At 41.4% G+C, this 72,089-nt stretch overlaps 1 protein-coding gene across 1 annotated transcript; it reads right to left on the reverse strand.

Moving 5' to 3' along the window:
• Window positions 1-1,658: 1,658 nt before the first annotated feature.
• Window positions 1,659-59,324, reverse strand: IGFBPL1 (insulin like growth factor binding protein like 1). Its single transcript, XM_081941341.1, has 5 exons — window positions 58,712-59,324; window positions 7,317-7,426; window positions 6,192-6,308; window positions 4,548-4,701; window positions 1,659-1,849 (listed from the first exon to the last, which is right to left on the reverse strand). The coding sequence occupies exons 1-4, from the start codon at window positions 59,214-59,216 to the stop codon at window positions 4,552-4,554; spliced, it is 882 nt and encodes a 293-aa protein (XP_081797467.1). The 5' UTR covers window positions 59,217-59,324; the 3' UTR covers window positions 1,659-1,849; window positions 4,548-4,551.
• Between the last annotated feature and the right edge of the window lie 12,765 nt (window positions 59,325-72,089).

Here is a 72,089-nt window from a genome sequence, read left to right on the forward strand (position 1 = left end):
ACTCTGATTTCTCTTAGTGATTTGATTTGATTTCTGTAATTTGTTAGTGATCATTCAAAATTAAATCCTGTGAATATATCATGTGAGCATTTCCATAAATCAAAGCAGCCACCAGATGTCAATGGCTAAGTAGCAATAAGAAAAGTGGTGTGGTCATTTTTAAATAGGGATTTCATTTGTAATTTCATGATTTTTTTTTATTTTAAAAATTAGGTACACATTTTTGGGGAACAATTCCCCCCCCCCCCCATACCTCTAAGTTCCATCAAAATCTGAGGACTATTTTTGGAAAATAAAAACTAGGTAGCTAAAGTTAAAGGGTTGCTTTGTGTTGAAATATAATCAAATTATAAAAGTAACCTCGGGAATGAGAAGATAGAATAACAGGAGTTTGCCTTCTACTAAACGAGTATAAGCATGCAGGAAACTGCAGATTTCCATCTTTTTTTATTGCCTTTCAAAACCTGTTGTAATATCTTTTTTACCTTGGGCAGAGAATACTGCTAAAGGCATTATTCTATAATAAGACAGGCAACAAAGATGTTAAGGATGAAGCAGTATGTTCTCAAATTTAGTGCACTTTTAAAGATGTAAAACTATTAAGACAGTTGAAAGACCTTGGAGTCTTCTACTTCAGCGCCCATGCTCAAGCAGGACACCCTACAGCAGTGACGGCTAGCCTTTTTGCAAAGGCGTGCCAAAATTGTGCCCGCCTGCTATCGCGTGCCTGTGCCCAGACCCACAATGGAACGCACCCCACCCACCTGCACATACGTCCCCCCCGCCTCCCCCCTCCCGGGGCAGCTTTCCTGAAGCCTGGGGAGGGCGAAAACGGCCTCCCCTGGGTTCCTGGAAGGTGGAAATGAATTGTTTCCAAACTTCTGGTTGGCCTGTTGGGCTTGTTTTTCGCCCTCCCCAGGCTCCGGTGGCTTTTCTGAAGCCTGGGGAGGGCGGAAACGGCCCTCTAGAAGGCCATAAATCAGGCGTGTGCTAGAGCTGAAGGCTGGTGTGCCAGCAAATGTGGCTCCATGTGCCACCTGTGGCACGCATGCCATAGGTTTGCCATCACGGCCCTACAGTTCTGGAGGGATGTGCATGTGTTTGTGTGTATGTATGCTGTTGACACATGTTCTAGGTCCTATAGGACAGGAGTCCTATTCAGAATCCAGTCCAGAATTTGTAATGCTCAAGCTGACTGCCAGTGTATTGATTGAACTGTTGGGCTAACACTGGGGAGACAAGATTCAATTCCACCCAAGCCATAAAAACTCAATGGATGACTTTCAACCAGCTCTTCGCTCAATCTACCTTAGAGGGTTGTTGTGGTGGTTGTGTAAAGTTCCAGCATATGGGTCTTGAAAGAAAGATGAATATAAATCTTATTAAATTTCATTCAAGTGGTTAAACTAATGCATTAAAATACAATATTATTTTTGACATTTCTCATTTAGTAGGCCATTTAGTTTTATAGACAAAAACGATGGAGAATCGATTGCTTAGTGAAGGGAGAGCTCCAGTGAATTTTTCTCCATGTCTCAATGTTAAATGGCCCTTAATACAGTAATGTTTTGCCAGTTAATTTGTTGTTATAGTAAGTTGCAATGTTTCCTAGATGTACTAAAGCGTGCCAATAAAAACAATTTTTTAAAAAAACATGCTTTATTATGTCTTTGTTCCATACTAACTACATGTTCAATAGTCATCAAACACTAAAAAGGGGGCACAAATATCACCATTACTCAAGAAAAGATTGAGACAGTGTCTTCTAGTCTTCAGAAAGTAAGAAAGCAATCACTAATCCATTGGTGTCTAGATTGTGTTCAATTCTGATCCCACTGGAGGATGTCTCCTAGACAGATGTGGGAGAAGGAGAGAGGAAAAAAAAACCATGTGTGGCATTCACAAACAATCTTCTATATAAATAAAAATGTAATGTTTGTTCAAAATCTCAAATCTCCAAAAGTTCTTCACCAATTACTTTGAAATTTTGACACAATGTTGCATTCGACTACGCGCATGTTTTTATATATGTATATTATATAGATGTCACACCTGTGACAGGTTAAAACATGTTTTTTTGAAAACCAGCGCCATCTGCTGGACGTAAAAACACAAGGTATACCATAGCGCCTGCCCCATCCCTCGGCCGCCTCCTCCCACCCTTAATCCAGCCTTCCCCCGCCCAGCCCAGTGGAGCTCCAGAGGAGGTGGAGGCGGAGCGTCTCCTCAGCCCGGCCAGCTGCGCGCGCTCTCCACCCCCCTCACAGGGAGCCAGCTACGGCCTCGCCAAGGCGGCTCCGAAGGGGAGCGGCGGTGTCAGCCTGAGGTGCAGCGGGGCTAGGGCGGCCACTGGGTGCCCTGTGAGGCGGTGACTGCAGCGCCGATGGCGTCTCTGGAATGGGTCGCGGCCAGTGGGGACTGCCTCGTGTCCGCGTTGCCAGGGGCAGCTCCTTCCTCCTCCTCCTGCTCAGGGGATGCCGGCCGCCACTGCTGAGGGAAGCAGGGTCGGGGGCGGCGGCCGCCTCCTCGACCAGGCCGGGGCCTGTGGGAGCGTCCTCCGTGGCAGCTCTTGCAGGGGCCACTGTGGCTCACTTCCATGCGGGGGCCGCCTCTGCTGGGGGACTTGCACTTTCTCTTTTCTTTCTTTTCCATTTAACCAGACATACGCAGTTTTACAGAAAACTAATGTGGAGGCTTCTGTTTATATTCAGAGGGCTTAATTACCCTTTAATTGCAGGTTATAATTCAGTTTATTGTCTCATTCTTAATTGTGCTTTTTCTACACAGTCTCCTTATCCACCCATTTTCTTTCTGTTTCCAAAGTGCCATAATCTTTTTCTTTTCTTTTAAGGTGAAGAGGAAAAAAAGTGTTCGATTTCAACTTTGACTGGCATTCACTGATCTTGCTTTGTGTAGCAGGTTTTACAGCCAAAACTATTTGCACAATGTGTATGTAAATGAATGCGGACTGTTTGCAGAATGATGCTCTGGCAGTTATATGCCAGAAAATGTGCATCTGTACTGTTGTACTTCTCAAGCACATGGACTAGTTCTTGGAAAAATGTAGAATAGTATCATTAACACTGTAGAGCATGGGTGTCCAACCTTAGCAACTGTGGATTTCAGCTCCCAGAATTACATAGCCAGCCATGCTGACTAGGTAATTCTGGGAGTTGAAGTCCATAAGTCTTAAAGTTGCCAAGGCTGAACAACCCTGGTATAGAGTCTCTATAAAAGGAATTACAAATACAGTGAGATGAAGTTGCAATTGGCCTATAATAGCATGTTTCTGTGCAGTTAATAGATTAAGGGCACAAACAGTTATACTGCAATAATAAAAAAGGGGATAGGAGAAAAATGTAAGCTGCCAAGTCCCCTGTCCTGTTCTCACTACTATCTGGTGTGGGCATCAAGCATTTCATTGCTCCAATGGGTCTGTCATAGTTTTCTCTCCATCCTTTTTTGAGAAAGTTAGTAAACCTATATGCCTTTACAGGTATTTCTCCATTGAAATCCATCCTGCATATTATGAAGTTGAGGATAACAACCCCTAATTACCACAAGATAAATTACTGCTGCAAAAGATCTCATTTCTGAGATGCTTCCATACTTTCAGAGATTCAGATTGAAGGGATGGCCATGTAGTGGCAATTTCCAGCAACATTTTCATAGTTCTTACAATGCCTTGACATTGCCTACAGTGAAATGTACATTGATTCTGCTTGACAGCACTAGGCTATGATACCAACTTGCTATAACTTACTTTTTAAAAAAAATATAAATTCAATACTCTATCATCTACCTATCTATCTATCATCTATCTATCTATCTATCTATCTATCTATCTATCTATCTATCTATCTATCTATCTATCTATCTATCTATCTATCATTTATCATCATCATCATCATCTATCTGGCTGTGTGTGCATGTGTGTGTGTGTGTTGGAATGGTGTACCCAACTTGGTACACAGATGGCTTACTCTGGAGAAAAATACTGGGGTGGTGGTGGTGGTGGTGGTGGTGGTAAGACACCCCTAACACCCCTCAGGGTGTGTGTTCTGTTAGGATACAGCCTGTTGTGCCTTAAAATGGCTTCTACTGTACTGCCGTAAAATGGCTTCTACTATAGTGCAATGGAGTTGCCATGGTAATGGCTTCACAGTACTCCCCAAGGAAGCCCTATGATAAGGGGGAAAATCCAACATTAAAAATTATGTTTGGTCCGGACATTTCCCCCCTATAAATAAATACAAATATAATTATAAATATAAATAAATATAAATATAAACCCAGCAACGCCGGGTTATCAACTAGTGTAGGATAAAAGCCTTTCAGAGAATATCTCTGGTAAGGTGAGTTTTGGGGAACAACTGTGTGGCTTATAAATGTTCCATGGAAATTAAGATCTATTTGCCTTTAGGTTGAAATAGACTTTTCTCCTTTTTTGTTAATTTTATTATGCCATCCTTGTCTATGAAAAAAAGGCAGGCATTTATATTCATTTAAAAAGACATTTCTACCAACACGAAAAGGATCAAGATTACCTTGCTACTTCACATCTTCTGATGCTGGGAAGTGATCCTTCTTATTTTTACTTTGGTGTAGGACTTTAATAGTCCCCTCTGCCTGTGTTTCTCCCACCATATTTGTGGCATGACACTGGTAAACACCCTCGTCCTCTTTTGTCAGTGGATTAATCTAGGGGGGAAAACAAGCACACAAAACATATACTCTTTGGGGGTGTTTTTTCCCCTCCTATAATTGCAGTGTGATTGTCTTTGCATACCTGTAATCCCTTTTTATATTGTTTTCAATAGAACCAGGGACTGAAAAACCCTGATAGCACCATTTAGTGAAAATTTGGGTACAGCGGCTCCTTTGCTATTTAAGAACAATAATTCTTGTTAAATGGTAAGCCTTCTCCTTGTATGCCAGGTATAAATATTGTTTTGATCAGTCCAGAAGAAACTAGATAATCAATTGGGAAAAAACACCCTTGTCTACTGTCCCAAGGTGCTTTTTTCAAGTGGCAACTGTATTTTCTGGTTTTTCTTTGAAGATGTTTTGCTTCTCCTCCAAGAAACTTCTTCAGAGCTGAAACACTTTGAAAGGCTTTAAAACGAGATGAACACCACCCCCTGGAGTCAGGAACAACTAGGACATATGTGCGAGGGGAACCTTTATCTAACAAATAGAATGAATAACGGTGCAGATTCTATTACACCAAAAATGCAGACGCTATAGTTTCCAAACTTACCTCTAGTATCCTTTTAGCAGGCCCAGGACATTTCTAGATCCAACAAAGCACCCCAGTTGGTGGAGCTAATACTTTTAGCTCATTTTTTAATAATTTGATGAGAGTTAAGAAGGAACTTCAAAAGGCAAAATGGGTCTTTTAGGTTATGCCCAGGTCTAAGCATCCATTTTATGTCTTAATATCCCTGAAGCTTTGCAACTGAGTCAATTATTCCCAGTTTTATTGTTTTACACTTCTATGAAGGCATCCTTCACTATAAAATCCCAATCCTACAAAGGCTGGAAAATTTAGCACTGTTCATTTGCAAGTTACACCTTTCTGTCCCTCCCTCTCTCTGTACTTTTCTGTCTTTCCTCCAGGATTATAGACATCCTTTGGCTAAATTTCAAAGCCTGTCTAGTTGCAATCAAATCAGTCTCTGGCAAGAACAACCTATCTCCTGAACGTCTGTTGAAAAGGGTAGGATCATGATGATAGGAATAAATGGGATGATGCTTCCATCAAAGAAAAGAAAGGAAACGAAGAAAATGAAATAAAGAGAAGAAACCATATCGGAGGGGCTACTAGACTGATAGCAAATCCTATTTTTCTCACTCACTCCATGCTTCCCTACCCACCCATCTTTTATTCTCATATTCACTCTATCCTTGCTTTTTTTAATGGTTCATCCTTTACTTTCCTACTGTTACGTTTACACTTTTCATTTCTTCATTTTTGTTGTTGTAAGCTGCCTAGAGTAGCCCCACGGTGAGATGGGTGGTGAATAAATTTGACAAATAAATAAATTAGGCTTTTATACCACAAATCACACTCACTAAATGACATACAATACTGATGGACCATTCACCGAAGAAATGAAATCCTACACATAAAAATCGTTCCATGTCCCAGTAGCTGCCCCATTACAAATTGCCCCTTCTGACATACTTACCAAAACCCAACCTGTGCTCTCATGCTTAGAAGGACCACCTCGAACCTGAACAGCCATGTTAACTCTGTCTCCGGGCAATTCTTCTAAGAGCCTAACTCCCTTTGGGGACTCAGTGACCTGAGGGATTTAACCAAGACAGCACATTCGAAAGAGATTCAGTGGCTTAAAATTACGTATATGGTTTTACTTAAACATTTGTGTATAACAATGTTTATTTTAAAAAATCTTGAGGCTTTGTTTAATGGAGAATATTTTGAAGCTCAGAGTTGAAATGAAAGGTCCTTGGTGCTCTCTGAGCGTAGTTATTTTCTTCCTTTGTTTAAAATTACGCCTCATCATAACCTTGCATTCCAATACCCTAAGACACTTTATTTGCTATAGCTGTCATACTTCTTTTCCTAGCCTACCATTACTCAAGACTCCCCTTTCCTGGAATATTCATAGGTTTAACCATCTAATTTATGATGAATAGATGGAGGCCCCTGGACTGTTTTTGGCATCCTCAGAGCTTCTGATATTGGCTGCCAAAAATCAAAAGAGCATCATGAGAAAGGAAACACAAGGCATTTGTTGTGCAAGTCCTAAAACAGCCACAATGCAAAGATTTATTTAAAAATAATAGAGAAGCCTTGCCATACACATCTTGTATCATTATCTAATCCACTGCAATCCTTCAGCCACCCACAAAATGGTATTGACTGCTGATCCAACAAAAAAGGGTGAGAATCTACCTTTGTCATGACAGTCTCTTCCAACACTATATATTCAAGAATAAACAGAGCTCATTTTAAATTTAAAATATATTTTATCTTGAGGATCTCAATGCTTTTGTCAGCTCCAGCTAATTAAGGGTAAAGAAAAACTGTTAATTATAATACATCCAATTAAGGAGCTACCCTGCACTCCTGCAGGATTTTAACAGAACCTTTAAGATCAATTCTATGAATACCTCTATATCCTGTAAATTGATCTTTTTGGGGGGTTCTAGAAGATCCAGGATCATCTGAATATAAATCACAACCTACTCCCCTAAGTAATATATTGCTTTTGAGTGCAGAAGTATGCCTGGCATTGATGTAGCTGCCCAATTCAGCCAACTGGCATTTAGAAGGACCCTTAACTTACTTTCTTCCAAGTGATGATTGGTGTTGGAACTGCTTTCACCTCGCAGGACAGATAGACCTGGGCTCCAGTTACATTGTGAATCCTTTTCGGTGACACAATTATAGCAGGAGCTGTAAGAAACAGAGACATATAGCATTTTAGAATTACAGGTAGCCCTTGGCTTACAACAGTTCATTTAGTGACCGCACTGAAAAAAGTGACTTATGACCATTTTTCACAATTACAACCTTTGCAGCATCCCCGTGATCATGTGATCAAAATTCAGACGCTTGACAACTGGTTCGTATTTATGACCGTTGCTGTGTCCCAAGGTCAGGTGATTCTCACAAGCAAAGCCAAGATAGGCTCTCTTAACAACCGGATTCTAACTTATCAACTGCAGCGATTCACTTAAGTGAGGCAAGAAAGGTCGTAAAACTCACTTCACAAGCATCTCACTTTACAACAGAAATTTGGGGCTCAATTGTGGTTGTAAGTTGAGGACTGTGCCTCTGTTTGGAAATAAATACATTTGAAAGTTGCACTTTTTAGCCTTGTGAGTTTTTTATGGAATAAATAATAAAAATAGTTCTCTTAGTGGATAGTTGTCAGTTTAATTCTTTGCACTAATATCACTACTTTAAAATAAATTAAAGTACCTTAAAGTTATATTTCATTTGCTAGCATGGAAATATAATGCTTAACGATTTGTGAAGAACAATCTGGAGCCCTGCAAAGAATTTGGATTCTTGAGTGGCATATAAATTACTACTATATATCTTTTTCATTATCCTTTCTTCTGAGGTAATTGTAGAGATGCCTCAGGAAACACAAAGACAATTTTTAAGAAAAAAAGCTGCAGTTGTCCAGGATGTGGTGCTGTTGCTCTTTCATAGAATTCAATGGTGCTTCTTCATGAAGACTTTCTTAACTATTCAGAGTCCTCCTTGTGCAAGAAAATTTCAGGGTCTGAAAAAAAACCAGACTCTTAAAAAAATGTGAATGAAGGATGAAATTGATTACAGATGTACAAAGTAAGAATCCGAAAAAGCACCCGATCTGCACCATTATGCACCATTTGAGTTTTAGGGAATTGAATTATGCTCTGATCTGATCCTGGTAAGAAAAAAAAAATCTTTGAAATGGAACATTCAGTCTGCTAGTAAAACAGTCCACAGTCCATTAAATGCAGAAACAGACAATCTGGGATTTTCAGATGTTGTTGAATTCAACTCCCAAGAGCTCTAACCGGTATAGCTAATGCTGGGACTTCTGGGAATTGTAGTTAAATAACTTCCAAATCCCTAATACTTAATCATAATTCAAAGAAGGTAAGCTGAAACTTACTTATCAAGGTTTCTAACATCTTAAATGATTTGGTAAAAAATTATCTTTAAAATATTAGTTAATATTAATATTTTAAAATACATAGTTTAAAATAATCTGTTAGTTTTGATAAAGATTTAAGAAAACAATGCTTCTGTTGCATCTATTATCTATCTATCTATCTATCTATCTATCTATCTATCTATCTATCATCTATCTATCTATCTATCTATCTATCTATCTATCTATCTATCATCTATCTATCTATCTATCTATCTATCTATCTATCTATCTATCTATCTATCTATCTATCTATCATCTATCCATCTATCTATTCTGTCCCGTGATTCCAATGAATATGCAGACCCAGGCTTGGCTGTCTGCCACAACTAATTACATAGATAAAGCCACCCCTTGGCTGGGAGCCTAGAAAGTTATCTTCACGAACCCAAGATAAAACTTACAGAAGACTTTCGCAACGGCTCGAATATGGACCGTTGTTTCCTGCAAAGATTCCCCTCCCGTCACTCCACTTATAAACTCTTTGGGAAGGGCCATACCCTTAACCAGCTGTCCTTACTTTCTTCTATGATGTCTTCTCCACAGCTGTTCCTTTCTCTTATCAATTTGATGCCTACACACATCAGGGACAACCTCCCTCTGTTCCTCCTCACTGCTCCCTGACTCAGATGCCACCTGGTGGCCAACAGGCTTCTCTAGTTCCTGCTCTGACTCCAAACACCCTCCAGAGTCTTCCTCATCCTCCAGAGCAGTCCCATAATGGTCTGAGCTGTCAGAGTCCACCAACAGCTCAGCCGGCCGCTGCTGGACCACAACACTATCTATCTATCTATCTATCTATCTATCTATCTATCTATCTATCTATCTATCATCTATCTATCATCTATCTATCTATCTATCTATCTATCTATCATCTATCTATCTATCTATCTATCTATCTATCAATCATCATCTATCTATCATCTATCTATCATCTATCTATCTATCTATCTATCTATCTATCTATCTATCTATCTATCATCTATCTATCTATCATCTATCTATCTATCTATCTATCTATCTATCTATCTATCTATCTATCTATCATCTATCTATCTATCTATCTATCTATCTATCTATCTATCTATCTATCTATCTATCATCTATCTATCTATCTTAATCCAATCCAATCAGAGGTGGGTTACTGCGGGTACGGCCCGGTACGGCCATACTGGCAATGGCAGGGAGCAGCTGAGAGCGTACTGTTACGGTGGCTTGTTTGGTTCACCTGCCTACCCGCTCTCTATAGCTGTTTTTATGGCAAACAGCAACGTGCGCATGCGCGCACAACGTGCAGTGCCTGTGCGAGCCCCAACAAGCAGCTGGTTGTTGCAGGGGCGGTGGATTGTGCATGTGCGCCAAGCACAAGTCAGGTGCATGCGTGAACAGAACGCACGAGCGCGTGATCAGCGTACTGGTAGTGACAGTAAGCTCAACCCACCACTGATTCCAATCCAATCCATCAATGTTTGCATATTACTAAGTATTATCTTAGTAAAAATGTAATTCTAAATCTCTAAGAGTAACAGATTTAGTGATTTTAAAATTATGAAAACACCCATTCCTCATTCAACCATGTTCTATTTGACTGAGTGACCTTTGGGCCAATGAGTGTTTTTGAATCTACTATTGAAATAACTAAATGCAAGAAAAGAAGATTCCCAGATATTCTGCTATGTACCCCCAAAGAAAAAATGGAATGGAATGAACAGCTGTTTTAGAGTAACTCTTAATTCTATGCACCCAAAGGATTTTTTAATAATTTTAATATCAGGATTTTTCAACATTATCTTCTGAAGGCGGAGTGAGATGGGGGAGTTCCAAAGCCAACATGTGCATAGTTTTCTATATTGGAAAGAATCATAACTTCATGCTTTTGTTTATTCTCAAGTATCTTGGTTCTGGGACACCCAGGACCAGTTGTCAACAACTGTTCTTTATATCTTATTTGGTAGAAGTGAAAATGGAATAAATATACATCCCGGGAGTAGTGACTGCTCTTTCAAACTAGCAAGGCAGCTGAAAGGTTCACGTGTCTTAATCTTTTTATAGTTCCCCCCTTTTGATTTCACGCAGAGTTCTCTCTTAGCTGTATCTATGGCAACACTTCAGAAGGATGGCAAGCCTTCTGGGATGGAGGGAGGAGGCTTGTAAAATTAAGTCAATTTCCTTTCAGCTTCCCCAATTCACAAGGAATATGCAGACAGCCTGGATTCCCATGCCATTGGCACTACTTCCCTTGCAGATGGCAATTATCACCATGGAGGTTTTTTTGGGGGGGAGAGGGACTTCTGGATCAGCCTCTGAGAACACAATACAAAATCCCCCTCTCTATTAGGCTGTTTGGAACTGACATAGCAAGATGCGTCCCACACCTGGCATGCTGGGAGAATCTCAAATAGAAGAAGCCTGCAGCTAAAGCAACAGGGAAGACAGGAATGAGTGGCTGGCACCTGTCTCTTGTCACAATGTTCTTTGAAAGTGATGAGAAAGCGAGGGAGCGAAAGGCCATCTGTTAGAAGAACTCCCATCTGTAACATTTCAAATGAGAAATTAATGTTTGTAGTAATTTTATTTAACTGGCTCTGTAAAAAAGGTGAAATGTCCAATCTACTAATTTCCTTTGGATGCCAGCATTACAGGTAGCCGTTTAGTTATTGCTTCGTTTAGCAGTTGCAATGATGATGGAAAAGTAACTTGGCAACCAAACTTCACATTTACAACTTTCACAAGTCTGTAGAGCAAAGGAAAACGGAAATAGATCGTGAAATTGTTTTGTTTCACTTAGCAACTTATTTGCTTAACAACCAAGTAGCTGGTCCCAGTTATGGTCATTATTAAATTAAACAAGGAGTACCTATGTATATATCTGCTGAGACTTTTCTGAATGAGGATGAATAGGGAGCATAACTGTTTACATGTACTTTAATACAGGGTTGTCTGTTAGAAGCTTTGTACCTTTCAAGGATTTTGGTGATGAGTAGTAGTAGCAGATTAATAGTAGACTTTATTCTTTATAGCAGTTGGCTGTAACTTTTATTTTACAGTTATCCCATATGTATTAAAATTTCCAAGGTTAATGGACAGCACTGTTATAAACACATTAAGTCCCCTGCCAATGCTTTTGATGGGCAAAAAAGAAAGATGTAAACTAGATTGCCAGATGGTCTGCAATCGTATGACATTCGACAATAAATTTATAACCAAATCCCATTATCTAGAATCAGGTAAGAAATGGGACATGGATACTGGAGTAGAAAGATTCAGAAACATTTTTCTCTTAATAGAATAATGGAGTTACAGAGTTGCAAGGGACCTTGGAGGTCTTCTAGTCCAATCCCCTGTTCAAGTAGGAAACCCTATACTATTTCAGACAAAAGGCTGTCTGATTGCTTCTTAAAAACTACCAGTGTTGGGGCATTCACAATTTCTGGAGGCAAGTCATTCCACTGATTACGGTACTTGTTCTAACTGTCAGGAAATTTCTCCTTATTTCTAGGTCGGTTCTCTCCTTGATTAGTTTCCATCCATTGCTTCTTGTTCTGCCTTCAGGTGCTTTGGAGAATAGCGTGATTCCCTCTTCTCTTGTTTTATAGCTTTGAGAAATCATGTATTCTCCAGTTATATATCAGGAGTTCTTTGTGACAGATAAAATTGATTTCCATCTGCATGGTCAAAGAGCACGATAAAAATCAACACTATTAGGATTAGCAATGTTGTTTTTGAATCTTTTAGCTTGTAGGAAATTTCAAATATACACCATGATACAATCAGTAGTTTTTAAGATAAAACTTGCTACATTTGCTTTGGCAGACTTAATACCACTTGCTTCTAAACCAGTGTTTCTCAACCTTGGCAACTTCGTTTAAGATGTGTGAATTTCAGCTCCTACAATTCCCCACCCAACTATGCTAAGTTTGAGAAACACTGTTCTAGACAGATGAACAATGACATCTTAGACAGGAGATGAAAAAAGATGAGATAAAAAAGCAGAATCTGTTCTTGTCATTAATATTACTATGTATTTCTTTTGTAGGGAATTTAGAGAGAGGCATAATTTTTTTAAACAAAGAGCAGTAGATATTTATCAAGAATGTAAAATAAAGACTATGACTTCCGGGTTGCTTCTTGGCGCCGACGGCAGGCTTTTTTTTGAGCTTGTCAGATCAATAGGCAGTAGAGGTGTTTTTTTACGATCTTTAACACCTTGGACACTCTTAAATTCTTGGAATTTATGAGGGAGAGATTCAGCTGTCGGGTTGAGCCTCTTGTGTAGCCTCCAGAAGGATTTCCCCTTGCAGTTGTTGCATTCTCCTGTCTTTTTGATAACCTCTGCTAACGAGCAGAGCCAGTCGCCGGGAACAGCCTTAACTTCTAACAACATCTCAACATTTCAACATCTCAAGAAGGAAGGAAGGAAGGAAGACTTTTGCAAGTATTTTAAGTCTTAACTGGGGGAAAAAAATCTTTTTAAAAAAAGAACGCTACTGCTGAGTTCGAGAGGCGTGGGCTTAGAACAAAGGATTCAAAATGGCGTTGATTTATAGCAGAAAACCTACAGAAAACGAAAGCTAATTACTTGCTGATAGCCGGGGCAGTAAAGGCGGAACGGCTGAAACAATCCTAACTATTAACAATCTTTAAGCCAGTTTACATAACCTGAACTACTTAAATGTCAACGTTTTAACTTCGAGCAACTTAGAAAGAAACATTTGCAAGTATTAATTTATAGCCGAATACCTAAGGAAAACGAAATTTAACTGAATAGTGACAGCTAGAGGCGGCTGAAAGAATTATTAACAACTTTAAAGTTAGTTTATACAATTTGATCTATTTGGAGGAGTATTTTGTGAGAAAGTGGTGTTTGTTTTTTTGTTTTTTTGTTAAACATGGCAACGGAACATAAGCTGACTTCCCTAGGTGCTACAATAAATTACCAGGATTTGAAGGACTTTATAAGAGAAGAAAATGCTTTTTTAGGCAAAGAAATTAAGGAGGTTAAAGAAATGGTTCAGGATACCATTAAAAAACATGATCAGCTTGATAAAAACCTACACACTATAGCCGCAGGTTTGTCAGAAATTGTTCTTAAGGTGGACAGTAAAGTTGAACATCTGGCTTTGGATTTGGAAACTAAAATGAAGGAAACGGATTTGAAATTTGTTGAAATGGAGGGGAATATGCAAAGGATGGATAAGGAGATTATTATGATGCAATTCAGATCTATGGAGTATGCTGTCAGACTGAGGGGTATCAGAGAAAACCCTAGAGAGGATTTAAGAAAAGCTTGTGCTGATGCTTTGGCCACGTTATTAAAAATCGAGGATTCTTCTGAGATTTCTGCTAGGATTGACAAAATTTACAGAGTAAATTCATGTATAGCATCACAAAGGCAACTACCAAGGGATGTTGTGATATACTTTACTGAGAGAAATTTCAGAAATGATATTTTGCAGATCTCCTTTTATTCATCTCTTCAAATAGATGGAAAAATTATTGGAATTTTTAAAGAGTTACCTCCAGCGATGTTAAAGCTCAGAAGGGATTTTGGATTTTTGGTAGCGGAATTGAAGAAGAGAAAGATACAGTATAGATGGGATGTCCCAATTGGTGTTATATTCAGTTACGAAGGGGTGAGGTACCGTCTGAATACAATAGACAAAGCTAGCGACTTTTATTATGGAATACTCAAGAAAAATGCAAACCCCCCACGTACATCTACACCAACACCAGTAGATTTGGATGTCTTAGAGCAGAGGATGTTTGAGAAAGAGACAGAAGAACAAAGAATGCAGACACAAAAAGAGAAGGAGGTGCAGGGTGCTGTAGGTGGAGTGGACCCCTCTGGATCTCTGTTGAGTTCCTTCTTGGAAGAAGGACCGTCTAAGTCTCTCACTGAAATGCCGATACTTAAACCTGTCGAACAACGTATTACTAGATCCACGACTAGATAAATGCTAGAATCTCACAAGCGCGTCGACCCCCAAACACACTGTGCTAAGAAAGAAGTTAAGAAGCAAACCGGAGCCATGGGAGGAGCAGGGCCGAAGATTAGTCTTGTGGAGAGAGATCTTCAGCAAATGCTTTCAACGCTCCAGACCAGATCTAAAGATGCTTAAGCTATTATCTTGGAATGTGAACGGAATGAACTCCCCACAAAAAAGGAAAAAATTATTTTATTATTTGAAGCAATTTAATAATGATGTTGTTTGCCTTCAAGAGACTCATATTAGGCTGCAAGACCAGAAGTATTTAGTGAATTCAAAACTGGGAACATCTTATGCTGCCTCTGATTTGGTAAAGAAAAATGGTGTGGTGATATATATAAATAAAAGATTTTCAACTAAAGTTATAGAGGCGGATGACGCTGGTAGATATATAGCAATTCAATTTGATACAGACTTTGGTCCCATTTTGGTGCTAGGAATATATGCTCCAAAATCAACGCCAAGAAAGCTTTTATAAGATGCTCCATTTAAAAATTTTAGACTGGAACTTTAAGAGTATTCTAATAATGGGAGACTGGAATGGAGTGATTTCTCCAAGGATAGATAAGAGTACAAAGACTAAATTCACTACCAAATTACCAAAGGCTTTTTTTGATTTACAAGACGACTTGAAATTAAAAGATGTTTGGAGGACACAACACCTAAATGAGATGGATTTTTCTTTCTACTCAGATAGACATAAATCCTTTTCAAGGATTGATTTCTTCTTGTTAACACCGGATCTACTTCCTAAAGCTAAGAAATCCAAGATTTTCGCCAGGACACTTACCGATCATAGTCCGGTGTGGTTACAAATTGAATTAGGGAAGAGGCCAAGAAGGCCTTGGAGAGTAAATGAAAATTTATTTAGATACGAAAAAAATGTTGATGAACTTAAAAAACACATGAAGGAATTTTTCAGTTTTAACATGAATAAGGGTACTCCCATTGAAACAGTTTGGGATGCAAGTAAAGCTTATATGCGTGGGGTCCTGATACATATGAACTTTAAACATAAACAAATTAGACAGAAAAGGAGAATGGAATTGGAAGATGAAATAAAAAGCAAGGAACAGCTGCTTATAGCAAACCCGAATGACCAGGCGCTCCAGATGGCGCTAAAGCTGTTGAAAGATCAATTTCAGATGCTTATAGCAGAACAAACAGCAACTAACTTACAATTTGCTAAACATAACACCTTTGCTAACGCTAATAAACCTGGTAGGTGGTTGGCTTATACTTTGAGAAGGAATATGAATGACAGAATTATTGATAAAATTGAGTATCGAGGGAAGACGGTATATCAACAAGAGTTGGTTAAAAAATCATTTGTGGACTATTATACTAAGCTATATGTACAGGACAATATACAGAACAAGTCAATAGATGATTTTTTGGAAGGAAAAAGGGTTGCTAAAATTTCTGTGCTTCAAAAGGCAAATCTGGAACGTCTGATAACTGCTGATGAGATCACTTTAGTTATAAATCAACTTAAATTAGCTAAGGCTCCAGGGACTGATGGTTTGACTGCAATGTATTATAAAACTTTACAACTGGAAATGATTGAATATCTTACACAACTATTTTGTAATATACAACAAGGAGGTAAAATACCCTCCTCATGGAAAGCAGCTTTTATCTCATTGATACCTAAAGATAAAGAGGGCCCTAAGAAACCAGAGGATTACAGGCCGATATCTCTTCTGAACACAGATTATAAAATATTTGCTAAGGTACTAGCCAACAGATTGATGCCGGTTATTCAAGAGATTATTCATCATGATCAAGCAGGATTTATTGAAGGCAGACATATGAAGGAGAATGTTAGGCAACTCATAGACTTAATTGACTATCTTGATAAGAATAAGCAGATCTCTGCAGTGCTGGTTTTCTTGGATGCAGAGAAGGCCTTCGATCGAGTGAATTGGAACTTTCTAACCAAGACTTTGGAAAAGATGGATATGGGACCAAGATTGCGGCAGGCGATTGGAACAATTTATCAGCAACAAAATGCACAACTTATTATTAATGGAAATTTGTCAACAACTTTCGAGATACAAAAAGGCACAAGACAAGGTTGCCCATTATCCCCATTGTTATTTATTTTAACTTTGGAAGTCTTGTTGAACGCAATTCGGGACTCAAAATCCTTAGATGGCATAGCTATCAGGCAAAAGGAATACAGAACTAGAGCATTCGCCGATGATCTGGTTGTTACCCTTTCACATCCTTTGAAATCAATAATCCAGATGAAAAATATCATAGTAGAATTTGGCACGGTGTCTGGGTTTAGACTAAATCAAAACAAAACGAAAATGATGGTTAAAAACATGAGAGACTCAAAGAAAGAGACTTGTAAGTTTAGCAGGTTTTGAAATAGTTTCTAAAGTCAAATATTTAGGAATACAAATTTCAGAATCAAATACAAAACTTTTCTTAAATAACTATGAAGTGTTGTGGCAAAAGATACAGAAAGATCTTGAAGCGTGGAAAAAGTTACAATTGTCTTTGCTTGGAAGGATCTCAGCAATTAAAATGAACATTCTACCTAGATTTATCTTTCTATTCCAGATGATTCCGGTGCTTAAATCAGATAAAACCTTGTTAAATTGGCAAACAACATTAAATAAATTTGTTTGGAAGGAGAAAAAACCGAGAGTAAAGATGAAGATCATGCAAGATACTCGTGAAAGAGGCGGCCTCAGCCTCCCAAACCTTCGATTGTATTATGAAGCTGCGGTACTAACGCATGTAGCAGATTGGTTCGGGAAAACAAAAATGGAATTGCTGAATATAGAAGGCCATGATCTTGTTCTGGGATGGCATGCATATCTTTTTTATGAAGACAGGGTGGATAGAGTGTTTAACAACCATGTTCTCCGAAGTGCCTTGATGAGAATATGGAAGAAGCACCGGCCCAACTGGGATTATAAAATACCGCTTTGGATGGATCTTGCAGACACCATGGGGATTATGAATATTAAGTCACTCGGGGGTTGTTTATATAAAGATGTGCTTATCGCTGATGGGGACGAATGGAAGTTAAAAACTTTGGAACAGCTGTTGGAAGTAGGAATTACTCTAAATTGGTTACATTATATACAGCTACAGAAGAGATGGGAAGAAGATCGCAGGGTCGGTTTTATGGATAAAGAAGTGGAACTGATTAAGCAGATAAAAGAGACTGGCCCAAAACAAGTTAAAAGAATATATAATGTATTGTTAGAAAGAGACTCAGAAAGTGAATTGGTTAAGGATTGTATGATTAAATGGGCTCAGAATTTTGGTGAAGTGGTTATGTTGGAAACGTGGGAAAAAATATGGGTTCAGAATGTTAAATTTACACAGTCACAGAATTTAAGGGAGAACTTTTATAAAATGTTTTACAGATGGTATTTAGATCCTAAAAAATTATCATGCATGTACCCAAATGTTCAACCAAAATGTTGGAGATGCAGGTGTCTAGATGCTACCTTTTTTCATGTATGGTGGACTTGTAACAAGGTTAAAGCTTTTTGGATAAAAATATGGTGGGTTATGCAGAATGTATTTAAGAAAAGAATACAATTCACTCCGCAATTGTTTTTATTGGGTATAGCTAAGGATTTCACCAAAGGGGAAACAAAATTGGCCTTGTATATGGTCACAGCAGCTAGGTTGTTGATTGCGCAACATTGGAAAAAAGATTTTTTACCGACAATTGATCAATGGATTCAGAAGGTGGCGGGGTTCGCCGAAATGGCAAAAATTTCAGCTTTCTTAAAAGCTCAGAAACAGGAAGATTATACACAGGAATGGGCAAAATGGATTGATTATATACAGAATAAATACCAGACTAGGAGTTATTATGTAGCCTTTAGGTAAGAATGTTTAGCTTGATAGATGATCAGAGTAAATAATATATGGGATGTTTGGAATTGTTAGAGTGGTACACAGCGGAAGTCAGGGGGGTGGGTTTGTGTGGGAGGTGGGGGAGGGTTAGGGTGGAGGGCGGGGCAATATATATGTATGAATAAATTAGAAGATGGGATTAACGAAACATTGTTATTTTAGGAGAAATTTATATTAAGAGTTATAGATGTTAAATTAGCTTAGATAATGGGATCAATGTGCTATTATTAATCTAAGAGAAATTTATATTGTGTTTGTTGGGAGGAGAGGGGTTACAATACGAGTAATTTACTTTAAGACGGGGGGAGGGGAGGGGGCAAAGTATTTGGTATAATATTTGAATGTGAATTTTTGCGGGGGGGTTGGGGGGGTATAGCATTTGTATGAGATTTACATTGTATGGCGGGGGGGTGAAAAGGGGGAAAATCTGTTTGTACAAAACTCTTTTAATAAAAAAAAGAAAAAAAAGAATGTAAAATAAAAATATGTTGAAAAAAGCATTGCTGCTTTTGCTTCAGTGAGATTATTTTATGGTTTTCTATAATAAAATGATTTTTCTGTTCATTGTTTTAAGTATTACATGTGCTCTCCTCCATCAAAAAAGAACAGAAAGGATAGCTGTTTCAAAATACTAAAACACTGGGATTTCATGTAAAGAATTTCCATTTTCAATTAGTTTTTCAAGGACACATAGATAACAGTAAAGTTTTCTTACAGCTTTGGTAGTAGATTCTATCTTTTTAATTAAGAATTAGTAAAACAAATTAGTAAACTGCTTTTGTCTTTGAACCAGTCTTAACTTCTGTAAGCTGTCTGGATTAGTTCCTTTAATTTTCCTGATATTTTCAGAAGTTTCCTATTGCCTCCTTCCTAAGACTGGTAGAGAGTGACTGGCCCAAAGATGGCTTTTTGCCTAAGGCAGAACTAGAACTCACAATCCCCTAGTTCAGGAGGGAAATCCCTCCGGTTCGACCAAAACAGCAGAGACGATTGGCATCAGTTCTCCGAACCAGTGGCAAAAATCCCTGGTGGCCCCGCCTGGTCGCTCTGTCACTGCTCACCACTTCTGGCTGCTCGACCTGCCTACCCTATCCGAACATTTCTCCCTCCGTTCACAGCAGAGCTGCTGCAGCCTGTCCCTTTAAGATAGATCCTGGGAGGAAGGGGGCTGATGGGGATCATAAAGGGAGCAGCAGCTGGGCTGTGAATGGACTCCTACATTTTTTCCTACTGGGTTCTGTGGGCATGGCCTGGTGGTGATGGTGTCCTGTGATTGAGTGGGTGTGGCCCTGAGTGACATTGAGTTGGCCATGCTCACTCAGTCACAGGACCCCACCACCAAGCCACGCCCACAGAACTGGTAGTAAAAAAAAATGAATTTCACCACTGTCCTAGTTCCTAGCATGGTGCTTTAACCACTATATCAAACTGGCTTTCTAATAAACTATACAGCATGTACAATAAAGAGCTAATTGAGATGCAGACATGAAGTCTCAAATAGATACAAAATATAGCTTTTTAATATAAAATTCAAATTCACAAAAAGTATAGCATAGAGGAAATAGTACTTGCTCATGGCTATTTCCTCTAAGCTATATCTTGTAGAAATAACAACAACAACATTGTATATTTTAAGAAGGTACTTGGTTGATACCTAGAATGCTGGCAGCAACCCGTATCAACCATTAGCAACCATTAGTCAATGGTATTTGTGATGCAATTTTGAATGTTTAGTTGACTGAGTTTCTTGTTTAATGAATAAAGTATAATAATAATAATAATAATAATAATAATAATAATAATAATAATAATAATAATAATAATAATAATAGGCATCTTTGATCAATACTACCATAAACTCCTGTAAATAAAGACAAGCCTTGGTTATAATAAATAATGGGCTAGATTTCTGTATTTTCAGCAGTTTCCACGACACCTTGAAGAATCCGAATATCTAGACCCACGCCAGTCCGGCTTCCGGCCCGGACACAGCACGGAGACGGCCTTGGTCGCGTTGGTCGATGATCTCTGGAGGGCCAGAGATAGGGGTTGTTCCTCTATCCTGGTCCTATTAGATCTCTCGGCGGCTTTTGATACCATCGACCATGGTATCCTATTGCGCCGGCTGGGGGGGATGGGAGTTGGAGGCACCGTTCTGCGGTGGTTCGGCTCCTACCTCTCCGACCGGACGCAATGTGTGTTGGCAGGGGGGCAGAGGTCGACTCTGAGGCCACTCACTTGTGGGGTGCCTCAGGGGTCGGTCCTCTCGCCCCTTCTGTTCAACGCATATGTGAAGCCGCTGGGGGAGATCATCCGTGGTTTTGGGGTGGAGTATCATCTGTACGCTGATGATACGCAGCTGTACATTTCCACCCCAGACCACCCCAACGAGGCTGTCGAGGTGATGACCCGGTGTTTGGAAGCCATCAGGGTCTGGATGGGGGACAACAGACTCAAGCTCAACCCCTCCAAGACTGAGTGGCTGTGGCTACCGGCACCCCGGTTCAGTCAGTTGATTCCATCGCTGACCATAGGGGGCGAGCAATTGCCCCCTGTGGAACGGGCGCGCAATTTGGGCGTCCTCCTACATGCCCGGCTGTCAATGGATGACCATGTGGCAGCCGTGGCAAGGGGGGCGTTCCACCAGGTTCGCCTGGTGCGCCAATTGCGCCCCCTACTGGACCGGGATGCCCTACGCACGGTCACTCATGCACTGGTGACGTCTCGGCTGGACTACTGCAATGCCCTCTACATGGGGCTTCCCTTGGGACGCGCTCGAAGACTGCAGCTAGTCCAGAACGCAGCCGCGTGGGCTATTTTGGGGAGTACTAGGTACTCCCACGTAACACCGCTCCTGCGCGAGCTGCACTGGCTGCCTGTGGTCTTTCGAGTGCGTTTCAAGGTGTTAATTAGCATCTTTAAAGCGCTCCATGGCTCAGGACCTAGGTACTTGCGGGATCGCATCCTACCACACACTTCCCTGCGACCGATTCGCTCTCACAGGGAAGGACTCCTCCGGGTGCCGTCCACTAAGCAATGCCAACGGGCGGCACCTAGGAGTAGAGCCTTCTCTGTGATGGGCCCAACCCTCTGGAATGACCTCCCCCCCGATATCAGAACCACCACCGACTTTCCCTCCTTTCGACGAAAACTGAAGACTCACCTGTTCCGTTTAGCCGGCCTGGACCATTCATAACCTTATTATACCTCCTGGCAGATATATTTTAACTGGGTAATTTTAATTGGGTATTTTTTAGGATTGTTGAAATACTGTTTTTATCTACTTTACTTTGTACAGTGTCGTATTGCCTCCTCTTCTATGTTTTTATGTTTGTATGTTTGTATTCCATTTTATCTGTTTTATTTGACTGTACACCGCCCCGAGTCCCTTTGGGGAGAGGGGGCGGTATAAAAATCGAAATAAAGGTAAAGGTAAGGTAAAGGTATTTTAATAAAAAGAATTGTGTCTGGATTTGTCCAGTCTGTAACCTGGCATATCATTTTATCCACCACAAAATCCAATTATAAGGATTATTTTTCCATACTGCGCCATTTGCTTTGTTCACTACCTTTCTCATACTTCCTGACCCCAGAATGCATTTCCACAGGAGCCAAAATAAGTGGGATTTCCCAGACACCATTTATTCATCCACAGAGCTAGGCTTCACAGATGTCAATGCAATTCAGCCTAAGCAGAATTTCCTGCAGATGCTTCACAAAAAGGCTGGGTAAAGCCTAAATTGAAGCAGCTAGAAGGAGCACTCAGCTTAAGAGAAGAGCTGCAAATCAGCATCTTTTCCTGAATCTCAGCCATTGATTAAAGACCCCCGCCAAAAAAAACCCACCCCTGCTTTCCTTGGTCTTGGGTCCTACTTAAATTTATAAAAAAAAATGACGCCAACCAAAAAGCATATCTGAGTGGATGTGCAGCTCTTTACTTCTGGTTTTACCCAACCTGATTCAGAGTCCAAAATATTTTTAGTATTGTTAGTACTGAAAGAGCCACTGAGTCACTTTCATATGAACTGAGCCAATGGACAAAAAGCCCCATTGTGAATGATAGGAGATTCTAGGAGAGACCTACTTCATGCGCTACAGTCAACATTCAGGAAGAAAAGAAGTGTTTCTCTTCCCTCCATGCAAAAATGTTTCTTTAAGAGGAAGCAACTGAGGTGGATGAACTTCAGTTCATACAAGCCATTCAAATATGGTAATCCCTATCATGATTTACAGAATTAACTAATTGCCCAAGATCACACAGATCAACTTAATCTAAGCTATGGATTAGCCAAACACATTTTTTTAGTTAAATGAGTTGCTTTTGGAGAAGAAAACAGTTGAGGTAAATATTCATTTGGTCACAGATGTGTATCCCACAGAGGCAAAATATGATTTTGGCACAGTCTGCTAACTGAACTCAGGCAATGTGGTTTATAAACACATTGGTTTATTTCTCAGAGTATTGTTAAGCATCCCCACCAGCTGTGGTTTATCAGCAAACCCTAGTTATCATTATGTGTAAATAAGGACAGTCCTGAGAAGGAAGTAAATGGCAAAGGTTACAAAACTCCTATAGAGGTCAGAATGAGCCTCTGCACGGTTCCTGCCCTCCCTTAAATATATGCAGTCTATCAAATTAGACTTTTTTAAAAAATTGCAGTCTTAACGTTAAATAATGTGACCCTTGTATTTCTCAGAATTTGTATCACACAAGAACATGTTGTACTGAAATTCTGCAAGTTGTAATTCCAACAGATTTTGAGGAGGAACTTTAAATAAATTATACACTTTTAAACATTTGTCTAACTCACTGGATGTGATCCTCCAATAATTTGGAGGATGGCACCATCAATCTGCCAGTGACACCCAATTATGTATCATGAACTTGGACCATGTGTCCTGCTAGAAGATGAAGGCTGTAAATTGACAAGAATCAATAGATTACAGCGGGTACAAATCCAAGAAACTTTTTTCTTGTAACTTTGACCAATCATTTCCAGAAGCTGTAATCACTAACAGAGAATAGGGAATAGTGTTAAATATGATATTTCTTTCAGAATCATCATACATTTTGCAGCTGGTAGCCAATCAAGTGCAACTGTTGTATAACAGCATTTTATACAAAAGTCCTTTTTAATCATTATTTTTCATAAGGAATCTTTTCATTTAGTAACAGCTGATTGCCACCTTTTATTTTTTTGTAATTAAGAAAGTAAAGAATGGACAATAGTGTCTCATTACCTTCTGACCAATCAGTTTGTTAGACAAATCAATAAATCAATGCTACATAAATAAGCTTAGTTGCTTAAATGTTTTTTTACAGTTTTCACTCCACTTGTAATAGCTACTACATGGTCACAAAGAGGCTCAATAAATAAATAAACTGAGGTTAGATCAGAAATAGCTAATGAAGCAAATGTGGAAGGACCAGCTGACTGGCGCACATGTGTGTGACGGAACCCGGAAGACCAGCTGGCACCATGCGCATTTGCACTAGCCAGCTGCTCTCTTCTGGGTTCCGGTGTTCTGGTACATGCACGCACACTCGAGTTTCGGCACTCAGTGACAAAAAGATTAGCCATCACTGTAATAGCCTTTCCTATTCAAAGTGCTGAAGTGTCTTAAGAGTGGCAGCTGGATGCAAGTGAGAAATGACAGAATAGCAAGAGTACCCCCAAAAGTAGTACACTCAGGCAGTCCTTGTTTAATTAGCAACCACAATTGGGGCTGGCAACTCAGTTGTTAAGCAAAGCGGTTGCTAAGTGAAACCATGGCTGTGTTTGTGATCTTACTTCAGCTTTCCTTTGCTTTACAGACCTGCAGAGGTGATAAATGTGTGGATTGCTCACAAAGTTTTCATTACTGTTGTAACTCCAGTAGCTAAATGAGGCAGTCACTAAGTGAGGACTACCTGTAAAAGTAGTTTAAAAAAAAAGATGGTAGCTGAAACCATGAAATCCTATCACCTTTTATATGTATTGGTGGGCTTTGGCTGCCATATTGACTTTTTACATCTCCCTCTCTCAGAGATAGCCCTGTAGATGGAACAGCGTTAATGGAAGCCATGTACTAACCCATTTACCAGTAAGTTTGTTCTTGCAAATCATTTATTTTAACAAAATATCCTATGCTAACCCCACCCCTCCCCCCCAAATCTGGTTCCTGTTAAAGACTGTAGCCCAAAAAAGTGTAACGGGATAGGTTTTACAATTGAGTGGCACAAGGCATTCTATGACAAAGGAACACTATACAATGGTTACTGCCATCAGCAGCTGGCATATAGCAATATTTTAGATTCCCCAGGAAGAATTACCAACCCCACCCACCTCACAAACTGTTTTTCATGACATCTATACCGATTACTCTTTGAAATAATGCAGACTTCTGGGGCAACATCTGCAGCATGACAGTTTCATAGCACAAATGTAAGCAAACAAGCCATTCTTAATTCTTTTCAAACCATACAATATGACAACCCAGCGTGTGTCAGACTCTTTTCTGTTATTTTATGCAATTCCTGAATCCATTATACTGTCAATCTCCCTGTCTATGGAATATTGTTATGATTCAAGCTTCTTAAAGTTTAACTCTTCACTAACCTACTCCACAATTCCTATTCCACAATTCACTAACCTACTCCACAAACAAGTGTTTTACTTTATGGCTTTAATCAATTTTCTAGCCATTTTGTAAGAACTCAAGTCTCAAATCCTCCCAAGGTGGCTTACAGCATACAAACCAGACAACGTGTTAAAAACAAGGATTTCAAATGCAACCTGTTAATGGAAAATACATTTTAAACTACCCATTAGTAGTTTATCTTCAATTAAACATGAAGGGAAAGTAAGTTGTTAGCATAGCTTTATATCTCTTGGAAGGGAAGGGGTAAAAACTCTTGGGGGGTAGCCAACAAATAAGATTTCAAAATGGCTTTAAAATGAAAAAAGGGGGGTTCATGTGGGGTGTAGGTTGGTTTTAAACCAACTATGTCCAATTAACATACCCATAAATGCAAATTCAACAATATTCAGCTGTTATTCTGAATATTTAATTAGGGCCAAGTCCCTACATATGCAGCGGGAGCTCTTAGGTTTTAATGATAAAAGTCTCTATAAAAAGAATATATAAAATGTCAGTCATGATAAGTAATATAAACATATAAAGTACTCCCAGTAGGTAATATTACATAGTGGAGTAAGACAAACTATAGTCCCAGACAAAGGTTGCATTTGTGGATCATTGTGAGGAAAATTGGAGCATTAGGTATGTTTACTAGCTTGAGTTATAGATAAAAGTGTCAGGAAATGATAACAATAACAATTAGTGCTCCCTGCACATTCTGAATTCTTTCTTCCAAACTGATTCCAAAGCACCGCAAACCTTCAGCATTTTCTTTCTTTGGATAATAATAAAGAGTACTAAAATGCCGCAAGTATGTCTTATGAGAATTTCACGGCTGCATTGATTTATACAATTGCCCTGAGCTTGCAGTGTTGTCATGAAAGAGAAGCACATAGTACAGGGTATTGTTCTCTAGTTCCACAGAATTATGCTCTTCTCCCTTCCTTTTTGTGTTGGGGAATACACAGCACATGGTTTAAGCTCTACTATACTAGCAGAGTAAGTGCTATATGCTCAGCTTTATATAATTGTGGCATTCTTTGGCAGACATGATCTGAAACATGCCCATCTGGTCTGACTGGATTGGATGGGTAAAAACAATTGGGGAGAAATAATTAATCAAGTAACCTGGTTCTAAACCATGAAGGGCTTTAAAGGTGAAAATCAGCACACTGAATTGCATTTGGAAGCACCCTAGCAACCAAAGCAGCTCACAGAGTAGAAGTGTTACAGACACTGAGTTAGCGGAGCCATTTGCTACACTTGCTGCTACATTCTGCACCAACTGAAACTTCCAAACGCTCCTCAAGGGTAGCTCACTGTAGAGTTCATCACAGTAGCAATAGCAATAGCGCTTAGACTCATATACCGCTTCATGATGCTTTACATCTCTCTCTAAGCGGTTTACAGAGTTAGCATATTGCCCCCAACAATCTGGCTCCTCATTTTACCGACCTTGGAAGGATGGAAGGCTGAGTCAACTTTATATGGTGAGGATCGAACTGCTGGCAGTCAGCAGAATTAACCTGCAATACTGCATTCTAACTACTGCGCCACCACAGCTCATGGTAATCCAGATGAGAGATCACAACGGCATGAATGACAGGGTGCAGGGTCACCCAATCCAGAAAAGGATCTCCAAACTTCAGTATTGCAATGATGTTGAATCAATTTAGTTCAGGCTTAGCTGCAAATTAACTGAAATTGCAATGAAGCCAATAGTTTCTTTTAAAAAAACTGAGCTTCTGGGCAGTCTCATTTTCCTCTGGAGGGAATTCCTCACTCCAACTCCTTACTCCTAACTCAACAAAATCATTCTCTTTCCCATGTACAGTTTCAATTTAGAACATATCTCCAGGGATGTTGTTTGAAAAAAGAAAAAATAATGTGTTTTGGGGCTTTGTAGCATGCTGGTCCCTCCTGAAGAGTGGGGCGGAAAAGACAAAACTCCTGCAAATTTGGCTGGGCTACTATGGATGAAGGAAAAGTGGCTGCAAACAGTCTGGAGAGATTGGAAGTTGTCATAAATCACTAGCATAGAAATGCCCTTTAAGTGAGATGCCGATTTTTCAATCAGAGAACCTAACTGAAAGCAATTTGTTTTTAAATATCCTCAGGTGTGTGGCAAAATCTTCTTTAATTTGCTGCCTGAGCTCACAAAATAACATAGGTCAAACACAGCTTCGGTTCAGAAATGGTCTCTGATGGCTGTGTAGCTATCACAGTCATTGAACATACCTTATGTGGGAGCGATGAGTGATGATTGTAAGTCAGATGTAAAAAGGTCCCAAAGTCTACGTTTTTCATAGTTGGGCTATAAAACTCTGGATGACTAGAAGATGACACCAAAAAACATAGAGTTACCCACTCACCATAATTTTCTGCTCACTGGTGATATTCAGTACAGATTAAGATTTCTCATTTCTCCACTTGCCATGAAACAAAGGTAAAAACAAAATGACATATATAATATTTTAAACAGTGCTAGTTTTGTACAGTTACAGTATATCACAGAAGTGAGCATACCCCCTCACATCCATCATAAATATGAGTCAATTGTCAAGCACCTTAATTCTGATCACGTGACCATGGGATGCTGCAACGGTCATAACGGTCATAAGTCACTTTTTTCAGTGCTGTTGTAACTTTGAACAGCCACTAAATGAACTGTAAGTCAAGAACTACTGTAGTCTTGTGAAGCTAAAGACCATAGCCCTAGACTAAAAACACCATCAGCACCAAAAAGAGCCAAAAGTCAGAAGTGACGGAGGCAGAGGTGGTATTCAGAAGGTTCTGACCAGTTCTGGAGAACCGGTAGCAGAATTTTTGAGTAGTTCAGAGAACCGGTAAATACCACCTCGGACTGGCCCCGCCCCAATCTATTCTCTGCCTTCTGAATCCCAGCTGATCGGGAAAGAATGGGGATTTTGCAGTAACCTTCCCCTGGAGTGGGGAGGGAATGGGGATTTTACAGTATCTTTCCCTTGGAGTGGGGAGGGAATGGGGATTTTACAATATCCTTCCCTTGGAGTGGGGAGGGAATGGGGATTTTGCAGTAACATTCCCCTGGAGTGGGGAGGGAATGGGGATTTTGCAGTAACATTCCCCTGGAGTGGGGAGGGAATGGGGATTTTACAGTATCCTTCCCCTGCCACGCCCACCAAGCCACGCCCACCAAGCCACACCCACCAAGCCATGCCATGCTCAAGCCACGCCCACAGAACTGGTAGTAAAAACAATTGAATCCCCACCACTGCTAAAAACCCTTCATCTTACACAGGTGAAAAGGAAAATGCATTTTTCCAGGAAGCCAGCCAGGAAGCAAAATCCCCTCAAAATAAGGAAATCTCCTAAATCACAATAGTATGTTAGACCCTCATAAAAGTCTACTCCTAGGAAGACCTGAAGTTACTCTGTAGCCATACAGTAAGGATTTCAAATACCCAGGGCTAGCCAGAGATGGCAAAACCAAGGGGAACTGATTTTCTGTTTCTGTGTAGACATGAACATAAACATATTTCTGTGTAAACAAACATGAACATTATGTGTTTATGTGTAAACAGTGAATTCCTATTGCAAAGTGACAAACAAAGGACTACAGTTGAAAACTTCTTATACTTAACTACAGTAGGGTGGCCAGATATTGTGATAACAGTCAGAATCATGTATAGGAAGATGAGAATATCAATCACAGAGGGCTAGATTGGAATCAAGATGGTGAGCAGGCACTGTATCTAATGGGCAATGCCCATTTAAGATCTTAGACTGTCACAGCAATATCAAACTGGTTCGGCAGAAGACTGGGCAGACTGAAACTAAGATTCTGTAATCAAGAGTCACAAGACAAAGACACTGAGGTGGGGACCCTTAAACTCCATATCATTTGAAGCTTCCTGAAGCTAGGATTGGAGCTGCTGGAGAGAAGGAGGGGGTGAGTCACAAGACAAAGACACTGAGGTGGGGACCCTTAAACTCCATATCATTTGAAGCTTCCTGAAGCTAGGATTGGAGCTGCTGGAGAGAAGGAGGGGGTGAGTCACAAGACAAAGACACTGAGGTGGGGGAATCATATATCTATAAACCAAAATAGCAATACATTCTGGATTAGTGTGTTTGAGATTGTGATTTTATTTATTTCAAAATGACTGGCTTAGTTCAATGTAATAGCTGTTTTGCACCTGTCTTTCGCAGTACTCTTTTCAAATTTGGATACTGTCCCCTTTGTAAACAAATGACGAGTCTACATAGGCAGATTACCTATCTAGAATCTGTAATCTGTGCTCTCCAAGCAGAAACTAGGTGTCTACGTCAGCCATTCCACTCTATGGTGAAGCCACACTATCAGCCCCCTCTGCCACAAAGATCTTGCAGGAGAAGAGCTGTCTGGACAACTGTGGGATCTGGCAGGTTGAGAGCTGTGAACCATAAACCCAAAGCTTTTGCTGTGACCCAGCAAAACAGATATAGTGCCCTTGCTGACCTTAATGGGGACACTAAAGAGATAGGTCAAGGCAGTTGTGATAATGATGACTCAAATAAGCAGGGGATCGTGGTCCAAAATGAAGAACTTTCTTCGGAAAGGCGAAAAGGGGAACCAGGTATCACACATCAGTCGCAGAAGAAGATCAAGGTATGTAAAAAGAGAAGTCACCTTCTGGTTGGTGATTCAATCGTAAGAGATGTTAATTTAGGAGAGGATAAGGAGGTTTTAAAAGAGGTCAGGTGTCTGCCAGGTGCTACTGCCAGCAGAGACAAGAGGCGTATTCTTAAGATAGTCAAGAATGCAAGTAAGGACTGTGACGTTGATGCTATTATACATCTTGGCACTAATGATCTATCCCAGAAAGATGTACTTTCTGTGCAGAATGATTTCCAGAACTTGGGGTATGAACTTAATAGTATAGGTTGTAGGCTTATCTTTTCAGAGGTTTTACCTGTATATAAGGAACAAAAAGGGAAGGGCCAGCGTGTAGCAGAGTTTAATGTTTGGCTAAAGGAGTGGTGTAAAAGGGAAGGCTTTGGTTTTATTAGTCATGAAGCCTGTAGCTGGTCCAATGAAAAACTGTACAAAAGAGATGGGTTGCACCCATCCAAGAAAGGAACTGAGTTACTTGGCATTAAATTCACAGATTTTCTTGATAAACATTTAAACTGAAGAGCGGGGACAGAGAATTAATAGATACAGAACATCTCTGTCCCCAGCAAACTAAAATTCATAGGGTTATAAATGCATGTAACATAGATGTGTGTGTGGGTAAGATTATCACTCCTGCTGTCAAGCAAAACCAAGCATGTAATAGTGATTGTCATACCATGTGCATGAATCACACAAGTGGCAAGAAAATAGGGGCAGTCAGGCATAATACAGGTTATGTAGACAGTAAACACAAGGTCAATCAAAATGGACTCAAATGTCTATATACCAATGCACAGAGTATGAGGAATAAACAGGGAGAATTAGAAATTCAAGTAAAAGAGGGCAGATATGATATTATTGCCATTACAGAAACTTGGTGGGATGAAACTGACAAATGGAACATACAGCTAGAAGGATTTAAATTATTTAAAAGAAATAGACCAAATAAAAGAGGAGGTGGAGTTGCACTATATATAAGAAATAACTATGTCTCTACAGAAATAGAGCACAACAATAATGAGAACTATCTTGAATGCATTTGGGTCAATATTAAAGGTTGTGGGGGAAATGACATTGCCATAGGTCTATACTACAGGCCACCCAACCAAGCAGAGGAAGAAGATGAACTTTTTGCTAGTCAGCTAACTAAGGTATGTAGGAAGCACACCACAATAGTAATGGGAGATTTTAACTACCCTGACATCAACTGGGAAACAAACTCTGCACCAAGTGGAAGATCCAACAGGTTCCTAACAAACCTAGCAGACAACTTTGTTTTCCAAAAAGTAGAGAAGGAAACAAGGGAATCAGCCATACTGGACTTAATTCTCACTAACAGAGAGGAAATGATAGAAGGTGTTGAAGCCATAGGAACCCTGGGGGCAAGTGACCATGCAATATTGGAATTCAACATTATCCAAACACAAGTAGTAGAACAAAGTCAAACTAGAGTCTTGGATTTTAAGAAAGCTAATTTCAATAAACTTAGAGAGAGCTTGGGAAAAATTCCATGGATGAGAATCCTCGAGGGGAAAACAACTCAAGAAGCTTGGGAAATTTTGAAAAATGAGATTAGAAAAGCCCAGTCTAACACAATACCAATGAAGAAGAAAAACAACAGCTCCCAAAAGAAACCAGCATGGCTGCATAAACAACTATCTGACAAACTGAAAGACAAAAAAAGTAAGTATAAAAAGTGGAAGGAGGGGGACATAACTAAGGCAGAATATCAGCAAATAGCCCGAGCCTGTAAAGATGAAGTGAGGAAAGCTAAGGCTCACAATGAAGAAAGGCTTGCCACAAAAGTAAAAATTAACAAAAAAAGCTTCTTCCAACATGTTAAAAACAAGAAAAAAGTTAAGGAAACAATTGGTCCATTGCTAGGAGAAAGTGGCAAGAAGGTGACAAGCAACAGGGAGAAAGCAGAACTATTTAACTCATGTTTTGCATCTGTCTTTACACAAAGGGATAAAACAGTCCAACCTATCAAAAGCAGCACCACAAAATTAGGAACACAAATTGAAATAGGGAAGAAAATGGTAAGTGAGCACCTGTCTACCCTAGATGAGTTCAAATCACCAGGACCGGATGGATTACACCCCAGAGTTCTGAAGGAACTAGCAGACGAGATCTCAGAACCACTGAATTATATCTTTCAGAGATCCTGGAACACCGGGGAACTACCAGAGGACTGGAAAAGAGCTGATGTGGTTCCCATCTTCAAAAAAGGGAAAAAATTAGATCCAGGAAACTACAGACCTATCAGCCTAACCTCAATACCAGGAAAGATTCTGGAAAAAATAATCAAGCAACGAATTTGCGAACACCTAGAAGCAAACAAAGTAATAGCCAAAAGCCAACATGGATTTGTCAAAAACAGATCATGCCAGACTAATCTTATTGCATTCTTTGATAATGTGACAAAATTAGTGGACCAGAGGAATGCCGTTGATATAGTTTACTTGGACTTCAGTAAGGCTTTTGATAAGGTAGACCATAACCTACTACTAGATAAAGTAGAAGAATGTGGGTTAGACAGCATCACCACCAGATGGATTGGTAACTGGCTGACCAACCGCACTCAACGTGTAGTTCTCAATGGAACTGCATCTACATGGAGGGAAGTATGCAGTGGAGTACCCCAAGGCTCTGTTTTAGGCCCAGTACTCTTCAACATCTTCATCAATGATTTGGATGAGGGAATAAATGGGGAACTCATCAAATTTGCAGATGATACCAAGCTGGCAGGAATAGCCAACACTCCAGAAGATAGGCTTAAGATACAGAAGGATCTTGACAAACTTGAACATTGGGCACTATCTAATAAAATGAAATTCAATGGTGAAAAGAGTAAGGTTCTACATTTAGGCAACAAAAACGGAATGCACAGGTACAGTATAGGTGATACCATACTCAGTAGTAGTAACTGTGAAAGGGATCTTGGAGTCCTAGTGGACAACCATTTAAATATGAGCCAGCAGTGTGCAGCAGCTGCCAAAAAAGCCAACACAGTTCTAGGCTGCATCAACAGAGGGATAGAATCAAGATCACGTGAAGTGTTAGTACCACTTTATAATGCCTTGGTAAGGCCACACTTGGAATACTGCATTCAGTTCTGGTCGCCACGATGTAAAAAAGATGTGGAGACTCTAGAAAGAGTGCAGAGAAGAGCAACAAGGATGATTAGGGGACTGGAGACTAAAACATATGAAGAACGGTTGCAGGAACTGGGTATGTTTAGCTTAAGAGAAAGAAGGACTAGGGGAGACATGATAGCATTATTCCAATATCTCAGAGGTTGCCACAAAGAAGAGGGAGTCAAACTATTCTCCAAAGCACCTGAGGGTAGAACAAGAAGCAACGGGTGGAAACTAATCAAGGAGAGAAGCAATTTAGAACTGAGGAGGAATTTCCTGACAGTGAGAACAATTAATCAGTGGAACAGCTTGCCTCCAGAAGTTGTGAATGCCCCAACACTGGAAGTCTTTAAGAAGATGTTGGATAGCTATTTGTCTGAAACGGTATAGGGTTTCCTGCCTAGGCAGGTGGTTGGACTAGAAGACCTCCAAGGTCCCTTCCAACTCTACTATTGTATTGTATTGTATTATAAGTAAGCAGAGACCAATCAATGGTGGTTATATTGTCCATCAAGACAGAGTATGTATCTACTCTATAGCACAAATACTTTTGGATATATTGTTGGTGATGTAGAAAAGCAGACGCAGACAGGAGTAAGGTTGTGCTGGGAAGGCCACCCGATGGTAGGCACCCCGAAGGGCACCCACCCAGAGCATTGTTCAGGGCTCCCTTTTATTGTCAAACTTCTCAGAATAGCAAAAGCTCATTGGACAGAAAATACACTTGGCAACTATTGATTGGTTTACAGATGCATGCTTTCCTCATGGACACCTTACGGACACTTCATGATCACTTCATGATATAGATACGTGACTCTCTACTAGTTAATATTTTGCTGCATGGAATGTGATGTCTAGTGTCTTTCTTGTAAGCAAAAAGGATTAGAGGAAGGAATGTGGATTTTCACTGATTAATCAATGTGGTTTGCCAACTACTGAATAACCAATTAACCCTACATATATGAACCAAAGCCAACTGTTCTGTATGAAGATGAGTAAGAAAGCATTCAACTCTCTCAAATGAAGAACGTTACATCCAAGCCCAAAAGCCCCTCACCCAAAAACCAGGTACCAAGTACCACTATATGTTAGGTGCTCAAGAACAGAGAGACCCACTGAACTGAAATGCTGGTCTATCAACAGTGTGGATTGGTACTCAAGACATCGAGAAAGGGTCCAAGACCAATGGCACTGATTCTTTTAAGTCTTTATAATCTACTGAACACAAAATTTCAGTGGGATATATGTTAAATGTTTATTTTGCACTCCCTTTCTAGTTATTGCTCTACAAGCGCTTGCCTAAGAGATTACTAATCTAGGGTCATTTCCTTCTGCCTTTCCTTCCCCCTCTACATCCCCAGGGACATGGCCTTTGATTTTTCCTCTGCATGGCGTAGTCAAGTAAACACAAGTGGTGGGATTCAAAAATTTTCACTACTGGTTCAATGGGCGTGGCTAGGTGGAGGGCATGTGATTGAGTGGGCATGGGCAATGTGATGTCACTCATGCCCACTCCGTCACATTCCCCCCACCTAGCCATGCCCACAAGAAAACATAGGAAAATTTTTAGGGTTTTTACCTATCTACCCCCTCCCTCCCTTCACTAGTCATCCGTTTCCCCGTTTCCTCCTCCACCACCACCTCTTTGGTTGCTTACCTTCCATGGTGGCTAGTCCAGTCCAGAAGGCAAGCTGACTGAAGTTTTCAGCGGCCTCCAGCCAGTTGCCGCTGCTGGGAAGTGTCTGGCTGGCAAAGAAGCCTCCCAGCCGCTTCTTTGCATACCGGCTCTCAAAGAAGCCAGTGGCTGGCTGCAGGCCACTGAAAAAACCTACGGTCGGTGAAAAAGTGGCTGCTGTCACCACCATCTTCTTTGTGCATGCACATTCCATTGCCTTGCAAGTCCAAGCAATCTTGCAAGGCAATTTAATGCACATGCATGAAGAAGATGGTGGCGACGGCAACCACTTTTTTGCTGCCCTCTTTGAGAGCCTCTTTGCGGCCCTCTTTGAGAGCTGGTATGCAAAGAAGAAGCACAAGCAAGTGGCGACCAGATGGGCGGGGTGAGCAACCGGGGACCGGTTCAGGGGCATGGCTAGGCAGCCATCGCTACTGATTCTCTGAACTGGACAAAATTTCTGCCACTGGTTCGGGCGACGGGTGCGAACCGACTGAATACCACCTCTGAAACACAAGGTTTGGCTATCTATATACCGGTAGTATCTGCTCTTTTATAAAATCTGTCTAACTAATCATAGCTCATTCCTGCTTTCAGATGGACTCATACAAATAATAGAATACAGCCCCCACCACCATCTACCCAGTACTGGCAATGCTACTTTCTCCTGGATGTTTTTCAACTATCAGGTCTACAAACTCGGTGTTCCTTGGTATTCACCTATCCAAATACTAATTAGCCCAATTCTTCTTAGCCCAGACAGAATTGGTTAGATGAACAGCCACTTGCTGAGTCCATTCAATGAGCCCTGCCTAAAAGAGCAACAAAATCTAGTTTAATTTAATGTGTAAATACAGCCATTGTATGACGCATCTAGCTGCATTAACTAGATAGTGAAGCAATACTCATTATTTTCCCCTATTTTTTGAAAACATGGCGTGCATAAGTCTGAAGTAGGTGAACAAATTTTTGTTTCCTTGCAAAAAAATTGCTTCTTTGCAAACATAGCTGTTCCTGTGAAATTATGTGAGAACTAGTTATTGCCAAAGAGGGTTACTACAAATGAAGGATTATGCTCTCTCACTCTGAGAGATGAACAATTTTGCATCAATATGTTGAGAAATCTCTAGAGCCTAACACTTTATTTTTAGATTTCATTTCTGTTAGAAAAAGGTTTAGTTGTTATTTAAGTTATTTACATAGATAGATGATATAGATAGATAGATAGATAGATAGATAGATAGATAGATAGATAGATAGATAGATAGATAGATAGATAGATGGGTGGGTGGGTGGGTGGGTGGGTGGGTGGGTGGGTGGGTGGGTGGGTGGATGGATAGATAGAGATAGATGTGGTTGCTCTTTTATAAGTGGAAACACTTTACATTCAACTTGTAGTTAAATCCACTGTCCTACTCCTACCTCAGATTTCTAGAAAAAAACAGACCCTACAAGCATCTATATTTCTTCAATAAGTTTGTCTCTCAAAGATTACAGTCAGATCTAAAAGACATCTACTTCTTTTCCATTTTTACTTAGTTAAGCCTCCTGTCTTTGGACCTCTTATTATGTGTTGGGAAAATACAGATTGATTATATTTTCCAAACTTTGCTAAACTTCTTTAGGCTAGTTACCTGTAGTATCCTTATGCTTCTTCCTCCAAATACCCCCACGATCACCTTATCTACCTTTGCTCATGCAAACATGGATATATGGATTTATTTATTAAGAAAATGTATATGGCTGCCCTTGTCACTCATGGTGAGTCCAGGTGGTGTTGGTGTTTAAGAAGTAAAATATTAAATACCCAACCCAATAAACCTCTACCTCACCTCCCCCCAGCAACAACAATCAAATCTTATGCAACAGGTTACACGTCAAGATTATGTAGCAAGTAATTTTCTTGATCAACAGACTTTCTGAGTTCTGCAACATGTTTTTCCCCCCAATAGTAAATAAAGGTCTTCTCTTGGACCACTCTGCTCCTTCTATTAAGGGCAATCTGCTTATTCTATTCCACAGAAGTGTTGTGGCTTCTGCTAGAGAGAAGGGCTTTGTGTGGTGCCACAAAACCTTGAAGGGATAACTCAAGATATCCCCGAATAAAGAAGTGTTGTTCAGTGAAAAACTGGGGAGAGAAATGAGGTGGGAAGGAAGTTTGATGGTGTTTGATGGAGCTGAAGGCGATCAAAAAGGTTAACAAAGAAGAACAAGATACAATATGGAGAAGGCGAAATGTAAACTTCCAGAATGTTGCAGCCAGCAAAATGTCAGACAAGGACACACATAACAAATATATGGCTTCAGCTTTCCAAAAATCACAAGGATTCTCAGATTGCATACACCAAAGTTTACATGATGCTGACAAGAAGCAGGCAGACTTGATTTTCCTAGCAGCATAGTGTCCAAGCCTGAGCAACGTCATGACACTTTATCTACAAAAATATTTATATGTTGATCAATTGATCAATGGATTCAGAAGGTGGCGGGGTTCGCCGAAATGGCAAAAATTTCAGCTTTCTTAAAAGCTCAGAAACAGGAAGATTATACACAGGAATGGGCAAAATGGATTGATTATATACAGAATAAATACCAGACTAGGAGTTATTATCTAGCCTTTAGGTAAGAATGTTTAGACCGATAGATGATCAGAGTAAATAGTATATGGGATGTTTGGAATTGTTAGAGTGGTATACAGCGGAAGTCAGGGGGGTGGGTTTGTGTGGGAGGTGGGGGAGGGTTAGGGTGGAGGATGGGGCAATATATATGTATGAATAAATTAGAAGATGGGACTAATGAAACATTGTTAGGCTAGGAGAAATTTATATTAAGAGTTATAGATGTTAAATTAGCTTAGAAAATGATCAATGTGTTATTATTAATTTAAGAGAAATTTATATAGTGTTTGTTGGGAGGAGAGGGGTTATGAGTAATCTATTTTAAGATGGGGGGAGGGGAGGGGGTAAAGTGTTTGGTATAATATTTGAATGTGAATTTTTGCGGGGGGGTTGGGGGGGTATAGCATTTGTATGAGATTTATATTGTGTGGAGGGGGGGGTGAAAAGGGGGAAAATTTGTTTGTATAAAACTCTTTTAATAAAAAATAAAAAAAAAAAAATATTTATATGTTGGAGGTCCCACAGATGACCTTTCACACTTTGAACATCTCTGCTGGATGACAATATAGATCATTTCCAGTGACGTGCAGTCAGGTGAGGCAAGTGAGGCACAGCCTCCCCACTCTCATCATGAAAAAAAAAAAGTAAAAGGCTGAGCTAGTTGCTGCCTCACCGTGGATGACTCTGCTCTCCCTCCCCAAGTGTAGTGACTTCCTCCCCAGGCCCCCATTCATTTCTCTCTCTCACACACACAGCTGGATAAAACTATATAAAAATCTAGCCCAGCTTCACTGATTACAAGTTTGAAAAGGCAACGTGGCTCCACCTGCAATCAAACTACACTTGAGGAGGGAGAGCACAAGCGAGCACTGAGGAGACCACAGGAGGAGGCAGGAAACCAGGCAAAGAGCCATGCTGTAGGACACACACTTCCCCCCAGCCTCTTTCTTTTGGAAGGCTCGCCTCAGCTCCCCTCCAGCTTCTCTGCCTCTCCTCTCACCCCAGCCTGCCAGCAGGAGGTGGTGGGTGGGCTCTATTGTGTTCCAGGCATTTCCCACCCAGACAGCAGGCTGCATTTGCAATGGTGGCGGTGTTTGGGAAAGGCAGCAGGGGAATGGGGGGGGGGGATGGCAGAGGAGCTGCTTTCAAGCCACTGGAAAAGATATCCAATCCAACTTTTGTGTGTGTGTGGGGGTTTGTTTGAGAGTGTCACGATGTTAAAAAGTTTGCTAGGCCTGAACTGAATGAATTGACACTCAAGAGTTAAACTAAGAAAGAGTTATTGCGCAGGTCATAAAAGTTCTTATCTGAAAGTGATTTATTGCGCATGCGTCACACATTCCAGAATTCCCTTCTTCTTTGTTCGGCTGCCAACTTGGCAACCGGAACTTTTATTATCAAAATGTAATCAATTAGTTATTTCTGTTTCATTTACTTTTATTATTTTATTATTAAAGTTTGTTTATTAATTAGAATACTTCTTAAAGACTTTTATTTTTCTTAATATCTCAAAAGATATGCGGAAGGGAATCAGCCCGATCCATTGATCTCAGATATCAGGCGTCTTTTCCCCTGACAGAGAGTGAGTGAGAGAGGGAAGGGGTAGGAGATAGTCCAATCCAACTTCTCTGTGTGTGTGTGTGTGTGTGTGTGTGTGTGTGTGTGTTTGAGAGAGGGGGAGGAAGGGAGAGAGGGAGGAAGGAGGGGAAGGAGAAGAAAAAGAAAAAGAAAGAAGGAGCAAAGGAGAAAAACAAATGCTGTCACTTTAAATTGGAACTGAGCATGCCTGGCTGTGGAATTCTGGGAGTTGAAGTCCACAAGTCTAAAAATATTTGAAACTCAGCACTGTGTCAGTGCCTCACCAGTCATAAACCTCACCGCACGTCACTGATCATTTCCTTTTTATCATCACAGTCCACGCAGAACAGGTCCTAAGTCAGGGAGAGATCAGCTACGATCCTTTTCAAACCAGAATTGTCACAATCTACTGGCAGCCTGGCCAATGGTGAGAGATGCTATAAGTTCACATCAGAAGGCAGGATTATAAAATCCAGAAACAGATGAAAGCAATTCCTCCTACCCCAAAGAGAGTGGCTTCCAGCTCTTTCTATTGCATGGGCGTGAGAAACAAACACAAGAATGTGACAGGAATGTTATTATAAACAGATTAAACAGAAACTATCCACCTTTTATATACAACAGTTGCTAGAATTATTTCCTATCTCCATGACATGCATGCCACAGGTGGCACGCAGAGCCATTTCTTAGGGCACGTGAGGCATTGCCCTGTCAGCTCCAGCACGAGCATGCATGCACGCGCTGGCCAGCTGATTTCAGCCTTGATTTTCACCCATTTTTCGCCCTTCAGAGGCTTCCCTGAAGACTCCAGAGGGCAGAAAAAAACCTCAATGCACAAACCAGAAGTTTGGGAACGGACTTCCAGTTTGCACGTTTGGCCATTTTTCTCTTTCCGGAGGCTTCAGGAAGCTTCTCTGAAGCCTCTGGAGGGAGATAAATGGCCCTATGGGCAACACGGAAGTCCTTTCCTGAATGTCCGGTTTGTCGGTGGGCCATTTTTCGCCCTCCGGAGGCTTTAGGAAGATTCCCCGAAGCCTCTGGAGAATGAAAAAAAGCCCAATACACAAAGTGGAAGTCAAAAAATGGTCCTTTTCCGGCCTCCAGAGGGCCTCTGGGAGGAGGGGGCAGGGGAGGCCATTTTCACCCTCTACAGGCTCCTAGAAAGCCTCTGGGGCCTGAGGAGGGCGAAAAACAGACCTACCAGGTCCACAGGAAGTTGAAAAATGGTCCGTTTCTGGCCTCTGGAGGGTCACGGGGGTGCAGGGAGGCAGTTTTTGCCCTCCCCAAGCTCCAAGAAACCTGTGCGTGAGGCAGCGTTGTGTGTGTGTGTGTCACACGCACATGCGCAGGGAGCACAGCATGGGGGGCATTAAGTTATGGGGGTGGGCACGCGAGCGCTCATGCTTTTGGCACTCAATGCGAAAAAGGTTCGCTATCACTGTCCTATCTGATTTGATTCACAGCTTTTCTACAAAAAATCTCCTTATCTGAGCTTTTGTGCCCTTGTAAACCTATTGTTTTTGTCTTGTTACTTGGAGAAGCCTGACAACAGGATCGGATAGGATAGGAATAGGAAAGGATGCCAATGCAATGCAATGCAATACAATAGCTTTATTTGGCCAAGTGTGATTAGACACTCAAGGAGTTTGTCTCTGGTACAGAAGCTCTACAAGTTCTGTAGAAATTTCTCTACAAATTCTCTAGAAATCTGGAGGCTTCCCATTGTTCTACAGTGAAGGCTTTGTTGGACTGAACTGGATCACGTTTTCCATCTTTTGAATTATTTGTATGCAAACTGTACACAAACACATTTATTTAAACAGCAGACACTTGTAGCATTATGATTAATTCGCCGCCAATTTCTTTGCTTTCAACGAAAACACTGCAAGCAGAAATTGCAGAGCTTTTGCTAGCACTTCTGACCTCAGCATGCTGGTACCTGGCTAATTGGCATTTGGTGAAGAGAAAGAGTGATAATTAGTGTGGCTGGGTTTGAAAACTGTCACTCATTTCAAGAAAGGGTGAACGGGTTCCTTGAACTCAGCTCTTCTATCACCCTCCCCCCTTAATCAGAATGACATTTGCAGGTATAGTCTCTTCTTTTAGCTCTGATATTCGATGAACCATCGGGACAAACGGTAACAACAATCAGTGTGTTATTATGGCTAAAATCCCTGAATGTTTTGTGCCTAAAGAAGGAGCCGATTTCAGACTTACAGAATAAAAAAAAAGGCATTTACTAAACCATTATCCACAGCTGGAGTAATATTTGGCAGGCAGGAGCTACACCAGGAGTGATAAAAACCAAGCATGCATGCATTGTACCTTAAATGTGCTATTTTTTTCCCCTTTTCTTCTTCCGTTTGGTTTGGGAAAGGATGGAAAAGTGCCAGCCATTTTTAGAAACATTGCAATTAATTGTGGTGCAGTGGGCTAAGGTTTTCACAGCTGCAAAAAGAGACTCGGGAGCTACATGGAGTTCTAGGCTGCAGGTTGCCTGTTCATTAAAGAAAATATTGTAACAATATTTTGCCAACTTTATAAGCAACAAAGGGAGGACTTGCCGCGCTCCCCCCCCCTACAGTTTAGCCTGGCACTATGCTCTTGGGAGTTTTCCTCTTCCCCTTGACCCTTCTCTTATCCGTCGCTTCTGAATAAAATAGTATTTAGTCAACACTAAGGCACAAGTAATACTATCCCTGGCACAGATAAGCAGAATCAGGTGTAGGAGCCCAGTCTGTTTTTCTCTGATACGGGCAGAGGCATTGTGTAAGCAGAGTGTTCATTAGCATCTCCCCTTGCAATGGGCAGCAACTACCTGGATAATGTAGCCTGGGAAGAACACTTTCCCCCCCCTGTCCAAAGGCTGGACTTGGCCTTTGTCCCTCAAAATATAGGCAAAGTTGGAAGAAAGAAATGAATGCAGCCTGGATACAGAATACATGTGATTTAGTTTGCACAGAAGTGAACTTAATGAGATACTGTTGGTATGCTGCCATGTCAAGCTGATATCCATTTTATAATTTCTTAAAAAGTTTTTTTCCTTGCCCCCCCCAGACTGTACCTTTTTCAGATGTTTGTGTGTGTGTGTGTGTGTGTGTGTGTGTGTGTCACTTTTCTCGATGAAATTTTTGAGTTTATAAAATTATAATTGAAGGAGCTACTTTTTCATATTACCGTAAATGATTTTCCACTGCTCTGCACGTTATTATAGAATAGGATTAATAAATGTTCTTCATGTATTAAATAATTGCCCCGTCTCAAACTGAAACCTCCTCCTTGGATAGCAACTTCTTGCGAGATTTTGGGCTGCCCCACCTTGATTTTAGGGTAAATAGGAACAACAGAGTGAGACAAATTTCTGCAGCACTTCTAATACTGCAGGATGAGGCTGTACTGGCAGGAAATTTGAGAAGGGTCAGGAACAAGAGTATAGGTAGTCCTCAACTTACAACAGTTCATTTAGTGACTGTTCAAAGTTACAACAGCACTGAAAAAAAGTGATTTATAACCATTTTTCACCATTGGTAGAACCTCCATGATCATGTGATCAAAATTCACATGCTTGGCAACTGGTTCATACTTAGGACCAATTGCTGTGTCCCAAAGTCATATAATCCCCTTTTGCAACCTTTTCTCTGTTCTCTGTGTGCTGCGGGAGACTCCATGCATGGATTATAACTTCTGCCTATTAGCCCAGAGACTGAGTTCAAACAGTTCGGACACGCCTCCTTGGCTTGACTGGAGTCAGTTTCTTAACAAAGGCGTAGGTTGAAGAATATCGTTGTGAAATCATCAACATCCAATGTGGACGCTGGACCAGATTCCCTAGGGAGGGAATGGAGTCTCCCGTAGCGCACAGAGAACTACCGTTCAGGTAAGACCAACCGTCTTTCTCTTGTGCGCTGCTTGTGGACTCCAAGCATCTGATATACCCAAGCATAGAAGGTCAAGGGCGGGCAATAGGCTGGTCCAGGGTCCCATCCGCAGAGAGAACCTGTTGAAGCACCTGTTGTCCAAATGCCGCCTCAGCTGAGGCAAAAGAATCCAATCTATAATGCTTAATGAAGGGCAATAGTTAGGCCCAGGTTGCAGCCCTGCAAATGTCCCCCACGGATGTCTGCATTGCCCAGATGGTCATGGTGGCAGTGCTGAGCATTGAATGGGCAGTGATGCAGTGTGGTAAGGGTCTTGAATGCTGTTCATAAGCCAGGGCTATGCAAGCCTTCAACCATCTACTGATCGTGGACGGTGATATCTTCTTGCCCATTGTGGCAGCCTGAAAGGAGACAAATATGTTCGACGGAAGGCAGCTGTCCTTTTTATATATCGATGAGCTGCCCGTCTTACACCAAGCTTAGGCCATTTCTTTTCTGCCAGGTGAACTGATTGGAACAAACGTTTGGCAGGATGATCTCCTATGCCCTATGAAACCATGTGTTCACTTTCAGAAGGAAGGACAGGTCAAGCCTGAGGATGATTCTGTCCGGCCGCACTATGCACAAGTCTGCACACACTGACAGTGCAGCCATTTCTGAAATTCTCCCGGCTGATGTTATCGCCACGAGGAAATAAATGATGATGAACATTATTTAGGGATGAGATCCTACTTTAAAAAGACAATTCTGAAAGCAACTTGCTGAGTGTCAAATGCATTGATTCTTTCATGTAGTCATTCAAAATTTTATAATTGCTTGGAACTTTCCACACATAAAAAAGAACCAGCTCTTTAAGGGCTCCCATGATTTAATTTATATTAAAGGTTTACAAAGCTAAACTTAAATATATTCATCATTTACTGAAGCAACTGTTGGAGCATTGAATTTTGTTGGCTTAACCCAACAATCCAATAATCATTCAATAATCAAAAATTTGGTAATTTTACACAGTTTTGCAAAACCTCTAAAGTTCTCAAATAAAAGCTTATGAAGTGTAAATCCCGTCTTTAGATTTGTTTGTGTGTGTGTGTATTTATATTCAATTTATGACACCTAGAGCTGTTCCTGAATTAATTTTGAGTGACAAAATGATTAATTTTGTCTTCTAATTTTAAGCAGCTGCCTAAGAAAATTCATGATTAAAAGGTTTGGTCATTTTTGTATTCCTTAATTCAAGACTCCTCAGACATGGATTCAATCATATCATATTTCATCATTCTTATGTTGCAAATTACATGCCCTTAACATGTAATTAATTGTAATAATTGAAATTTCATAATTTATATAACAAACAACAAAAATCAATAAACCTGTTGGTTTCAAAAGTGTATTGTTTTCTAGCAAGAAGTAGTATATTTTAAACTTAATATAACCTAATAATTCTCCCAGCTCAAAGGCTTATTATAGAAAAATAAGTTCAGAGAAATGTGTTTATGAAATATAACTCTGCAATTCAAGAACTGATTGGCTGGAGTGGCTTAGGTACAAAGATTTTGGAAAAGTCCCACCACTTCAAAAGGTTCTCATTTCTTTGACTGGTTCCTGATGTGTTTTTGCTCATTAGGTCATCATTAAATCTGCTTACAGACGCTTCAGGTTTTCAGGCAAATGCAGATGACAAAGCCAGGACAAGAGTAGAAAGCATGAGATCCAACAATTTCAAAAGCGAGAGAATACACCTGGGAGCTGAAGCAGACCCTGTAAGATTAATCCGGATAAAGCTTTGATTCCTTCATTGAAGTGTTGTCAGGCACCTCTCTCTCTCTTTTTAAAAAGAGCTTTTCTTACTGGATTGCTAGGAAGAATTTTCCTGCCTTCCCCTACAAAGATGGTCGAAAAGGAAAAACAGGTACAGCTATCGCAACAAAAGCCTTACAAACTTTACAAACATAATTACAGAGCATTTGCTGGAGAATTTTGATAGACGCTTTCTGTAACAGGTATTTTACTGTAATTTATTTATTTATCTATCAAACATGTACAAGGTAACAGGTATAAGTATAAACATGGATGTGAACAAGGAAATAAGTACAAATAAATGGGGACAGTTGGACAGGGATGGTAAGCACGCTAGTGCATTTATGCACGCCCCCTTTATGGACCTCTTAGGAATGGGGTGAGGTCCATGGTAGACAATTTAAGATTGAAGCTGTAGGGATTAGAGGATGCAACAATGGAGTCAGGTAGAGCATTCCAGATGTTGACCACTCTGTTGCTGAAGTCATATTTTCTGCAATTAAGTTTGGAACGGTTTACCTTGAGTTTGTATCTATTGTTCGAGTTTGTATCTATTGTTTTGGGGAAGTATCACACTAGAGGTGGCTACCACACTGTTAGCAAACCTCCCCCTCTATATTTTCTACATCCCCCCACCTATCTTTTAATCTGTTATTACTGTACTTTCATTATTTGTTTCACTGTTTTATTATTCTTATGTTTACACTTTTGCTCTTACTGTTGTAAGCCACCTAGCCCCACAGCGAGAGAGGTGGCAAATAAATTTAACAAATAATAATATTCTTACATCCTGCCACAATACCCTTAGCACCATCTAACATCAACATCTGTCTATCCCAGATTCCTGGAAAGAATAGATGGACAAAAATGCCAAATCCAGTCTGAACATCTGGCTGACAAACCATATTTGGAATAAGCACCTGAAAGTCTTCACACTCAGCTAAGACAATCTAATATAACTTCTCCTGGAATATACTGTTTATTGCCATTGAATCCACCACTTCTAAAGGCAAGCCGATCTACTGGTTAATTGTTCTCAGTGTTAGGAAGTTTCTCCTTAATTCTAGGTTCCTTCTCTCCTTAATGAGTTTCCATCCATTGTTTCTTGTCTTGCTTTCAGAAAATAGGTTGACCTCTCAAATATTGGAGCATTGCTCTTTGTTGCTCTTTTCTGCATTCTTTCCAGAGTGTCTACATCTTATTAAGGCTTTATAAAGTGGTACTAATAATGTACTTCACGTGATCTTCTGTTAATGCAACCTAGGCTTTTTGGCTTCTACTCATATTTAAATGATTGTCCACTAGGACTCCAAGGTCCCTCTCATAGTTACTGCTATTGAGCCAAGTTTAATCTAATCTCTACTCATCTCTACAAAAGATATTGTGCAAATCAGCGGCAGATTAGTGGGAAATGATGCACTGCATGCTGCTGAGACCATCTAAGAACAGTCACCTGAAGGAAGCAATGATGACATCATGAATCACTGTTGCTGAAAGAGGGGAGAAAAGGGATGGTGCTCAATATCCTGCCCTACTCACTCCAGAAACTCTACCACAAATGTTTCAGCTGAAAGTTGGAATAACTACAGGTGGTCCTCAATTTACAACACCTCATTTAGTATACGTTCAAAGATACAACAGCACTGAAATATGTGACATGACTATTTATCACACATCCAACCATTGTAGCATGGTCACGCAATCAAAATTCAGATGCTTGGCAATTGACTCATGTTTATGACGGTTACAGTGTTCTGAGATTATCTTTTGGGATCTTCCAACAAGCAAAGTCAATGGGTGAGTCAGATTCACTTAACGACCGTGTGACTAACTTAACAACTCGAGTGATTCACTTGACAACTGTGGCAAGAAAGATTGCAAAATGGGGCAAATCTCACTTAAATATCTCACTTAGCAACATAAATTTGTGCTCAATTGAGGTCATAAGTCGAGGACTACCTGTAATGCTCCAGGTTTCGTTTCAAGCCGCCATTTGGAATCACTCAGAAAAACTTTTGGATCCTGATATATTTTTTCTGGGTTTGAAACAGAACTTATTTCCTGATCTATGTACTCACTTACTGAATCATAATTCTACAGGGAGCTACATTTCATCATTTGGTTTTTGCTCTGCACTGATGCTGACATCTTCCCTTTATAATTTCCGCTTCTCTATTTTTGCACTTTAGACACTGCATATCGTATTGCTAGCTATGGTCACCATCAGAATGTAAATATAGCTCGGCTCCTTTAGTAGATATAAATAAATAAACTGATGTTCATCTTCACCACTAGTGCTTAGGATTTCAAGAGAGAGACTGGTAACCATGGCATGCGCCAGTGTCTGTGCTATTATAGAAACAGTTCATAATAAGGGAAAAATATGTATCATCAAGAAGCTCATAAATCATTAGGGAACAATTTCATTGCTTACTAATTCCTGTAAAGACCTATATAACATGCGAAACATATGTTAGATATTAATATGTTCATTTCACACTATGTCAGTTTCCAAGATGAATGGAGCAGGAGGAAAGAGCTTGGACAATAAAATTTTTGATATTTGCATATACATGTTCTCAGAATAAAAAAAAAAAGCTTGGAAAATACTCTTAGGAACAAGAAATCTGGAATACATACATAAAACAAAGAAAAGCCTATTAAATTGGTGCTTCCCAAACCTGGGAAATTACCCAAAATTAGGTAAAAGTGCTTTTTCTTTGGGTAATGACATACAAATTCATCAACCATCACAACAGGGACATTTAATTTAACATAAAGATTGCCACGTGTACTAAAATATATTTCTAAAAAATCTCCCAGAGTAAGACTCTAATAATAAGATGAAAACCAATGAAATTACCAATGGTAATTTTTTGAAATGACAAAAAGATCATTCAATGGTATTGTTATTATGGTACAACAGTATCCTCAAGTTATGACCATTTCATTCAGCATTGTTAAAAGTTACAACGTTCTAAAGAAAAGGCCCTAGGACAGGTCCCTGAGTTGAGTAAGATTTTCTGATAAGATTTTGGGAATCTGCGCTAAATTGTTAATTAGAATTGCTGCAAGTGGTCATTCATTTTTCTAAAATATATCTTTGTAAACTGGTTTCTTTTCTTCAATATTACAGTCTAATCTATAGGAGCTATGTCACCCGTTGATCTCTCCAGATGTGTAAAGCTACAATATTCATATTCTTCAATGAGCAATTGATGAGAGTTGTAATCTAACAGATGTAGAGTCATCAGGCTATTTTCGGTACTAGAACTGTCTGGGTGTCAAGTGTGTGTTTGTGTGTGGCTCTCACAAACAAACCTCCCTATTAATATTAACACCTTATCGATTTTTACAGGCCCCCATAGATATTGAGACTTAGGATACTAGAAGGTAGGAAGAAGCCACTTTGGACTGAATATTTTAAAACTGGCTAAGTTTAAATGAACTCGGAATAGGAACTTTTAAATCCCAGAAGGGTTATGTAAATAACTGTATATAAATAGGAAAGCGAGGGTCAAATTCACCCTCCACCCCAAGGCAGACACAGGAAACAGATGAAAAGCATTTTGCTTCCCCCTTTCTTTTCTCTTTTCTCCTTCAGGATTTCATTCCCAACCTGATTTGATCCTCACAAGAAAGTCACTCTTTGCTTTTTTCCCCCCCTCTCGGTATCCACATTATTACATTATTGTTGAATTATGCTTCCTTCACAGGCTTCTTGTCAGGAGTATGACTAATAAAAAGAGATAAAGTTTCTTCAGTGCTCTAAGCTACTGATAGTCCAATTTACTTGCTAGGGAGGATTCAGTATATGACGAATGGTCTCTGACACCTGCACACCTGTTCCATCCTGGATACAGGTGTGGCTGCTTTAATGAGTCTCCGACAAGTGCTCTGTTTATGCTCTTGCACTTGCTAAATCTTGCAATCAAATCCAAAACATTGCATATAAATATAAAACTGTCCCCAGTGTTTGCTCTGCTCTGATGACTTGCAATCAGTCTTACCCTGAAGTGATGTCATAGAAAGGTGTTTGCTAGCATTGTTCTGTTGAATGGTTTTCTGCTCCCTTCATTTTTGTGCTAGGAATGCAGAAGATACTGATTTAAGCTGTATTAATATTGGATCAGAACACAGTGAGGCCATAGTACTACTAAGCTGCTCTTCATATAAATGCTAAATATAACATTTATAGCATAAAACAAACTACAATCAGCTGCAAAGCTCCAGGATAGTCTTTGAACTATGTTAAGGCCCATTTAGAAAAGAATGTGCAGCAGTAATGAATGTCTTGTCGATCTGAAAGGTTGGCAGTTCAGCGGTTCGAATCCCTAACAGAGTGAGCTCCCTTTACTTCTGCCAACCTAGCAGTTCGAAAGCATGTAAAAAAATGCAAGTAGAAAAATAGGAACCACCTTGGTGAGAAGGTAACAATGTTGTGTGTGCCTTCGACGTTGAGTCATGCCGGCCACATGACCACGGAGACGTCTTTGGACAACGCCTGGCTCTTTGGCTTTGAAACGGAGATGAGCACTGCCCCTTAGAGTCGGGAACGACTAACACCTATGTGTGAGGGGAACCTTTACCTTAACCTTAACCTTAATGAATGTCTGTTTTAAAAACGTTTTTAAAAAACCCTCACTTTTCATTGTTCCACCTGCCTTCTAAGCTATTAATATTCTATTTGGGAAACTTTGACTTAATTCTTGTTTTTTGTATTTTTACTTTTGAATTTATGAATTTCATTTTAAGGTTTTTAATGATTGTTTGAAAGAAAAACCTCAGGCAAATAGTAGAGTTGTCCAATATTTCAGATTTTAAGACCAAAGAGTTTGGGGACATGCAGGGGCATCCACCAAAGATATTTTTTGCCAGGATTATATCACAACTACAGAAAATAGCTCCAGGCTGCCGGAAAAAGATGCAGCAGCTTTGAAGACTTGTGGACAAGGACTATGAATTATTCTGTTTGTTCTGAAGCGTTTCTTTTGTCTTCAAGTCCAAAGTGCTATACAATCATCTAAAAGCCTCTAAAAGCCAGTACAATTAGTCCTTGACTTACAACAGTTCTTTTAGTGACCAAAGTTATAACATTACTGACAAAAGTGGCTTATGACCATTTTTCACACTAACAACCATAACAGAATTCCCACGGACATGTGATCAAAATTCAGATGCTTGGCTGATGGTTGCCATGTCCTATTGTCACAGGGCACCCTTTTGCAACCTTCTGACAAGCAAAATCAATGGGGAATCCAGATTCACTTAACAACCATGTTACTAATTTAACAAGTGCAGTGATTCACTGAACAACTGTGGCAAGAAAAGTTGTAGAATGGAGCGAAACTCACTTAACAAATGTCTCATTTAGCCACAGAACCTTTGGGCTCAATTGTGGTCGTAAGTCAAAGACTACCTGTATTTTGAGCAATGAACTTTTTCTCCTGAGTTTCGTTTTTTGGAAGAGGCTCTCAATCTGTCAAAAGATAATTAACGAAAGTTCAGATATGGACAGGCTCATAGAAATAATATTGATAATGTTTGAAATTATTGATTTCCAAGTTGAGGAAGCCACTGCTTGTCATCTAGCATTGGGTGTGTATCAGAGTGCTATACAGCAGGTTCTGACCAGTTCTGGAGGACCGGTAGTGGAAATTTTGAGTAGTTTGGAGAACGGGTAAATACCACCTCTGAATGGCCCCGCCCCCATCTATTCTCTGCCTCCCGAGTCCCGGCTGATCGGGAGGGAATGGGGATTTTGCAGTAACCTCCCCCTGGAGTGGGGAGGGAATGGGGATTTTGCAGTAACCTTCCCCTGGAGTGGGGAGGGAATGGGGATTTTGCAGTAACCTTCTCCTGGAGTGGGGAGGGAATGGGGATTTTGCAGTAACCTTCCCCTGGAGTGGGGAGGGAATGGGGACTTTGCAGTAACCTTCCCCTGGAGTGGGGAGGGAATGGGGATTTTGCAGTAACCTTCCCCTGGAGTGGGGAGGGAATGGGGATTTTGCAGTAACCTTCCCCTGGAGTGGCGAGGGAATGGGGATTTTGCAGTAACCTTCCCCTGGAGTGGGGAGGGAATGGGGATTTTGCAGTAACCTTTCCCTGGAGTGGGGAGGGAATGGGGATTTTGCAGTAACCTTCCCCTGGAGTGGGGAAGGAATGGGGATTTTGCAGTAACCTTCCCCTGGAGTGGGGAGGGAATGGGGATTTTGCAGTAACCTTCCCCTGGAGTGGGAGGGAATGGGGATTTTGCAGTAACCTTCCCCTGGAGTCGGGAGGGAATGGGGATTTGCAGTATACTTCTCCTGGAGTGGGAGGGAATGGAGATTTTACAGTATCCTTCCCCCGCCACGCATCCAAGCCATGCCACACCCACCAAGCCACGCCTAAGAACCGTTAGTAAAAAAAATTGAATCCCAACCCTGGTGTGTATGTTTGAAAGGAAATGCAGACTCAACACAAAGCAGAAGCAAATGGCACACAATTCCAAAGGTATTTATGAAGGCAACCCTAATTCTCTCCCTGTATACCTTCAATCTGAACACATCTCAAGGGACCCTGATTTTAAAATTATCCCTGAGAAAAAAAATCTGCCTGGTGTACTGCAGCCACCTGGTCCGGCATTGAAGAAAGGGGGAAACAGAATTCTTGGCGATTTTGCCTTTTGCTTGGAGTATTATTATGATTCCGGCTTTGTTCACTTACTTTTGCCACTGCAGCAAACAACCATCACTTTAGCTATTCCGGCTGCCAAGAGGTGGATCCTGTATTCCTTCTGGATTCAGAGCTAACCCTGATTCTGAAAAGGAAAGCGGAGCAATGGGTTCTGGCAGATGGACAAAACCATCTTGTAGTAATTGCACAGATTTGCACAGGAGTAGGGAGGGAAGTGACCTGACAAATCCACACAATAGGTACCGGAGATGAATATATGCATTAGCAATTTATTTCTATCACTTCTGAATGGTGGAAGGGACAATAAAACTTTTGTAACAGCCCGAACTATGGCAGTTCAGGAGCCAGGGCACGAATTAAATGCTGTCCCCACCCTCCAACCCTTTGGATAGCTGGAAGGAATAATCAGGGGCTCATGATATTCTGTGTATGTTCTTAGCAATAATGTCTGCAGAAGTGAAGATGACTTGGATTGGTTTTAAATTGCTTGTAAGGACTTGGAAGAAAAAAGTTCACATGGAATTGCTTTATGTCTACCTAGGCAGAATCCCAACTTGTGACTCACAGTACCTTCTACAGCAGGCGTGTCAAACTCAAGGCCTGTGGGCCGGATCCGGCCTACAGGGTGCTTAGATCTGGCCCATGGGGCTTCCCTGGAAACAACAAAGGACTGGCCCGCGGTGCCTCCGCCAGTGAAAATGGAGCTTGGGGTGGGGGTGGGGGCTGCACATCCTCCACTCTGGCTTAGTTTTCTCTGGCAGAGGGCTAGCAAAACAAGCTATAAGGAAAACAAAAGAAAAGGAGAAATGTTTCTCCTTTTGCATTTGAGCAACCAAGAAGGGGCAGGAAAGAGAAAGAGGAAAGACAAAAGAAGAAGGAGGGGGAGGGGGGGAGGAGGAAAGAAGGGAAGGAAGAACAAAGGAGAATGAAGAAGGAAAGAAAAAGAAAGGATGGGAAGGGAAGGAAGGAAGATTATAATGAGAAGGTAGGAAGGGTCTGAGGGAACTCCTGCCTTAGGACTTGGCCACCACAGGTGCCCCCAACATGAGTGATGTCGAGTTGCCCCCCCCCAAAATCAAACACAGCCCTGATGCAGCCCTTAATGAAATTTGACACCCCTCTTCTACAGCCATCCTAACCTTTCCTGTCCTGCTGTAATAGCAATCTTCATAGCTGTTTGTTTTATTATTTGTTTGTTTTATTGGATTTATATGCCGCCCTTCTCCCAAAGGACTCAGGGCGGCGTACAACATTAAAAAAACACATATCACGAAAGTTAAAAAGAAATTAGATACATATCCAAAAAACAAACCCAATTAATAGGACAATAACATTTAAAAAATGAGATAAAATTAACAGGCCAGGCCGGCTTGCTGGAAAAGCCAACTTTTTAGGGCGCGTCGGAAGGACCGGAGGTCAGGGATTATGCGCAGCTCCGGGGGCAGCTCATTCAAGAGGGAAGGCATTCCCACAGAGAAGGCTCTCCCCCCGGGGGTCACCAGCCAACACTGTCTGGCCCATGGCACCCTGAGGAGGCCAACTCTGTGGGATCGTACTGGACAGTGGGAGGCTACTGGTGGCAGTAGGTGGTCTCGCAGGTACCCTGGGCCTAAGCCATGGAGCGCTTTAAAGGTCATAATTAATACCTTGAATCGCATCCGGAAAACAACCGGAAACCAGTGCAGGCCGTCTAAAAGGGGTGTAACATGGGAGTACCTAGGTACCCCCTGATAACCTGCGCGGCCACATTCTGGACCAGCTGAAGCCTCTGGGTGCTCTTCAAGGGCAGCCCCATGTAGAGAGCGTTGCAGTAGTCCAGGCGAGAAAGGACGAGGGCATGAGTGACTGTGCACAGAGCATCCCGATCCAGGAAGGGGCGCAACTGACGTACCAGGCGAACCTGGTAAAAGGCCCCCCTGGTCACGGCCATCAGGTGTTCTTCTAAACTAAGCCACGTATCTAGGAGGACTACCAGATTGCGGGCCTTCTCTGAGGGGGCTAAAATTTCTTCCCCTATCATCAAAGATGGAACAAGATGCACAAATCGGGATGACGGAAACCACAGCCACTCAGTCTTGGAGGGATTGAGCTTGAGCCTGTTCCTCCCCATCCAGATCCGCACAGCCTCCAGGCAACGGGACATCACATCGAGGGCATCGTTTGGGTGGTTTGGGGTAGAGATGAAAAGTTGGGTATCATCAGCATATTGATGATACCGTACCCCAAAACCACGGAAGATCTCACCCAGCGGTTTCATATATATGTTGAACAGCAGGGGTGAGAGAACCGACGCCTGGGGCACCCCACAAGTGATGCGCCTGGGGGTCAATCCCTGCCCTCCAGTCAACATGAACTGCGACCGATCCGACAGGTAGGAGGAGAACCACCGTAAAACGGTGCCCCCCACTCCCACCCCCCCGAGTCGTCGCAGTAGGATACCATGGTCGATGGTATCGAAAGCTGCCGAGAGGTCTAATAGGACCAGGACAGAGGAGCAGCCCCTGTCCCGGGCCCGCCAGAGATAATCAACCAACGCGACCAATGCCGTCTCCGTGCTGTACCCGGGCCTGAAACCCGACTGAAACAGATCCAGCTAGACAGCTTCATCCAGGTACTGGGGAAGCTGACATGCTACCATACTCTCGACAACCTTTGCTACAAAGCGAAGGTTGGAGACCGGACGATAGTTGGCTAAAGAAACTGGGTCCAGGGAAGGCTTCTTAAGGAGGGGCCTCACCACCACCTCCTTCAAGGCGGTGGGAAAGAACCCCTCTCTCAATGAAGCGTTGGTAATCACCTGGAGCCAGCCTCGTGTCACCTCCCGGGAAGCCGAAACTAACCAAGAGGGTCCAGCACACAAGTGGCAGCTGTGTTATTGCCTTGACACTGACTGACCCAGAAGACACCACTAGTCATTATTGGGGAAATGTGCCTCTTATGTAAGATCAGACTTTATTCAGAAAATAGCATATTTATAAAGATCCTTGTGTGAACTGAGATCCTCCTTGGTACAATCTCTGAAAGCAACATAGACCAAGCACAGCTTCAGTTCGTTAATAGCCTTTGACAGTTTTTACATTGTGGAAAACAGAATGGCAAGCATCTCTTAATAAGGCAGACGTATAGCAGCCAGACGCCAGGTAGAATGGAGCCCTGAGAATGCAGGAATATCAGATAACAATTATATAGTTGCAAGGAGTTCATTTTCTTTGTCTCTTTGCTACTGGTGATCCAGATTTTTTGCAGTTCCAAAATATGTCTGCAACAATGCTCTTTAGAAGAGAAGCGATGGCGTTGCAGACAATATATTGTTCATGTATTATGGCAACAACAAAAAGGGATCAATTGACCCAGCTCACTAAAACCATGACAGATTCAGCTTAAAACTGTTTCTGAGTTTTTCTGCAAATCAGCACTAATACACAGGTTCTGCAGGTTCCAGCAGAAAATTGAGCCATCTTAAGGAAATACAAACCTCACTATTGTCCTTTAGCTGTGAAGCAGAATAGAGATTTTATTCATAACAGGAACAGAGAGAAGAAAGAAGGTGGGGTGCAGAATTCCTCCTTTGGTACTAGTAACTGGTTTCTCCATAGGATCAGAGGATTGGCATCAAGGGAGCTGGGCTTTACTGGTACCCCCCCCCCCCCGTTTCTCTGCCATGAATGAGAAAAGGATGGAGGCAAGGATGTGTCAACCCCACTAGATAGCTCAGACCAGGAAGTCAACTCCACAGGGAGGTTAAAACTACTTTTCCTGAAATTGGCTGCAATAACAGACTCTTGTAAGTCTGATTGCGGTGTCCTTCTTCTCCTTCCTCTAGATCAGGAGTGTCAAGCTGGCGGCCCATGCACTGGATGCATCACGCACAGGCCACGCACACCCCAGCTCCATGAATATTAAAAAATGTGAAATGTCATGTAATAATGTGAGTTTGACACCCGTGTTCTAGATCCTTGAATAAAGGAAACACCTGCCTGAGCTTGTTCTGAAAGTTATAACTCCGTGATGGTGAACCTGTGGCACGCAGAGCCATCTCGCCAGGCACGCGAGCCGTTGCCCGTTGCTCTTTCGGGTTCTGGTGCGCCGGTCATCTGGTCTTCACATGCACGGGAGTACCGGAAACTGGAAGAGCAGTCGCCCGTTACGCATGTGCATGTTGGGAAGACGATCTTCCAGTTTCTGGCGTGTGCATGGGCACCTACCCCCTGTTCTTCTGGTTCCTAGCATGCGCTCGCAAAGACCAGCTGGCCGGTGCACATGCCAGAAACCGGAAGATCATCTTCCCAGTGAGCATATGCGCAACGGGCGGCTGCTTTTCCGGTTTCTGGCATGCGCACGCATTTACGCTCCCGTTTCGGCACTCGATGCTGAAGATTCCCCAACACTGTTAATTACTTGTTCTAAACTTTAAAAATGTTCCATTCTCTTTTGCCCAAGTAACGTTTCCTGAATATCTCCTTCCTTACTCTGTGTGGTATGAAACCAATTCCTGCCTTCTCTTCCCATTGTTACTTGTTAAATACTCTGCCTGATTTGTTGGAAGGTGAACATGAGACACAACTTCCTAAAGAAAGTGGGCAGGAACTGCGTAACCCCAAAATAATCTTGTAAATCTACTTAGTCTACTACCCAAAACCACTGGTTAGAAGATTTGATTGGGATATTGACTGACTGTGTTCATTGTTTCTGTGAACAGGGCAAGTTGTTTAAAAAGGAAGGATAAAAACTGGATAAATAAGTAAGACTGCTTGGCAGCTCTTTTACCTAAGCTACAATTGGAAGAACGTTTCATTCTCCCCCCTCCCCTCCTGATTTTATTTTTATATTGATTAGGTAAAACAAACAAAAAGCAACATTTAATGAAAAGGGATAAGAATGCATATACATACATAAAATAAATTTACACTAGAGCAAAGGTTAAAATGAAAATGTTATGAACAGATTTTGTTAAGTTTGAAAAAGGGCTAAACAAAATTAGCATAAAAACGCTATAGGAAAAAGCATTCTAGCACCCCAGCCTCTGCTACTTAAACATTTTATACTATATTTTGGACTTCTGTGATTATTGCTCATTTCTGTTTGGATTATTTTTTTAAAATCCTTCCTTCCTTCCTTCCTTCCTATAAAATCAAAGGGGATTCTGAAATCTATCCATCTACAGAAATGTATATACAGAACTCATGGAAATGTAACCTGTAACCATAAGTAACAGTGAAATGGAGCAGATTTCAAACTAATCTCAGACTGGTTGAGTCAGCAAGAGGATTAAGGGGTGTGAAAAGCACCGCTGGTGATACAAAAAGAGATCTGTCGTCGCCCCCCCCCCCCACAGTAGTCTGAACATTATAAAGCTGGCTGGCTCTTGGGAGGGAGCAGCTTATAGGAAACACAGGCCCTTTTGAAAGAGTCCTGTCTCAAGTAAGATTCCCACTTCTCCCAGTCCTTTCTTAAGCAAGATTGAATGAAGTTAGCAGGGTGGGGAAAAGCTTGGCTTTTGTTTAAAGAAAAGTGCTACAAATCATGAATACAGTGACTTTATTCACACGTCTTCAGGGCTTCAACCCTCCAGTTGGGCAACATTACATTAAATAGCATAGAGAATATCCAAAATATGGGACACTTATTTGTAAAACAGTAATGTGTTACACTGCACAAAGAAAAGTACAAGAAAGAAAGGAAAGAAATGCGATGTATTCTGAAATGCTTATATATCTGCATCTATATCTACACACACACGTGCACACACTCACACCAAATTAAAAGGAGCTGGCCTGATTACAAATAGAAAGAGAAGCAGCTGTTACGCACAGCCTGGTTCCCAAAGGGGGCCATTAAATGTTACCCCACTGATTATATGTGTGTAAATTAGTGCCCTTGGGTTAAGATATAATGAAGTACTTACTAACAGAGAAATGTGTTCCCCTCTCCGCTGCCCATACTTTTATTACCATCTAAATAAACAGCTGAGAAGATGCATGTAATAATACAATAATAGGCAACAGTAGTCCCATTTAAACAATTATTTATTATGTTTGTTTGAATAGCACACACACGTATCAGCTTTATAAGATAGGATAGATGAAGAATTCAATGCCACATGAGTCTGAAATTACTATTATTGGAACAGTATCTTGCAAGTCTAAATGTTCTCTCCACTATCTCACTTAATCTTCCTGTGAATTAGAGAGGGACTTGTCTGAGATGTTTTCTCAAATTATTTCCTGGCCCAGGCTCAGGATCCACTTGTCTGACCTTGGTAGTAGTTCTTCCACCTGTCCCTATGCCCATTACATACAATCATTCACCCCTCTTCCTTTCCCACCCCTTTATTTTTGGGACAAACATGTGAGTTAAGGTGAAAGAGAATCAGTTGGCTGAAGGTCATCTACTGACCTGTAGAGGTGGAAGGGGATGTGAATCTAGGTCCTTTTAATCCAAGCCCAACATGCCACGTAAAATCCCAGGGTAGTTAGTTTGGGTGAATGGAACACTCTTTCTGTAATACCCAGTCTGGCTGTGTTTATGGAAAGTTGTTAGGAAAAGTTTGCACCTAGATGTTGTAGTGGTATAAGAAGGTGACTTCTGAGCTAGTGTAATGTAATACCTGTGGAACCCAAAGTGTGGCTGAACCTGTTGTGGAAGCATAACCACGTTTTCTGAACCAAGACCACGACTTAATTTAACTAAATTATAAGTACTGCATGAAACCAGGGAATCCAAGATTACAAGTGTTGCCTGCATTCAGGTTGTTGGAGTGTCAATAGCCATATGAGGCTTGCATTCGTGTTCATGGACCATTTAATAATCTAAATTATAAATCCTCCAACTTGAATTCAGTGATATTTCCTTCCCTAAGCCTACTGGATGCTACCCCTTTTGAAGACACCATATATTACGCTGGGGAAAAGTACAAGGAACCGAAGACAACATAGGAATAGGATGGAAGTAAGAACAATTGTCAGGATAGGCAGTTCCTGAGAAGTTTAATGATATACTTTTAGAATTCTCCTTGATTTCTTTTCCCCATTGTATTTCGTTTATTGTCTGTATTTTGCATCCTGTTGCTTTACCTGAATGAAACAGTATAATTATGTATGTCCCTCCCCCCTCTCTATATATAATATGTGTGTGTGTGTGTGTGTGTGTGTGTGTGCGCGCGTACACACTCAAGACCTATGCTAAAGTTGCAGGTTACTATAAAGTGACAAAAGTCTTAATAGATAAAATAGTATATAAAGTCTTAAAAATAGTGCCTAAGACTACAGTTATTGCAAACATCTCTGTTACTGCAAAAAAAAAAAAAACCTGTTCGTTTTTACCTTGATTGTTTGTGTGGTGCGTGTGAGTGCGTGAATATAAAGAACAACTCATTGTTCCAATTTAGACCGACGTGCATTTCTCTCTCCGATTAAACCCCAAAAGAATGCAAGGTTTGGAAAGTTGGGGCAGTCAGGAACGAGAGAAAGAGACACGGGTGTTCTGTGCCGACCGCTCTCGGCCCCCCTCCCTCTCCCCGCGCCGCGCGGCTCACCAAGTTTGCACTCGCCGTCGTGGGCCTTCCGGACGCGCTCGCGGCCGTCGAGGAGCGCGCGCCAGCTGTGCAGGTGCAGAGCGCACACGCTACTGTAGGACCGGCCGTCGGAACCGCAGACGGCGCCGTCCTCCTTGCAGACGCAATGCCCGGTTCCCTCTTCGGCGTCAGTTTCGGGCGCTTCTGCCTGGCGTTGGCTCACGCACACTAACCCCGGGCCACAGCGAGCGCCCCGCGTCCCGCCACAGCGTTCCCCCTCCGCGCCGAGGCAACGCTCGCAGCAGCCGCACTCGTCTCGGGCGGTCAGCTCCGGCACGGCACATTGCACCAACGCGCAGAGGTCCGGCTTGCACGGAGCGCAAGCCGAACCGGTGGTGCCCCTCGACGCCAGAGCCCAGCAGAGGGCCACCAGCGATAGCCACGGAGCCCGACCTCCGGCGGTCATGCTGCGAGATCCCAGAGGAACAAGGAAGGCGGCTGCGAAGACTCGCGCCGAAGCAACCATCTGAGGGGACGGCGGCCGAGAGCGACGAGAAAGCCGCCCCCCACCCAGACGACCACGCCTCCTCCCCTCCAGGCGCCCCGCCGAACCCGCACAGAGGAGCTTCTCTAGCGCCGAGCTTCTTGGCACGTGTTAGACGTAACGGAGCTCTGAAGCGTTTGGAGAGAATGGTTAGACGGGAAAACCGGGACCGTCTATAGGGCTTCTCAGTCATTCATGTCACGACTGTCCCAAAGGTGCTGTTTTCAAGACGCAACTGGATTTTCTGGTCTTTCTTTGAAGTTTCGCTTCTCATCCAAGAAGCTTCTCCACCTCCTCTCTGGATGGTGGGGAATGGAAGGATTTATACTCCTTGCAGACAGCTGGTCACTTGTGTTCTTTTTAGAAAGTCCTTCAGGAGACTTGGAGGTTTATCTGTGTCAGCAGGGTCACCTGAGCGGTGCAAATGGGCGTGGAGCCTTCTTGGGACTGTTGTAGATTAGAAATAGATGATGTCTATCCCTTCTCATCTGTTGTGAGAGGGCTGCTCAATTTTGACGTAGATGGTGTCTTTGACCCCTTTTTCAGGTGGTCCTTTCTGTCCCAGTGGTCTTCTCTGTCAGTGGACAGAGGGGGAGGGATAAGATATCATCTATCTCCAGTCTACAACACAGTCCTTTCAACAGTTCCAAGAAGGCTCCACACCCATCCATTCCCCACCATCCAACCAGAGCTGAAGAAGTTTCTTGGATGAGAAGCGAAACATCTTCCAAAAAAGACCAGGAAGTCCAGTTGCCTTTTGAAAAAGGACCTTTGGGACATGAGGGAGGGGGGAAGCAGTACAGCTTCCTGGAGGCTGTGGTATGAAAGAAATGAAGGATTTGAGATGTCTGAATCTTCCTCCTTTTTAAACAGGCATATTGAAGTGAAAGTACACCGCTAACTTCAGAAGAAGTGCCATTTTGGGTTCTGAAAGAAAACTAAATACGACCACAATTGAGCCCAAATTTATGTGGCTAAATGAGACATTTGTTAAGTGACTTTGCCCCATTTTACGACTTTTCTTTCCGCAATTGTTAAGTGAATCATTACAGTTGTTAAGTTAGCAACACACTTGTTAAGTGAATCTGGCTTCCCCGTTGACTTTGCTTGTCAACAGGTTGCAAAAGGTGATCACATAACCTCAGGATGCTGGAACCGTCATAAGTATGAGTCAGTTGCCAAGCATCTGAATTTTAATCATGGGGTCATAAGCGAAAATCAGTTGTAAGCCAACTTTTTTCAATGCTGTTGTAACTTCAAATGGTCACTAAATAAACATTGGTTGCACTTACGGGTGATCTCTGATGGGAGCAGGATGGAGGTAGTGCATCTATCCTTGATCCTTTTTGACTTTCGATACCTTCGACAATGGTCTCCTTTTGGATTCACTTAGGGAGTTGGGGGTGGGTGGCACGGTTTTATGTTGGTTCCCTTCCTTTCTCAGAGACCACGCCCAATCAATGTTAATAAGGACTGGGGGGTTCAGCTCACAGCCCTTCCTTTGTGGGGTGCCACAGGAGTTGGTGCTCTCTCTGCTCCTTTTAAACATATACATAAAACTGCTGGGCAGGATCATCAGTCAACACGGGATGAAGTATTACCAGTGTGCTATTGTACCCAGTTACACATCTGTCCCAGGCAAAGTGAGTGATGCCATCAACACTCTTGCAGTGCCCGGAGGCTGTGGGGGTCTGGATGTGAGACAACAGACTTCAGCTGAACCCTGTAAGACAGAGTGGCTGTGGATGGGTCCCTCTGTACCCAGAGAGGTTCTTGGCTTGGATGGGATTGCGCTACCCCAGCAGACCTGGTATATAAACTGGGGGTCCTCTTGGACTCACAGTTCAACAAGCAGGTGGAAGCCATGGCCAGGGGGACCTTTGCACCATTCCATGTTGTGCGCTAGTTTTGCTCTTTCTTGGATAGGGAGGCTTTCTGCTTGGTCACTCATGCCCTGGTCATCTCCTGTTTGGACTATTGCGTTCTTCATGGGCCTAGCGGGAAGCTTTAGCTGGTGCAGAATGTGGCCGTGTGAGCTATATTGGGTACACAGAGAAGGGTGCATGTCAGACTCTGTTACACAAGTTGCAATGCAAATCTGTACACAAGTTGCAATGCAAATCTGTTACACTCTGTTACGTTGCATTGGTGTCAGTGTGCCTTCACCTACAATTCTCAAGGTGTTGCGCTTGTGAACCATAAAGCCCTACATGGCAAGAGGCAGAGGCATCTACAGAGCCAGCTTCGTCCCATTACACCAGAGGTCCCCAAACTTGGCAACTTTAAGACTTGTGGACTTCAATTGCCAGAATTCTCCAGCCAGCTGGAGTTGCCAAGTTTGAAGATCTCTGCATTACACCATCCCACCCCATCCAGTCAGGCATGGAAGGTATGTGGCAGACACCTTCATTTAATGATTCTGCCTATCAAGGTTTAGAAAGAGAGCATTCTCTGCTGTTGCCCCTGCCTTGTGGAATATCCTCCCACGGGAAATGAGGCAGGACCCCCACTTTCCTGGTCTTCTGAAAAGGAGTTAAAACATGGCTCTGTGGCCTCGCATGGGGAACCCAAAGGACCATCCAATTGTGGGGCTGATTGGTGCCATGAGACTCCTCCTTCTGCCTTTGTTAACTATTTTTGACAGGGTTTAATTATTCTGGAGGGGCATGGTGGCTCAGTGGCTAAGATGCTGAGCTTGTCGATCCAAAAGATCGGCAATTTGGTGGTTTGAATCCCTAGCGCCACGTAACAGGGTGAGCTCCAGTTACTTATCCCAGTTTCTGCCAACCTAGCAGTTCGAAAGCATGTAAAAATGCAAGTAGAAAAATACTTGCACCACCTTTGGTGGGAAGGTAACAGTGTTCCGTGCACCTTCGGCATTTAGTCATGCTGGCCACATGACCATGGAGACATCTTCAAGTCCTACCATAAAGCCAATCACTCTTTCTCAGGTCTAAGAAGGAGGCAGTGGTAAACCACTTCCAAAATCTTGCCCCAAAACTACAAGGACTTGTCTGGCAGTTGCCAAGAGTAAAAAACTGATTCAAAGGCACAACAAAAAATACCATGTGGGATCAGTGTATCTAATGAAGAAGAAAGTGTATCTAACTTGCAGAAGAAATCAGGCATGGAAGCATCTGAATAATTAGCTTCAAGTAATTAGCTTAATTACTGGATATAACCTGGTCTCGGTTTATTCAGGTCAATTTGGAGTCTAGTAGATTAAAATATACTTTTTCGTTTTAACTATGTGCCCAGTTCTCACATAACCATCTGACAGTTTTTGCCTTAGTCTTGAAAGGTGAGACCTTCACCCTTCTGTGCTACTTGGCTCATTCATTTCCTCAGTATCTGTGCTTAATCCCTGCTCTGTGCGATGGATGGATTACAAAGAAAGCTTTCCAGACCTGCATTGTGATGAGCATAATAGCTAGCAAGATTCCCACACTGGTTATCGCTGGGCTGGGTTTAAAGTTTTCAGCCCAATGCTTTTAATATGGAGGAGACTGTTGCATTCAGCCATTACTTTCTGCCAGATTTTTCTTTGGTTATGTTGTGGGCAATTGATCAAGGGATTTGAAAACTGTTGAAAGGAAGAAGCCTAAAATCAGTCTAAAGCAGCAAAGCTGACTTTAGGGACAGAAGGATCCTCTGTTTGCCAGTTTTGAAGCCAATGGTTATATTCATCTAAAGGGGACAGGAAATATAAAGCCATTAGCTTCAGAAACTAAACCAACTAATTGTCCAGTGGCAAGATCAGGAAATGGAGCCAAATCAGATGTGGTTTTTATGAAAAATCTGATAAGAAAGATAAGCCAGCTATTATTACCAGAAGTGCTCTAGAGAATTAATATATATCGGGGCCATGCTCATCTCCATTTCTAAGCCGAAGAGCCAGTGCTGTCAGAAGACGTCTCTGTGGTCATGTGGCTGGCATGACTCAATGCCGAAGGCGCATGGAACACTGTTACCTTCCCACCAAAGGTGGTCCCTAGTTTTCTACTTGCATTTTACATGCTTTTGAACTGCTAGGTTGGCAGAAGCTGGGATAAGAAACAGGAGCTCACTCTGTTATGCGGTGATAGGGATTCGAACCACTGAACTGCCAACATTTCTGATCGACAAGCTCAGCATCTTAGCCACTGAGCCACCTTGTCCCTATATATTGCACAAAGTCCAAATATTTATATATTGATCTATTATGAAAATGTCAAGAGTCTAGAAAAAAATTAATCTGGACCTGGGCAACACCCTGGGGGGAAAAGGTGAAATTTATATGCCTTTAATATTTTCAAAAATTATAGCTGTAAGAATTTTTTTTAAATGACTTAACTTTTTTTTGTAAACTGATTTCTGTTTATTAGTCTTTATCTTCTAATAGGTCAATAGTTCAATAGACTCTAACTCATGTAATTTAGGTCTTTGTAATGCCTGATGACCTCTAGGAGCCCTTGATCCCAAAATGCAAACAATAGAGGAATCTCCAAAAACAGAAGGAAAGAGAAGGGTGGAAACTTTTTTGTAGCTCTCAAACTTTGCCTTACCTTCTTATCCTGCCTTGGAGTCTGTGTCTCTCAGAGTTTATGGCTATTCTGAGCAATGCTACTGTCAGGATCTTATTTTAGTAAGTCATCCATCAGAAAGAAGTTAATACCAGATGAAAGGGCAGTTTTGCGGGTGCCTCAATCTTAAATAGTCCACTAGAATAAGAGGGGAAAGAAAGATTTCTCCAAGTCTCTACTTGCATTCTGAGAAATCATCAGAAAGATACAGATTAACAGAGTAGGAAGAGACCTTGTAGGTCATCTAGTCCAACCCCCTGCCCAGCAGACCCTACACCATTTTTGTCAATGGCACTCCAGTCTCTTCTTGAAAGTTTCCAGTGGTGAAGCTCAAGAACGGAAGGAAGAACTCTGCAAAGTCATTGATTTATGATCACAACTGAGGCCAAACTTCCCACTGCTAAACAAGATGGTTGTTAGCTCAGTTTTGCCCCATTTTACGACATTTCTTACCACAGTTGTTAAGTGAGTCACTGCAATTGTTAAATTAGTAACAAGGTGAAGGATCTGACTTCTTCATCGAGTTTGCTTGTCAGAAGGTCACAAATTGTTGAGTTTTTGATTAGAGAACTGAAGTGGCACCAGGAAAGAATTTGATAAGGGGACGCCTCAAGAATTGTTGGCATGCCTGGCATTCTTCAGGGTACTGTTCCCCTGCCCCCCCCTCCATAGCCCCAAACCCCTATATGGTAAAGCAGATTTACATTTTGAATAAATACAATCATTACTGATTAGCAACTATTAGCGAAGATTGGGTTTGCCTATCTTTTTATTGCCCTTGTTCCTATCCTCTTAAGGGCAGCTTGGCACATGAAGGCACTAAACAAATTCTTTGTCTTTTCTCTAACTCCTTTATTTTGTTGCTTAGAGAAACTTTATTAGGGTCAACTTGCTGTTAAAAAGAGAAGGGCAGAGCTAATTGCAACCTTGGGAAACATTTTTAACAATTAGAACTTACTTGACTGCGGAAAGAAAAAGGACACTGAAGAAGATGTAAGCAGGATGTAAACAGTTGCTTTAGTGTGGTCAGAAGGGATCTGCAGTCCGATGCTTTCCAGATGATGCTTTCTATCATCTCAAAATTTAATGGTCGACAACAGCTCCCTATACTGGAGGCATTTATCCCTGATTTCTATAAACTGGAGAAGAAAAAAAGCTTAGTGCTGTCTGAAATAATGGAGGCATGCCATCAATGCTCTTTTGAAACTGCAATGTTTAAATAGAGTCATTATTTTGCACTGAATTATACACTGATGCTCAGCTTCTCTACTTAATGGCAAGAAGCATGCATAGCCTCTCTCAGTCAATAATGATGATGGTTTTCCCCTGCAATTAACATAGAAATGGCACCTCTGATTTTTTCCCTGTTCTCACTAGCCATCAATCACCTTAACTGCTCCATAATGTCCCTTGGAATCTGTATTGTTAAGATAGCCATTATGAGTACAGTTAACTGTTAGCTTTATCTACCGAGATTACAGTCCAGGCACATTATTAGAGGAGTGAACCCTAGTAAGTATAATCGGGTCCCATTTGACTAAAACTTTCAATTACTTTTCTGATTTTTTTTTAACTGCTGGGAAAAAATGGGGCACAACACAACTCTACAAAACAAATATAAATCAAAAGGCTTCAGAAGTACATTCAGGAGAAATGAGACAAAAAAGCAGGGGTGAAATTCAGCAGGTTCTGACAGGTTCTGGAGAACCGGTAGCGGAAATTTGGGGTAGCTCGGCAAACCGGCAAATACCACCTCTGGCTGGCCCCAGAGTGGGGAGGGAATGGAGATTTTGCAATATCTTTCCCCCAGGAATGGGGAGGGAATGGATATTTTGCAGTGTCCTTCCCCTGCCACGCCCACCAAGCCATGCCCACAGAACCTGTAGTAAAAATAAATAAATAAATTTCACCACTGCAAAAATAGTATGGCACATTAGGGTATAGAAGTCAGTATTCCATTTTGGGTACTTGTTCCATCACTAGGTTTTTCTATTTATAATTTATTGTTGAGATGCTTACTTTATGCCTCAAGGAAAAGTCTAAAAAATGCCCTGGAAGAAGGCTTCAACAAGTTGCTTCTATCTGATTGCCAAGAAAACTATATGAATGTGTGGTTTTGCTCACCTCAAAAAACAGATTTTGTTTTGTATTTGTTTTACGAAAGAGGAGGTTAAAACAGGAACACCAATTTTGATCCAATGGGTGTGTGTGATGAACTGACACCCTGCAGCTGAAAGTTGCTGATTACAGATAGTCCTTGACTTATAGAACAATTTTTCATTTAGCGACTATTCAGTCACTGAAAAAAATGGCTGATGATGATTCCTCACAGTTATGACTGTTGCAGCATCCCAATGATCACATGATCAAAGTTTGGGTGCTTGGCAACTGGTATGTATTTACGATGGTTGTCGTGTCCCAGGGACATTTATGACCTTCCCAGCTCGCTTCTGACAAGCAAAATTAATGAGGGAAACTGGATTTAGTTAATAATCACAATTTACTTAATAACTGCAGTGATTCACTTAACAAACTATGGCAAAAATTGTCATAAAATCAGGCATGACTCCCTTAACTGCTCGCTTAGCAATGGAAATTCTGATCCCAATTGTGGTCACAAGTCAAGGACCTGTATGTCACAAAACCACATTTAATGAATGGGAAGCTCTATTTTGTGCTTTCATTTGAGGTGGTTGTTGCTATGTATTTGGAACTCTGTTTGTCACTGACTGCATTACTAGTGTTGGATGTCAGGGCTTAGGATATTGTGTAGTTCTGAAAAGTATGTTGCCCACACTTGACCCTTTGACAAATAAGAACAAGAGGTCACTGCAGAATGAATGACCATTACTTTATATTGGGTTGGCTAAGAATTGACTGCCATCTAGTGGGAAGTAGTTATATGACATTCGTAGCTTTTCCTCTTATTTCTGGTTTTATGGATTTGGATTCAATGGTTTTACAGAGAAAATGTTTGATGGTTGAGCTGTATAATACATTTATTTATTGTTTTCTTCCATGGGTAAGAACTATTGGCTAAATACTTTACATATGTGTGTATGTGGTGTTGACTCTTAGAGATCACATTGGTTTTCTCTCAAGACAAGCTCTCCCCAATCTATTCCTTCATGGCTTCCAATGATGAAATCATAGCTGCTGTAAAGTTTTTCTCCCTCTCCCTCGCCTTCCCTCTCTCCCTCCGTCCATCATCTATCTATCTATCTATCTATCTATCTATCTATCTATCTATCTATCTATCTATCTATCTATCTATCTATCTATCATCTATCTATCTATCTATCTATCTATCATCTACCTACCTACCTACCTACCAACCTACCTACCTACCTACCTACCTACCTACCTACCTACCTACCTACCTACCTACCTACCCACCCACCTCTTGTTCTTTTGTTGCAGCATTATAGACTTATAAAAAAAGCTTCACTTAATGATAATTTGATCCAGATGATTTCTGCCTGAAGTGAGAACTCGGGATTGATTTGGTCGTTTGGTGATCCGTTTGTTTGTCTGTTTTTCTTGCTATACATTGCGTTCTCAGGAGACTCCTCCAATGCTAAAGTTCAAAAGCTCAATTTGCTTCCTATCTGGTTCAACTTTTTCTTCCACAGAGTTTCTCCCCTTCTGATTTAGCATGCAACCGCAACTGCTGCGTTACATCGTCCACCAGTTTTGGGTGTAGTGCCATCAATGTGAGGATGATTGCCAGCTCTTGGACAAGTGATGTAGCTGGAGTCCTAACCCAGGGCTTGGAGGCTGTGCAGTTCTGGATGGGGAGGAATAGTCTCGGACTCAAGACTGACAAAAGGCTATTACATCTACTTGGCACCCCACTCTCTGAGTCTGGAAGTACTCCATTGTTGACTGTAAGTGAGGTTAAACTTCCCCATTTAAGATATGTGCAATTTGGTTGTTCTTCCTGGACTCTCAGCTCCAGCAGATGGAAGCTGTGGCTGAGAGGTACATCCAGTGTCCCACTTGAGTCCCTTGCTGGATCTGGAGGCACTTTGGACAGTCACCTCACAATTGGATTACTGTAAGATCCTGTACATGGGGCAACCTTGGAAAGTATAGCTGGTCCAGTAGATGGAGGTGTGGGTTATGCCGTGATGGGAGCACCACACTATTGTATCATCCTGCTGCTTTGCAAAGTTGCACCGGTTGCCACTTTTGGCTTTCTGGTGTAATTGAACACGGGGTTTATCACCACTAAAAACATTTAGGACACAAAGCGCATTTTATCTCTAGGTTTCTTTCCCACTCTATTCAGGTCTCGTCAGTTAAAGGAAGTCATCTGGTGGAACTGAGGAGGTATCCCTCCCTTTGCACTTCCTGCCCTCCGGAACGATCTCCCCCTCAGCTATTGTGTGGCTTCCATATTTATGTCATTCAGGAAATTATTGAAGTTTGTGACTGTGGCTTGTGTTATTTTAGTCAGATCTGTTCTTTTTTGGCCTTTTGCTTTTCCAGTCAGTTACATTTTATACACAGGTATAAGTTCTCAACTTACAACAGTTCATTTAGTGACCGTTCAGAGTTACAACGGCACTGAAAAAAGTGACTTATGACTGTTTTCCCACAGCTACGTCCTTGGCAGCGTCCCTGTAGTCACGTGGTCAAAATTCAGTTGCTTGGCAACTGATTCAGATTTATGACGGTTGCACTGTCCCGGGGTCATGTGATCACCTTTTGTGCCCCTCTGACAAGCAAGGTTAATGGGGAAGCCAGATTCACTTAACAACCAGTGGCAAGAATGGTTGTAAAATGGGGCAAAACTCACTTAACAAACTTAACAACAGAAATGTTGGGCTCCATTGTGGTTGTAAGTCAAGGACTACATGTATATATAATACAAGTGACCAGAGGAGCAAAATGCCAAAATAAAAAAGACTAAAATAACACAAACTATGGTCACAAACCTCAGGTTTAGGAATTCAGCAGCCTATTAAATAAACAGAGCCACACATTCCTGTGAAATGCTAAGCTTGACAGCAATTCCCCTGTAAGTGAGCCTCTGATAATCTTTAATCAGTTAGTTTTTCATTTTGACGTGAAACAAATTGGTTGATTTCATAGACCATCCACTTCATTCTTGATTCCATAAATCAGTATTTCCTGATTCATCACCTTTCTATTTTTTGGCCTATTGGCACCCAGTACTCATGTCAATGCAGCCTTCACCATAAACTAACCTACAATGAACATAGAAGAAACTCCTTCAACCGTTAAAAGTTCAGTCCCAGTGCATTGCTTAAACATAGTGATGCAAATGCAGGGTTTCATTTCACAAAAATAGCAACATAATTTTTTCTCTTAGCAACTTCCTACCAACTTAAGTGAAAGAGTAGACCCTAAGGAACACATAAAACTTGTAATACATTGGTACTGCCCTCTTTTGGCAACTTAAAAACTGAAGGCATCATTTTCATACAACCCTGATGTATCTGGTTGTATGTTTGTGTATATATGACAGCCAGACTAACTTTATAGTAGTTAGGATGCTGGATGTGCAGCAGAGAGGCTCAGGTTCACGGAAGCCAGTTACTCTCTCGCTCCTATCATGGGGAATTTAAAAGAAAATCTGTCTATTTACCTGCGTTGTTCATATATGGTAGATCATGGTCCATAACCTTCAGTGAAAAGGTATTTATCTTCTAGTTGATTGGAGTTGATAGCAATATTTGAATGTGTGTAAAATAAATTATGCTGCTACAGTATTAGAAACAAAATAAAAAACATTTACAAAGTAAACTTAATCTTGACGACTCATAATTGTTATGACCCAGCAGGATCCGTTGGAGCTGCTGAGGGACTCAGATAGCAACGAACCCTATGAGTTGGCTATGGAAGAGATGGAGGACCCTGGGCAGGGTTCAGACCCAGAGCAGGGACCAGAAAGGCTGGTTGGCCACCAAGAGGCATCTGAGGCATGAAGAAGTGGGGAAGATCAAAGGGAGTTTGTCCCTGATGCAAGATTAAGAAGGGCGGAGAAATGAAGGCAACAGCTGCTCCGGAGACAAACTCCTAAGAGATAATCAAGCCCAGGTGGTTGTGGCTTGGCCCCTCCCAAGAGCGTATATAAGAAGGGACTTTGGGAGGAGGCTTTTTGCAGGACAGAACCGTTCATAGTAATCTGGAGAACTCCTTGTCTGATCTGCCTTGTGTTTCCGTTCGTAAAAAGCTGGAGAAGCTCTTGTCTGTATCTGTTGGAGTCTGGGTTGCTGCCAACGTCTTGCCTGTGAGTCGGTGTTTGGGCTTTCAGCCAACAAGATTATAGTATCGTCAATAAAGTGTGGCAAACAGTTAAGCCTGTGTCGGTGTTCATTACCGGACGGAGGGGGGCCAGAACACATAATTATGTAAAGAGTTCAGCATACAAGATTGCAAAAGACCTCAATGTTCATCTCGCCCATCGGTGTGCCTGGAATACCTTGGACAATGAAAACTGCAGGATTCTTGGGAACTCATCTAGAATTCTCTGACACTCACAGCAGGAGGAGAGAAGCAGGCATGGGAATAATGTGGGCACCTCCTTAATTTAAAGATACACTTCCTTTGGGTTGCACGGCTACTTTGTAAACCCAGGAAAAAGTGTTGCTTACGGTGGTGCTCCACAGAGGTGGGTTGCTCCCACTTCGGCCAGGATTGGGTGAATCGGTAGTAGCCGTGGCAGGAGGCTCCGCCCACCCACCCGGACGCTTCTGCACATGTGCAGAAGTATCGTACATGCATAAGTGAGCGAGTGCACACGCACGAGTGTACCGGTATTAAAAAACATGGAAACCCACCACTGGTACTCCATCACTGGAGGCTTTTAAGAAGAGACTGGACAACCATTTGTCTGGAATGGTATAAGGTCTCCTGCTGAAGCAGAGGGTTGGACTAGAAAACCTCCAAGATCCCTTCCAACTCTATTATTCTGATATTCTATTACTCCGACCTTTTGGGTTTTGGACCTAAAACATTGTACTTCCTAATGCTGCATGAATGTGTTTAATGTTAAAATGGATGACCATTATGAAAGAAGTACACTGAGGCGGTTCAGTCATGTAGAGCGAAAGAAAGAACGAAGAAGGACTGAATTGCAAAACAAATATAGGAAGAAGAAAGTTGAGAGAAAAGGGGAAGTGGGAGATCTGAAAAGCTGTGATTGGATAGAACTTTGCAGTTTGGCAAAGTACGAAGAGTTATACAGTTGGGGTGGAAACAATGATAATTTGAAAAGATTGAAAAATAAGAGCAGATATAGCATTTCCCCCCTTTTTATTATCTCATGCCTAATTTGGCTTACAATTTATTATACCTTCTATACGCTTTGCATAATGCTCCATACGCTGAAAAGGAACAGCATAATGATTTTGTATGGATGGATGGACTTTGTTTTCCCTACCAAATATCTAATGGCTGGTGGGTCTCTTCCATTCACTAGTCACAAGCTTCTAACTGCACTCTAACCCTTTTTTTTTATGTCTGTACCTGCATTTCCTCCCTCAATTTTCCTTCCTTCCTTTCTTTCCCAACTTTCTCTCTGTCCTACTCTCCTTTCTTCCATAAATCCCTAGCATTTAGCTCCACCCCAGTGTGTGATATTGTTCACCACTTTATTATAAATTTAATAGTAGAGACGGTAATGATTGATGAACAAAGTAATTAACTGGAAGAGAACTGATTAAAGGTTGCTGTAGGATGTGGGTGAGAATTGCTAAATTAATTGTGAACGGCACCTTGATATGCCCTTGGCTTGGTTTTGGACTAATGTTCCATTAAATTTTCAAAATGACATTTTGATGCAGAAGTTGCTATTTTTATGTGCATGTGTGTTATGAAAAGGCTTGCTTATCAGGCACTGTTTTTTCCAGTGTACTTTTTCACATCTGCTCATTAATTGCAAATTAGTTTTAATTTAAAATGGAAAAAAGATGATCCAAGGATGGGGTGCAAATTAATTGAAAGATTTATTTTATTTGGTGTAAACCAAATGAGAAACTAATTTGTTAGGCTCGCTATCAATGAAGTTAAATAAACCATAGTAATTATTTCTAACATGCACATCTTGATATAGAAGCATGCAAAAATTAATGCTGTTACTCACTACACCGCATTGTTTTGTAGTAATTTAAAATTTAGATTCTGCATAATGCGTGTAGTATGAAATTTGCAGTCTTTTAGGAATTAATGAATGGGAAACGTATACTATTTAGTATTCATATATAATAGGCCCCTTTCCCCCCCTCTCTCCATCCATCCATCATCTCCCTCTCTCTCTCTCTCT

Source organism: Natrix helvetica (assembly GCF_964273705.1).
Source record: "Natrix helvetica genome assembly, chromosome: 2".
Classification (NCBI taxonomy): Eukaryota; Metazoa; Chordata; class Lepidosauria; order Squamata; family Natricidae; genus Natrix; species Natrix helvetica.

What these genes read in the sequence shown, in the direction of transcription:
- IGFBPL1 (XM_081941341.1), bottom strand. Translation starts at nt 59,216, where the DNA reads ATGGTTGCTTCGGCGCGAGTCTTCGCAGCCGCCTTCCTTGTTCCTCTG. An exon ending in CGACGGCGAGTGCAAACTTG is followed by an intron (nt 7,427 to 58,711) that starts GTGAGCCGCGCG and finishes TGTTTCTTACAG; the next exon opens with CTCCTGCTATAATTGTGTCA. An exon ending in CAATCATCACTTGGAAGAAA is followed by an intron (nt 6,309 to 7,316) that starts GTAAGTTAAGGG and finishes TAAATCCCTCAG; the next exon opens with GTCACTGAGTCCCCAAAGGG.